This window comes from Odocoileus virginianus, chromosome 5 (assembly GCF_023699985.2).
Source record: "Odocoileus virginianus isolate 20LAN1187 ecotype Illinois chromosome 5, Ovbor_1.2, whole genome shotgun sequence".
Taxonomy (NCBI): domain Eukaryota; kingdom Metazoa; phylum Chordata; class Mammalia; order Artiodactyla; family Cervidae; genus Odocoileus; species Odocoileus virginianus.
Window position 1 is genome coordinate 39,446,606 of NC_069678.1, and position 62,192 is coordinate 39,508,797.

The window sequence follows — 62,192 nt, forward strand, 5'->3', positions numbered from 1 at the left end:
GTCATTATTCCTAGAAATTTTCATGGTACAAACTCTTCACTTTGTAAAATTTTAAAAACCTCATATGGAAAATCACCTCATTTTTAAAAAATCCCTCACTTTTAAAAGCCTGGATGGACACCTTCACCGTTCTTTAAAAAGGAAAAGTCTTGTCACAGTTCAAATTCCATGGATAAATCTATTGAAGAACCACCATGCGGTTCTGATGATGCAAACTTGGTCAAGATATTTATCTTTATTCCAGATATTTAAGTCCTTTTCCTTGATGTTTTCGTAAGTCACTCTCACTTCAGTCACCTGATGTCTTCAAATCTTGGTACTTTTTTTTACAGTTTCTCAGAGTAGAACATCTTTGGAGAAAGATCCAAGTATCCCCTCTTCTTCCAAAAACTCCCCCAAATCTAAAAACCCTATAACTGTCAGGATAGAATAGGTAATTCTGAGGTAACAAAATTAGCCCTGGACTCCCAGTGAATTATCAAGACAAACGTTTATCTTTTTATTTCATATTCATCACAAGTTAGCGGGAAACTGTACTCATGTGGTTACTCAGGGACCAGGTTGAAGGAGGTGACACCAACCTAGCCAGGCATCCACAGCAGAAGGAAGAAGAGACAAGGGGTGTCTCATCTGGCACCTTGCTATGCCTTGACTCAAAACTCACACCATCCTGCTTCGGCTTACAACTCATTAGCTAGACCTTGTCACAGATCCCCCTAAGTTCCAGGAAATGTGGTCTTCTCTATGTGCAAAAATTAAGAGGGGAACCTGATATTGGTGAAACTAGAAATATCTAAACCAAGCAAGGTGGTTGGTGGTGGTTTAGTCACTCAGTCATGTCCAACTCTTTGGGACCCTATGGACTGTAGTCCTCCATGGGGTCCTCAGGTACTGTGCCAGGCATTATTTTGGGTATGAATTTGTCTCTTGAACAAAGAGAAGCAAATCATAGGATCTGATGGAAATAAATACTAAAGAGCCCAAATTCCCCCTCAGGAACTTGGGATTTGCTAGGGAATTTGATGTGAAACACATGGCTCCTCTGACTATGGGATCTCCCAGGCAAAAACACTGGAGTGGTTTGCCATTTTTTTCTCCAGAGAACCTCCCTGAACCAGGGATCGAATCCAGGTCTCCTGCACTGCAGGCAGGTTCTTTACCAACTGAGACACCAGGGAAGCCCCAACACAAGCATATACACACTAAGTATTACCACTGTCTACACTGAGATTTCACGCCTCAAGAAGAATGAAGCCAATAAAAAAGTTTGGACACAAAGCAAATCTCTAAGCCTGGCTACCAGTGAATAACCCAAACAGAATTAAAAATACTTCCTGTGTGCTCTTGTCAAGGTGAATCCAAATTCATGTTCTGCTTTTAGATCCCTGATTTTTTTTTCAATACTTTGTTGTAAGATTTTTTTTTTTTTTTTAAGTTTTACACTGTAGGCAATAAAAGAATTTCCAAAGAGAAAGATTGATGCTCACTAATTTAAGTTTAAGGTCAGTTACCATGTGTTTCATATCAAATTCCCTAGCAAATCCCAAGTTCTTGAGGGGGAATTTGGGCTCTTTAGTATTTATTTCCATCAGATCCTATGATTTGATTCTCTTTGTTCAAGAGACAAATTCATACCCAAAATAGTGCCTGGCACAGTACCTGACTTACAGCGGATGCTCCGTACATGTAACAATGCTTAGGAATAACACATGAATGAGTGTGAAAATAGAAACAACTATACAAAGAATATATTTATACAAATTTCTAGACTTACACTCATTGCCAAAACAATAAATTTCAAAATCAGTGTGTCTTACCAATTGCATATGATAAATAATGTGAAGGGCAGTGCTCATTATAGTAAAAGGATAATTAGGAAAAAGAGACTTTTCTGTTTTGTTCCAATTTTGAAACTTCCCCCTCCCCATTCTCTTTACCATTTGGACAGATCCTTATGATATTTTCATTTATCAAGGAGGCAATATCATGCCAGCTTCACACCAGAGAAAGCAACTGTGCTGTCTTCAGTACCCATCTGAAGGGGAGAAGTCACCAATCTTTATTGGAAATAAGGTGTTGTTGAAAATAATTGTGTAATTCTTCTCTTAGTAGAAGAAAATATTGGTCAGGATTGTGCAAAAAGATTCCTCTATGTTGGAAGAGCTTTGACTTACAACTCAGCCATTCGCAGCTACATACATAAGGCAGTAATCATGTCAAAAAAAGAAGCCAGTATGAGGTTGAAAATTCATTTCAGTTGGACTTTTCCTTGAGCATAAAAATAAATCATACATAGTATACAGTGAGTTTTGCTTCATGTAAGGCAGTATTCTAATGTTACCAAACCAAACTTCGGTCCACTCACCTGCCACACAGCAAAGCCAATCTACTGACATCAGGTTGTGGTGAAATAAAGTACAGTGTTTATTTTCAGGGCTCAAGACAAGGAGAGTAGGAAGCTCATGCTCAAAAGACCCGAACTCCCCAGTGGCTGTCAGGGAACGGTTTATAGTGGCAAATTTGGGGTGAGGGGTGCAGAGTGTATGGCTCTATTCTGATCCCTTGGTGGTGAGGTAACAGGGTGTTCAGGAAACTTAATCACCAACATTCTGGTTCCAACCATTCTGGGATTTACATGCTTGTGCTCAGCATGTTGTCACCATCTTCCACCTGGGTGGGAGTTTCATTTCTGTAGAACAGCTCAAAAGATATGCATCAGATATTTATGTATATTCCTTGAGGAGGAAGTAGGACTCTCTTTTTTTGCTGAACTATTATTCAAACTATCTTGTTTAACTGTCTTTCCTTTGTTTCCACATTCTCTCACTTCCCTAATTGGTAACTCCTTAAGTCTGCTGTTTGGAATTCAGGGAAAGTCTAGGAGACGATAGCCTTTCCTACAAACAAGAAATGGGAGACATGAAGGGACTTTTCTTTTTGGGAGGATGCTGCAGCTTCCTGATTTGTTTCCATCCCTGCTTCTCTTTGTCACTCCTCCTCCTGAGGGAAACAGAGGAGGAATAAGAAAGAGAATAAAGCTTTGGATAGAGAGGATAATCATAAAGTCAGCAAGGAAACTTGGTTTAAGGGGGACTCAGTTTCACTAAGCATGTGATATGTATTTTACTTCTCCAAAGTGGGGTCATGTCCCCCACGAGTTGTGCAAGATGAGAAGAAAATATTAAAATACTTATTTCTGTTTATTTTGTAATTTCATTATTTAATTTCCATTTTTGTGTATTTCATACTTTATATAACATATGATGTAATGGTACTTGTGTAAAAAAGTATATATGAATGTGTACATATGTTAAAGGTACATGAATGATCGTTTGCATATTTTTTTTAACTGATGAGATAGGATGATGATGATGATGATTCTGTTTACAGAAGAGGAAACTGAGGCATAACAACATTAAAATGATTCATCCAAAATGTCAAAGCTGGTAAATGACAGAACTGGAAACAAAGTGTCTGATTCCCACCTCTATGTTTATTGGCATGATCATTAAAGGAATTCTTTGTGTTCAAACACTGGTGCCTGAAAACCAATCTCATTTGTGCCTGCAGAAATGCCAATCTCTGGAGTAGAAGAAATTCCATACTTTGATCATCTTCCACAGTTCATTAGAAGGAAAAGAAATTGAAGGAACCAAAGCCAGACAAATGCTAGGTAGTAAAGGCAAAAGAATTCACAGAAAGTAAAAATCAAAGGAAAATGTCACAACATTTGGTCCGACATCCTATTCTTCACCCATCCCCTTCTTGTCCTTCTACGGAAATCAGATTCCTGGCACACACGATCCATTGTTTGAACATGCGGTAGTGGACCCAACCAGATTCCTAACACCAGGGAGTTGAGAGGCAATCAACACGAATTGAGACACTCAACACAAATTGAGTCTCATCTTCTGCTGATTGAGCACTGAGGGGTGTGAATCCCCATGTGGTCCCTAAAAGCTACACCCACGGGAGACACATTTTACATTGTTCAAAATACTCGGAGCTATGTCAGTTTTTGTGGTTGTTATCTTCAATTCTCTTAACTAGTAATGAGTGATGCTCGTAAATGTTAAGCCAAAAAGCACTAGACTCTCTGTAGGACATTCATTATAGAAGACTTTGAAGCTTAGGAAGAAGTTTGAAGCTTAAAAAATAAAACAAAAAATTAAAACTCTATACTGTACACATTAAAAAAATAAGTGCAATGGAGTTCTTTATAGGTAACCAAGTTTCTCAGGCAGTGATAAAGATTTAATTTTTTTAAATCACTATCAAACCCTTTTGCACATTATTTGCATAAGTTCTCAAACAATGGGACTGTTTTCATGTAAATTTCTTTTCAGGGAGATTCTTGCTTTCTGAAAGCAATGTAACTGTAGCCGAGTTATATAAAGTAACATTTTATTTCCTCCTGCAGAAGATGCTTTGTACTAATGATCTGAAAACTGGTGTTTCGTGTTTGGTATTAGTCAATGATCTGTGGTTCAAAATGTGAAGAAAAAGAGGGGCCTTTATTTTTTAGTTAATTACTTCTGACTAAGATGGTGAGAATGCTTCCCAGAACTTCCTGGATCAGTGAAATCCAGAAACCCACTACAAAACCTAAATGAAGCCGTTGACCCCATCACAGGAGGGACCGCAGAAAAAAAAAAAAGAAAAGCGATTCACGAATATTGTACATGCTTGATTTCAGTGAGAAATCTTTCTGTGTTTCAGAAATCTCTTTTCTCTAACTGCCCTTGTCACCTTACTAGCTGAGAAAAGGGAGATCAAAAAGCAACATGAATATGTAAAAAGGTGAGTTCTGTTGGAACTACAGAAATAGAATTGACTGCCCAATCACGAACAGAGCTCCCCCTCCTCTGAGACTTCACAATGAAATAAAAACAGAAACAAAACAGAAAACCAACTTACTCATTTTAAGGTTTTTGGCTCAGATATACTTCTATCTGAAAATTATAGCGAACCAATCAATCAATCTTTTCTTTCCCTCTCTGTCTGTCCCCTTATTTCTCAGGGAACTCCTGAGTTCTCTAATTCCTGAACACTCCTAAGGCAGTTCAGCTGACTACAATAGAATGTTCTGTGATTGTTTTCTGAATCCCACATTAACTCCTGTCTACATTTGCAGAGAACATGGCTTGTTGATGGCATTTGACTTTCAAAGAGCAAAGGCTCAAGCCAGTTTAGATAACGCAAGTCCTCAATGTACACCACACAAAAATGTTGGTCCTGATTGCGAAGTTCAGGATAGAGCTGTGTCAGCTAATTTAATCATTGACCATGAAATACCAGTTATCTTAATCTTAAATCAGCTGCATATTTTTGTGCAATTGAATACTGACGCTACCAGGAAGAATTGAAGGATTTCGCTTTTTAGTAAACACTGTTAGAAACCAGATGTCTCCATTGAACACAAAATAGTAACATTTTCTAGGCCCTGGGTCTTCTCCCCGGTTCTTGATGTGCTACCTACCCTTCCTGCAGTCTCTGGCTTAGGCTAGTGGCTCTCCTTCCCACCACCACCCCCAGCAGAACCACACACCCCTTCCGTTCCACTTCTACTCTTGTTTTGTCTTGCTTTTGGTCACCAGTTGAAGCATTCTGTGTCCGAGGATTCCATTCGGACACTTAGGAGGGAGAAGGGCACTCTGGCAGGACTGGGCCACAGGAAGCAGTGAGCCAGCTTGGCGTCTCTCCGACATGCTCTGTTTCTCAGTCTCCCTTTCCTTTCTGGATATCCGACATGCTTGCTACTGGAGTGACAAACACAACAAGGTCGAGATGTCTTCATTTGCTGCCAAAGCGAGGCCTCTGCTACACCACGATGGAGGTCCTGGATTTTCAAGGCCAGCTCGGCATCCCCAGCTGCTGTGAGCCAGGCAGGAGATGGAGGCTAGGAGGAGGTTGAGGCCCAGCCTATGGCTCTGTGTGGGACCTCAGCAGAGAGGCTGGGGGCCTGAGGAAACCCCAGCAGCAAGGGAAAAACAGATTGACTCTCAGTGACTCATTTAGCTCCTGGATTGGACAGATCTCTCCCCTGCTGGCAATTTGGCTCAGCATCAATAGTTTGGATACCAGGCTGAATAGCTTAAAATAATTAGGGGGAAAAAATCTGCAAAACTGCTAGCCATCCAACTCTTTACTCTGTGCTGAAAGACATGGGACAAATGACATCTAGGTTATTAAAAATGAAGTCACTGGATTTGCTGCCCATTTGGTCCAAAAAGCAGAAAACTGGATAAAACTCAAATTTATAATTCAGCGTAGATGGCCTGTTTGTCCTTGAGGCAATCCATGAATTTTGGCCAGGCAGGCACTATGACATGTGGAAATAATGGGGGTGGGGCAGGGGGGGGGGGGGCAGGGATGAACAATCTTTGATTTCGCCCCCACTTAGCTTCCACCCCCTGGGGGAAAAAAAAATGAAAATGTCAATAAAGAGTGTGAATGCAAAGAGAAATGGAATGGGAGCCCAGAGTTTAGTAGCTGGCAGTTTCAACTTTATATACTTTAGGCCGACAGGCGGCTGGATTTCCTGTGCTTTATATCCAGTGTACAAAAACAGAAGCAACAGGCTCATTTGGTATCAGTAAAGGTCAGTTAAAATTATAGAGACATCCTTTGGAGCAAATCCCCAGTCTTGTATTTGCATATTTATGAACTAGAGATTATGACAGGCCATTCCATTTATTAGAGCAGTGCTGCTATAGTTAATAGTCTGTCAGCATTTCCATTATAAACCCCGTTTTTCAGTGTTTTAATATCTCAGCTGTTAGAAATCACATCAGGCTGAAAAGTGGTCTTCAGCCTCTCCAGGCCACAGCAGGGTGAGCTGCTGGTGGTAGTGGTGATGGGGCTTTGAACCCAGCAAAGGCACTTAAATCAAGTTGATTTTTACACTGGTCATAGGCAGTAAATAGAAAATCAAGGATTCTGAAAAGGGTTGTTGAATTCCGTTCTTCCCCACCACATCGAGTTCCCAAATCATCTTTCCTTTGTCATGGTATCCTTGTCAGTATTAGGGCTTTCACTCTCTACTTAGAGGAAAGACCAGGATTTTAGGACGAAGATTGTATATTTTAACTTGTCAAAAGTAGTCTCTCCCCACTGGAATTGAGGGGGATGAGAGCCCCAGAGTTAAGCAAAGATGTGGGAGGCCTTCATTCACTCATTTAGAATTAGCTCACAAAATCATGGAGATGGCACATTCAAGTTCTGCAGGATCTGTTGGCAGGCTGGACACCCAGGGAGGAACTGATATTGCAGTTAAGTCTGAAGGCCATCTACTGGCAGAATTCTCTCTTTCTCAAGGGAGGTCAATCTTCCTCTTAAGGCTTTCAACTGATTGAATGATGCCTACTCACACTAAGGCCCATCAAATTAAGCAATAATCTACTTTACTCAACGTTTACAGCCATAAATGTTAATATCCTTTTAAAAATACTTCCACAGCAACATCCAGACATATCTGACCAAGTATCTGGGTAGAGTGGCCTAAACAAGTTGCCCCCTAAAATTAACTATAAAAGGCATGAATAACATCATATCTTCAGCATCTCCTGTATATCAAGTTCTGGGTTTGACCGTGGCAACACAAAATTACTGACACAGTCCTTGTCCTCAAGGATTTTATGGTCTACCATCTCACTGCTACCAAGATTTCACAACAAATTACAGGGCCCAACAGAATCAGCAGTGAGTTCCATCCTTTGCTTTCTCCTTTCAATGACTCAGGATACTCTCTGGTAGAAGCATTTCAGTGGGTGTGATTTCAGCTGCATTCTCAAGAGAAGGCACTGGTATCTAGGGACTTCTTATCATCCAGGAAGACAGCTTGCTCTTTCCAAACCAAATTCTTGTCATTTTGACCTGACATGAAGCTGCGGAGTAACTCAGTGATAGTCAAAGCTCCCTTGGGATTTGAGAAGCTATTGGAATAAGAGGAAACAGGGAGCAGGTTGCCTTCTCATTAATAAGTCATTACAAAAAATGACTAGTCACTCCTGTTACATAGCTCCTGACACATCTCAGGAGAAACCCCACATCCTCAACTGGAAAATCTCCATGGGGCAGGTTGAAAATTCCCACACTGCTTGGCAGAGCTTCCAGGATTCTGCCTCCACAGCACTGCATACCAGACCCAAAACCCTGCATCAGTAGACCCTTCAATCTCCAGGATGGTCTGACCCTAGCAAGACCATTTGTATAACCAAAGTCTCTAGCTCTATCTTTGAGAGCTGCTTTACATAACAGGGGCAATTCTTCTTGCCCCTTTGTTTCTTTTGAGAGTCAGAGGCCCTTTTTCTTTACTTCCTTAAGATAGTCACAGACTTCCCTGGTGGCGCAGTGGATAAGAATCTGCCGGCAATTGCACCAGGCACAGGTTCGACCCCTGGTCCAGGAGGATTCCACATGCCATGCGCAGGTCAACTAAGCCTGTGTGACACGCTAACCAGTCCGTGCTCTAGAGACTACGAGCTGCAACCACTGAAGCCCTGCGCCCTAGAGCTCAGGACCCGAAACAAGAAAAGCCACCGCGATGAGACGCCCGTGCACCACAGTGAACTCTAGTCCCTGCTCTCTGCAACTAGAGAAAGCCCACAAGCAGTAATGAAGACCCAGTGCAGCAAAAAATAAATTAATTAAATAAGTAAATATTGAGGAAAAAAAAAAAAAAGATGTGTCACACTCCTAGACACACAGAACAGGTTTTGAAGTCAGGAGGCAGAGGGCAGAGAATGTCAGCACTATATCACTCAATTTCACTGTTAAGAAAAAATTTTTAAATAAAACTAAATGCATAAAATACAGATGCTGCTACTGTTGCTTGCTGTCTGGGGTGGGGAGAGCGGGGGGAACCTGAAGGCAATTGGAATAAGAAGACCAAAAAGTGCTGATTCAGTCTCCCGAGAGTATAGCTCAATATTCCATCAAGAGATGCAGCATTCAGTCTAAGAAACAGCTGTCTCCATGTCTATGAATTTGGCTCTTATTTACTTCCATCTTTTAGGTTCCCCACAAAATGAATAGGACTTATGTAACTGCTTTCAGCAGCATCTCTGAATGAGAAGAACAATTACGTAATAAAACATACACCAGGATGTGTGTAACTGTGTAATAACGGCATGCCTCACTGTGCTAGGCTGGTCGCCAAGAACCACCCTAGGCATGTTATTTTATTACAAGAACATATGCCCTCCAGGCATGTTGAAATTATTTTTAAGTTAAAAAAAAAAAGTTTACTAATCAAAAGAGAATGTCAACTTAAAAAACAATAAGACAATTTTTAAAAGTCTGATCACGGTCCCTAAAGGTAACAGAAAAATTACACCTAGCCTAACAAAACTTACAGTATAAAATTAAAACTTGGTGTTATGATTCACTCCTGTCACCACAGGACTTAAGATGACAGAATGTCAATAAGGAAAAAAACAGAAGCTGGACTTCAGAATGACATGTTACTCTCACAGCTGGCCAGAGTTCTGACCAAAGTGGAGCCATTTCTCAACCAAGAAAGTTTCAGCTTTTTAGAGCCTGCTCTGACCCAACAAAGAGACATACCAAAGGCCTTTTAGACTGGCCACACTCTGAAATTCTTTCCTGTGGTTCTGATAGTCATAGAACCAAAAAATAATCTCAGAAATTTGACAGTTGAGGTTTTTATTTTCTGGCAGCTCAACCTCTTCAATGGTGTCTTCCCTCAAGTGAAACTATGTGCTAGGATAAAGTCCTCACACCTTGTATTTATAGTCTACCTATCTATCAGTCTATACCCTCACACAAACATATGCAATATATGCATTACAAAGTTCCAATCTTATTTTTCTATATATGCAAGCTAATTCCATTTCCATCTCTCCTGTTCTAAGTCACTCCGCAGAAACTAAAGCTCATGTGCCAAAGATAAGTATGAGACAAGGGGAGGGTTGGGAGGGCTATTTCTGCAATTTGTAAAATTAATTTGTAATTTCTCAGATGAGATTGTTTCCACTTTACGATCAACACAAGTTATCATATCAAAGCAAGTATGGAGGCGTATGTATGATAGATTCCAAATCTACAAGTTTTTTTTTGGTTTTGATTTTTTTTTAATTGAGCTGATAGATCCTTAAGATATAGAAGGTTTGACTGCAATCCTTATAGACTGAATTGTATCTCCTCAAATTCACATGCTGAAGACCTAGTACCTCAGAATGTAATTGTATCTGGGGATAAGGTCTTCAAAGAAAGAAAGTTAAATGAAACTATTGGGGTGGATTCTAATTCAATATACCTGGTGTCCCCATAGAAGAGAGGGTTTGGACATACAGAGATACGCCAGAGGAGCAGTCTCAAGAGGGCACAGATAGAATGTAGTCCTCAAGAAGAGAGTCCTCAGAGGAAACAAAACCTGCCAATACTTGACCGTGGGCTTCCAGTCTACAGAACTGTGAGAAGACAGTATCTGTTGTTTAAGCCGCCCACTCTGTAATATTTTGTTATGGCAGCCTTGGTAAACTACTATAGTGATTAATACTAATTTATTAATTCAACAAACATTTCGGGGGCAGTTCTTTTTTATCTTATTTTTAATTGAAGTGTAGATGATTTATAATGTTAATTCCTATGAAATAGCAACTTGATTTGGTTATACATATTTACACATTCCCTCTTTAATATTCTTTTCTATTATGGTTTATCATAATATATATATATTTTAATATGAGGGTAATTGCTTTGCAATGTTGTGTTAGTTTCTCCTGCACAACAACGTGAATTAGCTATAAGTATACATACAACTTTGGGAGATAGTGAAGGACAAGGAAACCCAGCGTGCTGTAATACATGGAGTCTCAAAGAGTTGGATATGATTTAGCAACTGAACAACTCCCTCTTCAGCCTCCTGCCCAATCCCTGCCCTCTAGGTCATCACAGAGAATCAGGCTGAGCTTCCTGCGCTATACGGCAGCTTCCCACTAGCTCTCTGTTTTACACATGGCAGTGTATATACATCACTGCTACTCTTTCAATTTGCCCTTCCTTCTCCTTCACCATCTGTGTCCACAAGTCCATTCTCTATGTCTGCATCTCTACTCCTGCTTCAGGGCAGTTCTGAGTGTAAGGAATAAAGATAGAATAGTGAACAGAACAACAAAGTCCACGTTTTTTGAGGGCTTACCATCTACCAAAGAAGTAATTTGATGGGGCATGCAAAGAAAAGCATCAAATATAGGCATGGTTTTGAATCTATTGTGTGTGTGACATCTGCAAAATGCCAGTTGCAAGCTGATTTTGAATATTTCCAGTGATCTTAAAGGATATCAACTGAATATTTCAGTCGCCTTAATGATCAAAAGTATTTAATGATTCAACAAATGGCCTGCAAATAATGACTCCAATTTTGTGTGTAAACCCAATCTAAATTCCCAGTGAGTTAAATTCAAGCCAATACCTACAAGATTATTGGTTCCTCCCCACAGGGTGTTAAGGCTGCTCTCACCCACTCTGGAGAGCAGTTATGCACATCTCTTCTTAACTCCATTTGCAGTAAGATCATGTGAGTAGCTTGCATTCAGTCATGGTCAGAATATTTACACCACGGAAACCATGAAAGGCTATACATCACGCCGCCTTCTCCTGAGCCTATCTTTAAGCCTTGGCCAGCACACCACTCATCAGGGTGAGCCCCATTCACAGGATGATCCAAAGACATTTAGAAAGGGAATCCAAGACTGAGAAAATATTACAGGGTAAAAAGGGATATAGACATCTGGAGTAAAAAAAAGAAAGTGGAAGGTTCTGACATATTAGGTGAGACCAGTGATTCTCAAACTCCCAGATCTCCAGGAGACAGAGGGTGAGGCGAAGGATTTGCATTTCTAACAAGTTCCAGGTAATATTGACTCTGCAGTAGATTGCCAGCATGGCCATTCCTCCTACCGCTGGCCACCTGAATAAGTAGAGGGTGGAATTGCTTGACAGGTAGAGCTAATTCCATTGGATGGGCAGCTCTTGGTAAAGAAAATCAATGGCCATGTATAAACAACATTCAAGTTGAAGCCTGGTGAAATGCTCCCTGGAGACCCACAGGCTGCTCACAGCTAGAGGCAGCACTGGCCAACATCATCCCCAGTATGTGAAAATAATACGTTCCAAATTCCTTCATCTACTCCTGAATGTATTTTTAATACACCTGTGGCTCAGCGGTAAAGAATCCACCTGCAATGCAGGAGACACAGGTTAAAGCCCTGGGTCAGGAAGATCCCCTGGAGGAAGAAACGGCAACACACTCTAGTATTCTTATCTGGAAAATCCCATAAAGAGAGGAGCCTGGTGGGCTGCAGCCCGTGGGGTTGCAGAATCAGACACCCTGAGCTCACACGGCACCACAATATTCTTGCCTGGGAGAAATCCCATGAACAGAGGAGCCTGGTGGGCTATAGTCTGTGGGTTCACAAGAAAGTTGGACATGACATAGCAACTGAACAACAATGACAAGGTGGTTTGACCAAAACAATTAGAGTCATCACCTATGGAAAGATACAATCTTAGCACTACAATGAGTTATTTGTCTGAGAGACAGGACCCCATTATGACACTGGGTATTGCCATTCATATTTGGATTAACACAGGCAAACCACGTCCCCAGAAACAGAAAATGACATACCACAAAGAGAGGGAGAAAGCTAAATGACACGACTGGTAAGGTGGGTATGTGTTTGCTCTCACAAAATAAGGATGATAGAAGAAATTCACCCTATTCACTTTTCTTACCTTCTGTAATGCTAAAGATCTGAAATTTGGTTTTAAATAGATTGTTTGGTTTTTTTCAAATTGCATTCTCAAGACACAAAGATTAAAACTGAATGCAGGTTGAAGTTTGGCTCTTTTATAAACATGCAGCTGATGATAACACTGTCAGAAGTGAAAAATCATAGATGATTAATAAGAAATTGTTCAAAGAAATGATTCTTGCCAAACAAAACATCAATGAGTTTGAAAATAATTTTCATTGACAAAGCATGTGCCTGTTGGGCATTCCAGAGGAATGTGATGGGAATAAACTTGATTGAACTTTTAAAAAGAGTTTCTACTTGTTGGGTCAGATTTTCCAGCTAAATCCCTCACTGTTAAAAAGCTGTTTTGCTTTTCCTAACTGCTCTGGGCACACCCTCTTACAAACTATGTGATGTGATTCTGAGGATCACATTGTAAATAAGTTCCTGGATTGCTCAAGAAATAGTTCAAGCTATACTTTAAAAAAGCCTTTGCTCACCCAGGTCCTCTGGGAAAAGTTTATTCACAAGAAAAAAGAAAGTAACCTCAAAAGCAAACTTTGGAACCTCTACAAACGTGGAAGCCATGTGCACACCAGGCTGTCAGCATTTCCTGAAGAAGCTGTGTGTGGGCTTCACTGCTCTTGAATGATAATCTGGAAATGATGAAGTATTCTTTTATGTATTTTATTAAAGGTCTCATAAAAGTTGAGATTTGTGAATGTTATTATTGTACTAATTGTAAATTAAAACAATAACATGATACTATTTTTTCAACCATAAATTGCCCCCCCAAATTTTAGCCTTTCATTTTATATTGGAGGATAGCCAATTAACAATGTTATGATAGTTTCCAGTGTAAGCAAAGCAACTCAGCCATACATATACATGTATCTGTTGTCCCCACAAATTTTTAAAGAATATAGCTTTGGTAAGGAAATGAGGAAATGGGTGAATTCTCAAATTCAGTTGGTGGAAGTATAAGGTGATATAACCTTTTTGGAGCTTGGCAGTGTCTATCAAAATTCCAAATATACCTATCCCATGAGGCAGGAAAGCATAGAAGTTAAGCACAGGCTCTGAATTCAGAGAGCTTGTATTCCACCCCTGGCTGTACCACTGTACTGGCTGTGAGGCTTCAGCAAGTTACTTAACCTCTCTGAGCCTAATTTCATCTTTTGCAAAATGAAGATAATTATAGTATCTATACTATTACAGGTGGAAAAGGAAATGGCAACCCACTCCAGTACTCTTGCCTAGACAATTCCATGGATAGAGGAGCCTGGTAGGCTACAGTCCATGGGGTCACAAAGAGTCAGACACAACTAAGCGACTTCACTTTCTTTCTTTCTATAGTTTCTTTTGGAGAAGGAAATGGCAATCCACTCGTGTTCTTGCCTGGAGAATTCCATGGATGGAGGGGCCTGGTGGGCTGCAGTCTATGGGGTTGCGAAGAGTCAGACATGACTCGGCAACTAACACACACATACTATTATAGGAATGCAAAAGGTTGATATTTTAAAGTGGTTACAATGGTGCCTAGCATGTAGGAAGCTCTATGTAATCTAAAAACTCAATTCAAAAAAAATATATTCTATAAAAATTCTAGCCAAATGGCTAAGTTCAGTGAACACTGCCTCTCACAGCATATAAATAGAAGCTAACTCTACATACCTATTACTAAGATAATATGTAAATAAATCATGGCACATCTGTGTGACTGAATATAGTACAGCTCTTTAAAGGATGAGACAGAGCAACGTGTACAATATTTTGCTGTGCACGAAAACAAATTGTAAAACAGTATGTTTAGTATAATCCCATTATTGTAAAAACAGTATGTGGAGTATGTGTGTGTCTATGTGTGTATAAACATACGTGCCATACTAAAAGTGTTTACCTCTAAGGAGTGGGATTGAAGCAGTACAGAGGAATCCTTCAATTCTTATTTCTTTATTGTTTGAACTTTTACAAATAAACTTGAATTACTTTTTATAAAGATTTTGAGTTATTAGTCTGAGCATAGTTTTGATTTAAATAATTGTTCTCTTTTTTTGAGAATCAGAGTTATAACCATGGTATGGATGCTATGGTTATCATTGATACAGATGACCAGCCAGGAAATGAGATTGTATGAATAGTCCATTTAATTAAATGTTTTAGCCACTTAGATCTATGTGAGCATAAAACGTAAAAACACAAAATAAGCTTTCATTGTACAGTAAATAGAGAGTAATAAGATTTGGTCAGTCTCTGAGAGACTTAAGCCTACTCAGTCTTAAAGAAAAATAGGCCTAAAATATTTCAAATGTAAAGTTATATTAAAAATCTCAGTTTCAAACTGCGCATCCAAACAAACAATTATTTTAACATGTTATCTTAAGAAAAGCACAGTTTCATACTTGAAGGAGAACCAAAAGGAAGGTTAACACTCTCAGCAACCAATATTTTCAATTCATACTAATACTTTCATTTGGCAAATTATCTTCAAAGACACTGCCTGATTGAAGTACCTCTGCAATAAGAGTATCTCCATGTTGGTAGATGAAATTGGGGAGTGTTAAAGTTTAAAGAGGCCTTGGAAATTATTTAGGTCAGTGTCCTCAGTTCAGAGAAGATGCTGAGTTCTGGAAGGATCATGAGACTTTGTCAGAACAAAACCAGAATACAGCGTAGGGCAGGTAGGGGTTGAGGGCGGTTGATCACCAATACAATGTAGCTTCAAACAGACTACTCTCCTAGCACTTTTCAGGTCTTAATATAATGGTTAAAAACATGCATATAGTAAAAATAAATGAAAGGATAGAATAGAATGAACACAAAAATACCCAATGAAAAATTTCTTTCTTATCCCTGACGCGAAGCCCCAGTTCTTCTCCTCAGATATAAGCACTATTTTTAACCCCATGAAGAGCCTTCCAGAGACACTCTATAAATTTCTAAGTACGTGTGTGCATGTGTGGCATGTTATATAAACTCTCAAGGTTCTTCTTTCTTTCTTTGTTTTCACTTAAACATACCACAGAAAGTATTCCACATCAAAATATATAAATCTTCCCCCTTTCTTTTTAATGGTTGCATAGTATTCTATTGTGCGATATATTATAATTTATTTGACCAATCCTCCTTTGATATTTAGATTGTTTCCAGTCTTTTTATTATAATAAACATGCTGTTACCAATGAATATCCACATACACATTCCTTTGAGCACTTATTCAAGTAAATACAAAGTATGTATCAAATACTTAGATGTGGAATTATTTAGCCAAAGTCTATATACATATTTAATTTTGATAAGTATTATTAAACTTACTTTCAAAGAACTATAATCATGTACAATTCTACTAAGAAAATATGGAAGCCTAACATTAACTGTATTTTATAGAGTAGTTATTATTTAAAGTTTTTTGTGTATTTTATTTAATGGTAAGGGCTTCCCTGGGGGCTCAGATGGTAAAGAATCTGCCTGTGAAGCAGGAGACCTGGATCTGATCCCTGGGTCAGGAAGATCCGCTGGAGAAGGGAATGGCCACCCACTTCAATATTCTTGCCTGGAGAATCCTATGGACAGAGGAGCCTGGCAGGCTACAGTCCATAGAGTCACAAAGAGTCAGATATGACCAAACAACTAACACTTCAATAAATGGTAAGTTCTTTGAAGATAGTAAACTATAGCTTGTACAACTTGATTTCAGTGTCCATGACCATTCACATAGTCACTATTGAATAAACATTGAGTGACCAGAGCTGTACTAAAAAACTGAAGTACAAAAGCAGAATTCTATCCTGCAATAGTAGACTAGTTTTTCTCAGATTAACCTGTCTTCTGAAAAAAGTAAAATAAAGTTGGGGAAAAGAGTTTTTAGAAACCCACAGTTTTCAAAAGCAACCGATTAGCCAAAAATGAGAAATCGCCCAATCATAATCTAGAAGAAAATAACTCTTATATTCAAATCTTTATTCCCCCCCACAAAGGACACATGCCTATGTGAAAGAAATCGCTGGAATATTGAATTTCCTTTGAAGGTCTTGGGGGGTGGGAACAAGACTTAATGCTCTGGGTCCAGCACAGTTTAGGACTCAGATAAACTACATACCACTCTTACATCTCAAAGTATTCATAAAATTAGTTTATCAAATATGTTGAAGAGTACACAATGAAAAAAAAAAATAAGTACACAGAAAATAAGACACCTTGAGTGAGAACAAGTCAAAACAGTAAAATAATAGAAACAGACTAACAAAGATGCCATATGTTGGAAATATCTGACACAAACTATAAAACAATTATACCTACCAAGTCAAAGAAAGAAAGAAAAGCCAAGCCTGAAAATTTCAGGAAGGAGCTGGGAAAAAGTGACATAGTTTTGCAAAGGAAAAATATAATAACAAATTAAGAATACATTGAATGAGTTTAATAGAAGATTCAACATTCTGAAGAGAGAATTAATTAGCAAGAAAAGCGGTCAGAACAGACTTTCTACACATAGCAAAAAGAGACAAATAGAAAATATAGAAGAGAGGGTAACAGAGGATACATTGAAAAGATCTAATATATTTAACTGCAGATTTAGAAATAAAATCAAAAGAGAGAAATGGAGTGAAAACAATATTTAAAATGTCATGGCCGAAATGGCAGAATTTTCCAGAACAGATTAACAAAATTTAAGAACCCCAAACAGGATAGAGAAAAAATAAATATGTATCAAGATGTATCATTGTGAAGCTACAGAAAACTAAAGAAAAAAATGAAAAATATTTACAGCAGCTAGAGAAAAAAAGACAGATTTACCTTCTAAGGATCTATAGTTTAAGTAACTCAAGGGCAAAAATGAAAGCTAAAGGAAAATGGGAATATGTTTTCAATGTTCTTATAGAAAATAAAAGCTATCATAGGATTTTATACTTAGCAAAATATCCTTCAAGCATGTGAGTTAAATATGAAAATTTTCAGATGACCAAAAACTGAGAGAATTCACAACCAGTAAACTAAGCTGAAGGATCAGAGATACAGGAAGGATTAAAGAACTGAAAAAGTGGTAAATATGTGGGTGAACATAAACATTGACTTTAAAGCTATAGTATGAATGTCTTACAGAGTTTTAAACTGTTAAAATCCATGACAACTACAAGTTGTCAACTATGATTGGGACAAAGGGAGAATTGAGTTAAATTATCCTGAAGTCCTTGTATTTGTTCCAGAAGAGAGTAAACGTGTTGATTAACTTTAGACTTTGATAAGTGAAGTGGGAATGTTATAAACTCTAGTGAGTTAGTTAGTTCAGTCGCTCAGTCGTGTCCGACTCGTTGCGACCCCATGAACCGCAGCACACCAGGCCTCCCTGTTCATCACCAACTCCTGGAGTTCACCCAAACCCATGTCCGTTGAGTCGGTAATGCCCTCCAACCATCTTATGCTCTGTCATCCCATTCTCCTCCTGCCCTCAGTCTTTCCAGCACCAGAGTCTTTTCCAATGAGTCAGCTCTTCACATCAGGTGGCCAAAGTACTGGAGTTTCAGCTTCAACATCAGTCCTTCCAATGAACACCCAGGACTGCTCTCCTTTAGGATGGACTGGTTGGATCTCCTTGTAGTCCAAGCGACTCTTAAGAGTCTTCTCCAATACCACAGTTCAAAAGCATGTAAACTCTAGGGTAACCACTAAAAGAATAGAAAAAAGTAAATGATTTCCAAACCAACAGAGAGGGAAAAAAAAAAACAGATTGCAAAGAAAAAAACAATCCATAAGAAGTCAAGAAAGATGAGGAAAAAAAAAAGACATGATGGATCAATTGTTGTTATTTAATCACTAAACCATGTCCGACTCTTTTGAGAACCCAAGGACTGTAACCCACGAGGGTCCTGTGTCCTTGGGATTTCCCAGGGAAGATTACTGGAGTGGGTTGCCATTTCCTTCTCCAGGGGATCTTCCTGACCAGGGATTGAACTTACTGGCAGGCAGATTTGCTACCACTGAATCATCTGGGAAGCCTAGTGGATCAATTAAAAGCACAAAATAAGATGGTTGATTTTAACCTAAATAATTTAGTGGTAGAATTAGGCATAAGCGTCCTAAATGTTCTAGCTAAAGCACAAAGATTGTCATGCTGGATAATAACAAAATTAAACTGAATTAAATGCCATTTATAGGAGATATATCTAAAATATAATACATAAAAATTTTAAGTGAAAGAATTAAAAGAATAAACCATACAAATGTTCACCAAAAGAAGGAAGATATAACTTTGCTAATGTTAGACATACAGACTTTAAATAGTGACTTATTCACTAGAGTTTTGTATTGAGTGAAAAAATAAGAAAAGGATACTAATACAAATAAGATTCCCCAATACAGTTATCTTAATACAATGAATGATGCTTTGGAAAAGGCAAATATGAATACTTTGATGGCACACAAATAAAAAAGATAGTATATAGCTGTGTGTCATAGTTAAAAGTGGTTCCTCAGAGGAACTGACATTTTACCAGAATTTTGGTGCATTAATTCATCAGATATCTCTAAGTGAGGGGAAGACATTCCATGCAAGGGAAACCATACACAAAGGAGGTGTTCATAAATATTGGTTGAAAGTATTGTTTAAAGATGGTGAGTACTGAAACAGTACCATGCATCACCCACATAGTAGCTACAGTGGGTGCTATGGTGGCCTGCAAAGGGTCTCTTCCCTTCTCCTGAAGGCACTCATTTTTCAAGAAGTGAGAAGTGTCACTTGCTGATGATGCCTCACAGTCAAGTCCTCCTGCAGACACCCACCTTTCCTAGGATCATGACCCCTTCCTTGGGGTCGTGTTCCATGGGGGCAGCTTATATGCACTGGCTGATTGATGCAACAGTTCAAAGGCCCTTTGCCTCAATCTGGGACAGTTCCGAAAGGACACTCCCCACCCCACTCCCCAGCTCCAGAGCTTGCTGTGGAATCTGCTGAGACCTTGGTCACACCTAGATCACACTTCATCCTCTCCTGGCTAACCCTACATCCCTCAACCTCTCACAGGTGTTGCTGAGAGCACACCCCAGTAAATCTCCAGTGCAGCAGCCTGTGTATTAGAATCTCTTTCTCAGGAAACCTGACATAAAATAGTGGCCAATGTGGGGAAAAGCCCAAGGATCCTGCCGCCTGGCCCAGTGTTTCACACCCATATTTAGCTGGTGATGGGTACAATTTACTGTCAAAAATCTCTGGGACTGGAGGCCACACTAAGATTGCTCCTAGTATTTTTTAGCTGCTTTTTTTCTCATTCTTTCTCAAACCAATGCCAGTTCTGCTGAAGATCAGTTCTACTTCTCACTTATACAATTCTGCAAGTAGTAAAGAATAGTAAAATGAAAAAGAAAAAAAATCTGTTCATTGAGTGTCTACAAATCTGCAAGATCCTCTTTTTCCATGAGATCTGGGCTTGAGGGTGGTTTGTGATCAGTCAGTTCCCTCGGAGCTACCAAGTGGCAGAGACAATATCTAAACCGGGGTCAGATAAAGCTCTTTCTCCACAGTTGCCACCCTAAGAGAGGAACATATTTAAAGTGATCTGTCTGCCAATGCAGGAGACTGGGGTTCAATCCCTGGGTCAGGAAGATCCCCTGGAGAAGGAAATGGGAACCCACTCCAGTAGTATTGCCTGGGAAATCCCATGGACAGAGTCCCATGGGCTACAGACCATGGGGTCACAGAAGAGTCAGACATGACTTAGCGACTAAACGACAGCAAACGGAACAATAGAGAATGTAAAAGGAGCGGAATGAAGACTGCTCCCTATTGTCAATCAGGCCTTGCTCAGGCTGGCCTGCTTGCTGGGTTAGTAAGTGTTCTTTCAGTCCATCCTGCCCTCAGTCCTAAGTCTTTGCTCTTATTTCTTGGTCAACACAAGTTCCTTGGACCTCATATCACCGACAACCTTTTCTCTAATGATCCTGGCCAAGACTTAGTTTTGTGGATTGATTTGATGAGACATTTTAAAGTTTAGAGAAAAGTTAGTTCTTGATACCAAGATATTACTACAACCAATTTCTTTTGTTTCACAACCTCCCACTTCTCACTAGGTGGGAAGGAGTGTTGGGACTTTGCAGCCAGCCCCAGACTCACTTGTTTTGTGCAGCAAAGTTTGGAAAATGAAAACCAGAAGCATCTCAAAGAACATTCTAGTTGGACTCTAGGGCAGTGCCTGGGCACTCTGCCAGAGTGGCTGGGAATTCTGGTGAGGTACTTTGATGCAAATGGCTATTCTGGTTCATTCTGTATTTACCCCGTGGGGTTATCTGCAGGGTATTTGTTTGCCATACCACTGCAGACTACGGTGACCATCAGCCTCCTTCTATACACACTAAACATTGACAACGCGCCAGCCTCCAGATGGGGATGAGAATATACGATTCAGGTAAAGAGAAGGTCTTTGCAGTTAGAGAGCCCGAAGTCTGAATCCTGGCTCTAAGTCTAGTAGTTGTGGGCAAGCTACTTCAACTTGTAAACCTCAGTAAATTCATCTACACAACAGGGATAACACCCCATTCACTGATGGAAAGCTTAATGAAATAATGAATACAAAGATATTAGCATGGTTCTTGGATCACAGTAAGTAATTCAATAAGTAGTAGTTGTTACTATAAACAAACAATGCTTCCTGTTTGCTCACACTGGCAGAGATCATGCTTTAGAGATGCCCTTCATATTGTTCTTTTTCCTTTGAAGTTTGTCCATCTGAGCACAATGCTTGGTTGGCAGTACCTGAATGTGGAATAACCAGCATAATTAATCCTGATGTTTTTAATAGCAATCTTCTACTCAAGCAAAAGATAGACTATAGAGGTCCTTTCCAGTTGATCATTTGCTATTTGTCCTTAACTGACCAGTCTGCACTAACGAAGTTCACATATCCAGACGATGCAGATGTTTTTCAAAGTCTGTTCTCTTGAGAAAAATAAAATGAGTATGGTAAGAAATGCTAACATCATTCTGGTCCTGAGAGATTTTCCTGAATTATCCAGGTATGTGCCTGAATTCTCCATGGAGGTCTGACAAGGAAAGTCCTAGCTTTGGTGTGTCATCAAGTATATGAGCTTCCCCATGACCTGCTGCCCTGAAAACAGGTATTAGTAGTGACCCTCATGAACAGCCCCTCAAAAAATGCTGCAGTGTGAAGCAGCGTGTGGGTACAGAGCATTCACAACCACAGGATTCAATGAGTTAAATTTACCCCCCTGACTCTCAGGGCACTCTCCATCTCCGAAATATGCCACAATAATAATGTTAATGATTGCAAGCAGCACCTTTGTTGTATCTCATTTATTTTTACCCCAAATTATAGTGTCTTGAAAGAATTTACTAACTGCTTGGGTTTTCTGACTAATTGGGGTAACTCTATGCTATAGCCATTAGGAGATTTAAATATAGCTCTTCTTGAGCAATACTCTTTATTGGATCCCCTGTTATCCTTTAAATATCTTGGTGTGCAAGTGGATAAAATTAGAAAGAATTTGTTTGCTTTAAATTACCAACCTCTGCTTGATAAAACTATTAGCGATTTAGCTAATTGGACGGCTCTTCCATTATCATTAATTGGCAGAGTTAATACTATTAAAATGGTTGTTTTATCTAAATGTTTGTATTTATTTCAATGCTTTCCCATCAAGCCACCTAAAAATGCTCTAAAGCTTTGAATTCTGCAATTAGTTTTGTTTTATAGGCTACAAACAGAGTTAAGATTAATCCTAAAACTACAACTACTCTAGGAGGCCAAAGGATTAATTCTTCCTTTTCAAGGAGTATGAACGTTGGAGTTTCTTGGACAGGCTTTGTCCATTGTCTCTGGATATCATCAATAAGAAGTGCCAAAGCCCAAAAGAAACTTAAGAGAGATTCTGGTTAATGTTCTTGAGCTAATAAATCTTTACAAGAAAACTTTATTTCACACTCACTTATGGATTCAATCACATTCATTCATTCAGCAAATATTTATTGTGACTTGCACCAATCACTGTTTAGATGCTACAGAAGACTTCCAAGGTGAATAAAATACAGCCTTTGCCTTCAAGAAGTTCAAATAAAGAAAATATAAATAAATACAAAGTAACATGTTAAGTGTTACACTGGAAGAATAATCAGTATGCTGAGTCAGAGGAAAGGGTGTTGTTAAATCTGCATGAAAGATCAAAAAAGTCTTTCCAGAGAACGTGACATCCAAGCTCATGCTTGAAGGATGGAGCTCCCACAGGGTCTTTCCAAGATTTAAAGAAACACCTTTAGTTTTTTCTTCCAAATAATGAAGTAGCTTGATTTGTGAGACAGTTAAAATTGTCCACTCAGATAAAAGGTGACCATTTTCTCTTTGGTGGAGCAAGGGAATTCCATAGACATAATGTATCAGCACTTTAGCAAGACACTTAACTAGGGCTTTCATGATCTGTTTTTGCTTTTTTAAACTTTTGATTTTATATTGGAGTATAGTTGATTAGCAATGTTGTGATAGTTTCTGATGTACAGCAAAGTGATTCAGTTAAATACATACATGTATCTATTCATGATCTCTTTGAGTGGCAAGACTGGGACATGTGAGCAGAGTGATGACTCAGGTACATAACATTCTGTGTATGCACGTTCAGTTGTTCAGTCGTGTCCAAATCTTTCTGATCCTGTTGTCTATAACCTGCCAGGCTCCTCTGTCACGGAATTCTCCAGGCAAGAATACTGGAGTGGGTTGCCATTTTCTACTGCAGGGGACCTTCCCAACCCAGGGACCAAACTCATGGCTTTTGCATCTCCTGCATTGGCAGGTAGATTTTTTACCACTGCACTACCTGGGAAGCCCCACATAAAATTCTAGTGGGTTGAAAAATGGACTCCAATGTGTTAACTATGGTTTGAATGCTAACCTAGAGAACGGCCTCCCCAAAATATGCCAATTAGTATTCTCTTTGACCATGTCCTGTTCAGAGTTTTTAATAATTTGGATCAGGACATAGAGGCTTGTTCAGTCAATTTGTGGATGATACAAATCATCCAAGGCAGCCAATATATTGATGGATTAATCAAGGATTTATAAAGATCTCAAGAACCCGTAATAAAGGGTCAAAGTTAATCACATATAACTAAATAAGAAAAATGAATGTCTTCCCTTACTTCATCCCAGTTACTAACGTACAGGCAGAAAAGCCCTTACCTATGGCATTGTGAGGCAATAGAAAATGTTCCAAATTTGGTGTCAGAAGACCTAAGTTCAAGTCCTAGCTTGACGGAATGTTACATGGGCAATTTTAAGCAGTACTCTAAAACTTCACTTAGCATCAGTTTTTCCATCCATAAATGAAAAATAAGACAATTTCACAGAGCTTCTATGAGATTAGGGAATACACAAAGACTTCGTAAACTATATATCACTATCCAAAAGTTATCTTTTGTCATGCTTTTAATAACAACAGTGAAATAATAATAATAATAACAACAGCAGCAGTAGTAATTTATTTGAGATCCTGTAGTCTTAAATCCCAACCTAGAGACCAACAGTGTGGCTTTCAGAATAGCCAATATAGTCTCTACCAGCCTTCCCTATTTTCAACAACTTCTACAGACAATTCTGATACATTGCCAGGGCTTAGAACTAGTGGAGTAGTTTGTTTCAAACTTTCCTGATGATAAAAATACCACATTGTTTAAACACAGTTTCTAAGGGAGGCCCCACCCCTGGAGATTCAAATTCAATAGGTCTGTAATAAGGACCAGGAATTACTATCATCAGGAGAGTTTGAAAAACATTGGACTAGGTAATCTGTAATATTCTTCCCAACTTCTAAGATTCTGAAGATCTGATCCAACTCTAGCTGCTCACTGGTTCTGATAACAGTTTTGAAATACTTGGATTATAGTAATCAAGCCCCAAGAGAAAATATATATGCTTGTAGCTGGCCATGATATTCTTCATATGGTGTCTCTAAAGAATTAAACATATTTTTTAATAAACTAAACAGCAATGAACATGTTGACTTTCCAACTGGCTGCAGTTTGCTATTCTGGCTGATTCCAGTAAATCTATGTATGCATAAATGCAAATGACAAAGTGAATCACTTTCGTTTAAGTATTACTCACTATAAACAGACTTTAAACCTTTGATCAGTTAGGAGTTAAGTGTAATATATTTAAATCAATATTTTGTAAATATTTTCATGTAAACATACTCCGTTCTCTGATGATGTGAACACAAGTCACTAGAATTTCAGTCTATACACATTCTTTTTTTTTTTTTTTGTCAGCTAATATTTCACCTTAAAGTAGAGGTGAGAAAGTATGAGTGTGTGAGTGCTGATCTGCCTGCACATTCAGCAACTTTCATTAGTCTTTGATGTTTCATCTGGGTCCACTCAAGTATAATGTTCTAGTTCAATGACCGCAGATCTAGATCTTCTGCAAGTCCTCTTCTCTTTCTTCAATTCCTTGCAGCTTAGAACCAAAAGCAAAGCTTTCTATGCATTTCTGAGAAAGAGGCTGGGGGGAAAATGAAAAGGAAATTATTACAGAGCAAGTGAAATGTGATTTTTGCATAGAGATTTTTCTTTCAGAGCACGGTTCCCTTAGTCCAGAGGGAGATGGCGCAGACTCGGCTGCAGGCCCAGAGCTGTTTGCGTCTCTGCCGGGTAGATGATGTTCTGAGGAACTGAGAGTCTTGTACGCCCTGCTTGTGAGATACAGGTTGAAGATAAAGGTGAAGAAAGAAGACAGATAAATAGGCAGGAAGAGAGGACGGTGGACTGGGTATAACTACATCCTCCACAACTCAAACAATAGCAACTAAACTCCGCCTTTCATGGAACATTTTGTTCTCCAAAGGGAAGAATGTGTTCAGTTTTGCATTCCTTCACTGATGATAATAGTTTCTATTCCAAGGCAGGAGGGGAGGGGGTATCATATGTGTTTGGAAGAATCAAGTCATATTATTTTGGAACACACTGACAAAAGCAAGTCAACAATTTCAGAATACACTTTATTTCTCAAAATGTGCTCCAGGAGAACATTGTTGTTGTTGTTTCATCACTAAGTTGTGTCTGACTCTTCTGTGACCCCATGGACTGTAGCCTCTGTCCATGGAATTTCCCAGGCAAGAATACTGGTGTACTTGCCATTTCCTCCTCCAGGGGATCATCCCAACCCAGGGATCGAACCCACATCTCCTTCTTTGGCAGGCATTGTCAGTGCATCCTTCACTGTTCACCAGGGAAACTGGTCAAAAGAGATAAATTAGTAGATCATTATTTTTATCATAAGTGATGTATTATTTTAATGACCAAAACAGACACTTCAGTTGAAGAACAAATTCAGTAAGAAATCTTCCACCCAGAAGTGCATGTTGACATATTTCAGCTCTTTCCCTAAAATGACATCCCTTCCCCTCCCCTCTACACTCCCATCGAGAGACAGTCTGCCAGTTGTCTTCCACAGCTCCTGCAAATCCCCTAGGGAGCAGAACTAGAGAAGCCATGCTGTTCCCCAGAGAATTTCAGCTTCCTCTGCCTCACAGAATGAGGAAACTCCTATGCAGCATAGACAGGAAAAGACTGAGCAGCTCCTTCTCCAGATGATAGAAGACAGAAGGAGCAGGTGAGAGAAGTTATCAGGAGGAGGGAGGGGCCGGAGGGCTGTGCCCCCATTGTGATCGCTCTGGGCACTCTCAGCATCCAAGGATCACATCTGGTTCTTCTCTCTTGTTCTCCAGCCACCTGTCTCTTTGCAGTGACCCAGACACTGCCTGTCACCTCACTGGAGAAGTTCAACCAGACTGGCACTTGATCTTGTATTCTTTCACCTTGTTCACTCCCAAGTCATTTTGGAAGTGGAAGTGGAAGTGAAGTCGCTCAGTCATGTCCGACTCTTTGCAACCCCATGGACTGTAGCCTACCATGCTCTTCCGTCCATGGGATTTTCCAGGCAAGAGTACTGGAGTGGGTTGCCATTTCCTTCTCCAGAGGATCTTACCGACCCAGGGATCGAACCCAGGTCTCCCGCATTTTACCTCCACACAATTCAGAATGTGTTTGTTGAACACCTGCTCAGTGCCAGACTCCCTGAGAAAAGTAGCACAAAGGTAAGTATTTACTCTCCCTCTCACTCAGCCCGCCTACTGAGCCATGTGCATAGGGCCACACAGGTAGCTTCATAATGAAGACTATGACATTTTGCCAAGGATGAATGGATATGGAAACGAAATTGGATTTCAGTGCACCAGTTATCCCCGGGGCAGGGTGGAAGAGGGCCTCTTTCTAAGAGTTGTTCCTTTAAGGTAATGATACTATCCCACATTTGTATAAAGGTCTAGAGTTTACAAAGTCTTCTCATAAACATGATCTCATTGAGAAATGTCGAGAGTCAGCTTTTCTTTCACAATTTACAGATGACAAAAATGAGGCTAAGAAAAAGTAAGATCATGCTGCACCAAGAGATTTTTTAAATAATATCATTCAACAGCTGGTATACACCCAGAAAAAACTAGGCTAGCTCCCGATTATAATGTTACTCCCTTAGGTATTTCCAAAGTATAGCTTCAATTGTCCTGCAGAATAAGGCTTGGAGGCAAAAAGATGCCAAGCACTGTGAGCACATTTTACCAACTGTCACAGCCTTCTTACACAGTGTCCAAGAGATAAGACAATACATTTCTCAGGGCCTGGAACATTCTTCTCTGGATCACTATGATACAAGACCTGTAGATGGAATTGAGGGCGGGGTTCTACAGACTTCAGCACCAGAACACAAATCAAAGACTCCAAGAAATTTCCCGAACTGTGCAGTTCACTGGGCAAATAATCAACCTGGATTTCAATGACATTATCTTCAGGTGAAAGAATCTGCCTGCAATGCAGGAGACCCAGGTTCCATCCCTGGATGAGGAAGATCTCCTGGAGGAGGAAATGGCAACCCAATCCAGTATTCTTGCCTGGGAAATCCCAAAGACAGAGGAGCCTGCTGGGCTACAGTCCATGCAGTCGCAAACATTCAAACATGACTGAGCGACTAACATTTTCACTTCTTTCATCTTCTGATGGGGGTAGAGATTAAGAAGTCTTTCAGGAAGGTGCAGGAGCTGAGGAGTTATTGCTTCACAAGCACCCATCTATAGGAAACTGGTGCTGCTGTCACTGGATACGCCAAACTTTGATGAGGCTAGAGAACTAGCCCATGCACATTGAAATGGGCTGGAGCTCCTCAGATGAAAGACATCTCTATAAGACATGTGGATGTGCATTTGATAATCTTTGACATATGTTTAATATTTAGATTTCCAAGATTACTCATGTTAATATCCGCTGCACATCTTACTTTTTTGCCTTTTGTGCTCACTGGGAAATGTGGGTTTGGACACGTTTCAAGCCAGATTTGTTCCTGTTGCTTTATTGCTGCTAACCACGGGGTCACTAAAATGGGAAAATCATCTGCTTCTTCTTCCACTGAACTTTGAATTCAAAACTTACAATTCTGAAAATAAAAAGAAAGAAAGAAAAGGAGGAATGAAACAAGTAAATGAATAATGAATGCAGTAAAAATAAATGTGTGGTTCTGAGCCCCATTTAATTTTTCTTCAATGACAGTGTTGTTAATGCTATAAAATATTTTCTCTGATAAATGTGAGTTAGCTAATTTGCATGAATGGCTCGTCTGTCATTGTTTTAGTCTGTTGAGTTATGGGTTTTTAAAAATGGGTTCTTTTCTGTTTGACTTCTAATACATTGTTATTATATGTGATCATTGAGCTTTTCTAATGCCACGCTGAAAACATGGGTTTTATCTTTTTAAAAAAAATTTAATTTGAGAAAAGAAATTTATGTATTAATGAAGTTCTTCAGATAAATATATTTATAAGGAAAAGTCATTGACACATTAGTCAGTATTCCTTTTCAACACACACAAAAAAAATCTATTTTCTGACAAAATAGCAACTACAGAAAATGGGAAATTTTAAATGAAGCCTCCAAGGATCCCCCTCCACACTTAAAGTTCTGTAATTTCCCAAGGACTGAAAAAAAAAAAAAAAGAGCTCTGCAAAATGTTTGTCGTGCACCTGTCCCACAAAAGACTGAGGAGCTAAAGAAGGGCCTTAGATTCTGAATCTTACATAGACTAATGCAAATTAAATAATGCTAACGATACTAGGGAGAGGTTTCAGTGGGCTTCTTTGGAAGAAAGCAAGTAAAGGCAGAAGGAGTGTGCCAAAACAACGCGGGGATTCCAAGCAATGTGCCACTCGTCCACCTTCACTTTTTAAGCTGCTTTTTAAAATAAGCTCAGTGCCCCTAAACTTTGAAACAGACGCCTATGTCTCAAAATTGTCCAACTGCACGTCAAGAGCAGCATTTGAACACTGATGAAATCGTAACCCATGAGGCAGTTAGTTCAGAGTTAGAAGCTTTAGCAAATAGCATTATATGACACTGGAAGTGCCATCTCAGCAGTCATCGCAGCGTAGATCACTAATGAGTAAGTGCTCTGTGGCTGCCTTGCCCCGTAAATGACAGAATCCGAAGACAGGGAACCTGACTTAAATCCACCAGGCATAGAAAACTGCAGGCGTGTCGGGACAGCCTACCAGGCACGGCCCAGGGTTTGCTTCAGCACAAAGTGGAAAGACTTGGGCTCCAAGGTGTGTAGATGCAATTTCAAATCCCCCTTGGCCAACTACCTGCTTTTTTATCTCCTCTGAGCACTTCTTTCCTAACACAGAGTAAGTTCCATATGTTAGCTACTGCTATTAATACCAAAATATTTATACAGTGGAGAAAATAGGACCCACTTTGTGACACGACTTCGAATGTTAGGGATAAAACATTTGTCACTCCAAACACAATACTTGACATTTAGGTAGCTGCTACTCCTACTTTATGTCATTACCATTAGAATCATCTTCATTGCACTAGAAACTGTTTAGAGTAAGGGTTGTGTCTATTGAATTTAGTGGTGAGTTCCAAGCACCAGGGGCTTCCCCGGTGGCTCAACGTAAAGAATGTGCCTGCCAATGCAGGAGATGCACATTTGATCCCCTGGGTCAGGAAGGAGGAGAATACTCCAGTATTCTTGCCTGAGAAATCCCATGGACAGAGGAGCCTAGAGGGCTATAGTCCATGGGTTTGCAAAGAGTTGGACATGACTAAGCAACCAAACAACAACAACAAAAACAACTCCAGCACTTAGAACAGCGCCTGGACATAAAACAATCTATTTGACCTTCTCCCTCTAATAGCACTGACATAATTCAGACCATATCTGATGTTTGTTTGTTTGTTTATTTTTTAAGTGTAAGCCTTTAATTCCAAAACACATTCAGATTGAAGCCAGAGAGCCCTGTGAAAGTTGTGAATAATCTGGTTGTATAGTCAGCTCAGAATAGTTGGAGATCAAGGACAAGCTCCAGAATCAAAAGACTGAGATCTAGTGTCCCTCTGGTTTCCGTGTCTGTATGACTTAACACAAGGCCCAAATGTTCCTGAGGTCCAATCCACTTATCTATGAAATGAGGAATAATGGTGATGTGGTTTAACTACTCTAGTAGCACTGTTTTAAGGGCCAACTGGGGCTATATATACAAATGTAACATTGGAAAATGTTTCGTGTTTTACAAAATATTACTGATAATAAATATTACTTATTATTCACCAATAAGATTGAATGTCTTCTTGGTCTCTGAACAAAAGGAGCTGTGTAGACCAGCAGGCCAAAAACTCAGCCTGTGAGTTTATATAAATGAGTTTTATGTTTTTAGATTGCTAAAAAGAAAAAAAAATTAAAACAAGAATTCTAGTTCATGACACATGCGTGTGCGTGCTAAGTCATTTCAGTCAGTTGTGTCCAACTCTCTGCGACTCTATGGACTGTAGCGCACCAGACCCCTTTGTCCATGGGATTCTCTAGGCAAGGGGATCTTCCTGACCCAGCGATCAAACTCTCGTCTCTTGTGTCTCCTGCAATGGCAGATGGATTTTTTACCACTAGCGCCACCTGGGAAGCCCATTTCATGACATATCTACAATATTTACTCTCTGAATTTTTAGAGAAAAAGTTGGTCAACCCCTAACTCTTAAGAGTTTATATTAATTATAGTTTTAGTTTCTTTTAAGGTTAAACCTTAAAGCAGATAGAAATTATGCCCTGCACAATTGATGCTCAATTAGCTGCAGCTTAAACATAGCAGGTATGTCTGCATATTCAGACATATCTGAATCTGCCTGCAATTCAGGAGACCCAGATTCGATTCCCAGGTTGGGAAGATCCCCTAGAGAAGGAAATGGCAACCCACTCCAGTATTCTTGCCTGGATAATCCCACGGACAGAGGAGCCTGGCAGGGTACAATCCATGGGGTCGTAAGAGTCAGACATGACTTAGAGACTAAACCACCACCACCAGGTAACAAAAAGAGTACTTCCTTAAATTAAAGGCAGACCCTGGGTGCACCTCACCAGCCTTAAAAACACCCTCAAGTCCAGGGATGAAAGCTGCCCATTCTAGCCTGCTCATGTCTTTGGGTTCCAGGTGAGCCTGTCACGTGTCACCAAAGTCAGTGTCTTTCTTGTTTACCTCTTTATTTTCAGCATCTATCAAATAGCAAGGATTTCCTAAGTATTTGTTGAATGAATGAGTGAATTCAAATATTCATTCATCTGCTATTCACAGGCTGGCTCCAGCCCTTACTCTTCCATAACACCTTCAGAAACTACTCCAACCCAGAGGTCTCTGTCATGTCCTAGAGTCTCACACCCTCTTTGATCCAAGGGAGGCCATGTAGGGTTTTCAGATACTCTTGAAATGTTGTCCATACTCTTTGCTAATTGTCCAGTTAATGCATTCGTTATGTATTTATACTTTGTTCTTCCAATAAGGTTATAAAGCTGTCAGGTCCAACGTGGCACCACTTCTGGCTTTCTCTTTAAAACCAGCCAGCGAATCCATCTGCACTTGCAGCAAAATACATTAGGATGACCTAAGCCCAGTACCTATGACTTGACATGGAGACCATCTCATTGCTGGTTTGCCCTGAATGTCAACTGCTGACCTGAAAATTTCAACCCTAGGTCTCACCATGTCTGGGGTACTAGCTCATCACTTTGATCCTTTGCTTCTGGGCCCCCGGAGTGGTCATTTGAGGCAGGGCCTTGTCTTGCCTGGCCCTGCAACAAGGGATGGAACTCCATCTCTTGACCCCAGCTCGATGCTTGGGGCTGCATGCTCTGCATGTGCTTCTGATGCTGACAGCCTTCTGCCTGCTGAACATCCTAGGACCTTCCAGTGCTCTCAGGCTCCCACTGTTAGATCATTCATCATGGACCATATTCACAATCACTTGGCAGGACTGTAACCTCCAGGATATCACATTTTATTAACCCTCTTCTGGACTACCCCAACCTGTGGTAAATCACCAGGCCAGATTAGGCCAAGCTGTGAGATACAGTTCTGTGACTTGCGTTTCTTTTTTATCTACCACATGCCTATACGGTGCTTGAACCACTGTAGGCTTACCAGAGCAGCTCAGCAAAGATCCATTCATTGTTTTTCCAGCATAAAAAAAAATAATAAAAGATGGTCACTTATAAAGTGTCATATCTAAGTTTCTTGTACATCAAACTCCATGGTTCTCACCCCATCAGACCCAACATCTCCTTTTATAAAAAATATTTTATGACCCGCCCTTTACTATCATGAAATGAAATGTATAGACAGTGTACAGTCAGCCCTCAGAATCTGATGGTTATGCAGCCAAGGAGTCAATCAACCACAGATGGAAAATATTAGTTTTAAAAAGTTCCATGAAGTTCCAAAAAGCAAAACTTGAATTTGCTGTGCATCAGCAACTATTTACTTAACATTTACATTGTAGTTGGGCTTCTCAGGTGGGGCAGTGATAAAGAGTCTGCCTGCCAATGTAGGAGCCGCAGGAGATGTGGGTTCAATCCCTGTGTTGGAAAGATCCCCTGGAGAAGGAAATGGCAACCCACTCCAGTATCGTTCCTGGAAAATCCCATGGACAGAAGAGCCTGGTGGGTTACAGTCCATGGGGCTGCAAAGAGTAGGACATGACTGAGCAACTAAGCATGCACAGCTGCATATACATTATATTTACAACTATTTACATAGCATTTACATTGTATTAGGTATTATAAGTAATCTAGAGATGATTTAAACCATATGGTAGTATATGCTTAGGTTATATACAAATACTATGCCATTTTATATGAGGGACTTGAGCATTACAGATTTTGGTATCCATAGGAGTCCTGAAACCAGTCAGTGACAATACCAAGGAAGGGCAGCTTATCATGTATATATATTACCAGACACATTTTTAAACACCAATATAATGCCCTGCATGTACAATAAAGGAGAAACAAAAGGAAAATAATTCATAATAAAATAATGTGCGTTTACACATGTACACAAGAAAGCCTTGAAAAAGTAATCAAATGCTTGCACTGTGATTTTCTCATGCCCAATTCTTGGCAAAGTTCTGAACAAAACAAAATATAATCTTGCCTTAATATACAAGGTAGTTGTAAATTCATAGAAAATGTAGTGTGTATTAAAACTGGGTTATGTAAACTGGAGTTAGGTTGTAGGCTTCGACAGGGTTACCTACATGAATGCCTAACAGGACATTCAGAAACCACATGAGATGCTATAGGATTCTGCATTGTGTGGGACTGTCCCATGAACAAGATGTCTCACATCCCTGACTCCCACCCAGTTCAGTGACATCTGAAAAATGCTTCCAGGAATTTCCAAAGCACTCTGTAGGGGGCAGTATTACCACCATTGAGAGCTACTGGTTTAACCAACATATTCAAAACTGTCCTGCACTCAGATACCCTCTCAGACACAAGAACTCCTCTGATCCTGAGACCCCCAGCTAAAGGGTTTGACTGAGTGACTGTACTTCAGGCGCTGGCACACCCCAAATCCAAGAGCCAAAGTTGAATGAATCCTGAGATCTCAGCACTACCCAATCTCAAGGCTATGATTTAGGCGGTCACAGGGGAGGAGATGTCATTGCACAATGGAAATATGAGAGTCCCTTCTAGCTAATTAATCATATTGAAAGGCAAAATCATCAGGATTCCCTACTCCACTGACTCTGCATCACATACTCATTTTGCTCCATAAAACCACTGCATGTAAGGGTTGACAGTAACTCTCTCTCTCTCTCTCTCTGCACACACTCAACACTTCATCCTATCTCCCAGACCATGCTTCTCCTGCCCAACCTTCTGCCATTTCTCCTAACACATGTCACAAGCACCCCAGCTCCACGCCTTCTTTCCCAGACCTTATATTGCTAATCCTACCTTCCAACTGACCTTCTTTCCATAGAGTCTCCTGGTTCCAATTCTGGCTACATTTCTACACAGTCTAGGTAGACCCAGACTGCTCTCCCATTGCCCTCATCTGGTTCACCCTAGGAAGAAACTCTGACTGGTCTTCAGGGGCCCACTCTGGGTGATTTCTCTGCATGTTATCCCATACTTTCGCTCTTCAATTGCCATCTTCAGTAAAGCAGGACCTTAGTTTATGTGGCATGGGACTCCATCCTCCAGGATGTTTCTCTTGCTGTCTACCCGGAATGAATCTCCTCCTTCCTTTCATCTCTTAAACTGTACCGCTCTTCTAAACCAGCTGAAATATCCCCGCCTCCAAGAAGTCTTCCTAAATATTCTCTCCCTCTAGGTTTCTGCACCTCTTCCACAGTCAGTCTTTTTTGCTTCAACCTTGAAGACAAAGGTCATTTTTAGAATTCTTTTGTGTCCCCAATGACACGGAGGAATTTCCCACGGTAGCCCAACTGTCCAATCCATTCTTGTGGTTTTATGAACTCAAAAGAAAGGGAAGTGATAGACTGATGGCATTTTTGAAATCTTTGAAGAGGAGCCCCTAGCCTCTTCTTCAGAATCACTTCCCTTCTCCTCAACTAAAGTCAAACCCCCAGCTGGCCCAGAGATATACCTTCCCCTCTTCAAGTTGCAACATTAGTGCATTGAAAGTAGATCCATACCACTACAGTGACTCTGAAAACATGAACTAAGACAATAATAAATTAGAGCAATAGTCAACTCATAGCACTGTGATGCTTTCATGTATGAATTGGAATGTGAACACTGAGATTTTCATTTCATGGTTGAAAAATATACGAGTTGACCCAAATACTAATTTTTGCATTTCCATCATTTACATATCATGGGTCAGTAATCATTTCTTGCCTAAGTGGCTTTCCAAATGAAAAGCTGTACTATTGTAATGGTTTATCATATTTACAAACATCGCATTGTGCTACCCATTCAGGGCTTTGGATTCATTGGCAAACAAGCAGATCCCAGTCTCCAAGAAGGCAGAGCGATGCCTGAGAGGAGAGAGCCAGTTCCCCTAGGAGAGATCCATGTGTTTCTTCCTCCCTCAAGTGCAGGATCCAGGAATCTCTCTTCCACTGGGACATCTTCTAGCCACCTCTTTTCTCCCACATGCCATGTGGTCAGCAGGGGCCAGGGCTGGACTCTGCTTGTGTTTCTGTGATTTTTCTCCTCTCTGGGGCCAAAGAATATAGCTGCTTTGAAAATGTCTCCTTGGGAGGCTGAAAGTGCTGAGAGAGCCAAATGTGATCTTTGGGAAGGGTAATGCAACCTGATGTTTTTTATTACAGTTCAGAACAACATCGAGTGAAATGTCTATGGTGATTCTTTTCCCTCATTTTAATGCCAGGATAATACAAATCAGCACATGACTGAGCTGGTCTTTGATGTGAGCCCTGTCCCTGTCACTGCACCCCTTCACAGTGGCCTGGGTTACCTGCGCCATTAGGGATCTCACTCTTATCACTGGATACGAGTTTCTCAGAAATCTGTGTTTTTAAAGGATAATAGAGTTAGCACCATAGATTAAAAGGAGAGCTGGTGTAACTGTTACGCCACCCCTGCAGGCTCAGTTTCCAGGTCTGACTTGCTCTTTCTTACAACTGGGGTTGAAGGTCAGCATCCAGTCTGTGTGGGGATAGTCACCCCTTCCTCATTCACACAGGCAAGCTCTCAGCCCCAGCTGTTCTCCAACCCACATCCCCTTTGCTGAGCTTCTCTTGCTCCTGCTTTGGCACAAACACTTAGAAGGAAACTAAAGGGAAAGCATTGAGGTCATTTATTAGATTCTCCTGTGAATTTGGTTTCAGGACTAGAAAGTGGTGCCGTGGCTGTGTGATTTATGAAATCCCTCCTGCTGCTGCTTTTCCTTATTTTGAGGGTGATGTACAAGAAGTGAGTTAGCAAAGAGTTGACTGGCCACATTTCACACCCTCACCTGTGAGTCCGAGGATGGAGGGCATAAAGACAATAATGTGGATGGAGAGGTGGTGGGGAGGGATTTAGCTGTTAATGGAAATTTCTCCTTCAGACTCTCTGGGAAAAAACATGCTGCCTTTCAGAGAATGGATCTCCCCACCCCTTTTTTTTTTCTCCCTGGCTCCTATGTTTTAAAAAAGTTAAGGGGTCTGTGTGTGAGGGCGGGGGCGGGGGGTGGCAGTGTGTTTGGAGGGAAGCAAGCAGAAAGGGAAGGGAGTGGGAAATGACTGTTATCAATCCAAAGTCCTTCTCTGGCTGCTGCAGCTCTGTTTATGAAATGCCATAACAATAGTGAGCTCACGCCTGTGTGCTCCTATCAAGCAGGATTCCTGGGTGCCAGATGGGCACTTTGTGACTGTATGAGCGTGGATTATTTCATTTCCTACATCTGGGACTCCAAATGGCCTCCCAGAATGCCACAGGAGAGGGATACCGCTTCTCAGCTAGGGGACCCCACCTTCACAGGGCTCCCAGCGGAGTAGAGGGGAGGAAGCCAGCCATTCCCAAGTGGTATCTGAAAGTTGACACACACCAGGGACAGGGGGAATGTTTTAGAAGCCAGAACAAGATGGAAATAAATAATAACCCATCATGTATGTCAGCAGCAGTTGAAAAAAAAGAGGAAAGAACAAATGAAAAACAAATCATAGAGCATTTTCCTCTCTGGCCTCAAAAGATGTTCTGGGAATAATCTTTTGTATTTCAACTTTGAAATTTTGTTGTGACCGTCTAGCCACACACCTCTGGATATTGCTAGTGGTCCAGATAAGGAAACCAAAATGGTCTGAGGAATGCCGGTATAGACCACAGCCTCTTGGCCTCTTTCTCACTTTGTTTCAGTTAATGGGATGAGATGTACTGGTATGAAAGAGTAGCAAGAATGCTTACTTCTCCTAAGTACTGAACCAAAGTTGAGTGTTCGCAGAGGCAGCACACTGAACTGCTATTTAGATGAATCCAATGGACAGAGTTGCCGTCCAAAAACCAGATTCTTCTTGTTTTCAGGTTTATTGTGGAAAATCCTCACCTGCTCAAAAGGAGTTATCCAAATCACTCAATTTGTCCTGCAAGAGAAAAAAAAAAAAAAACTTTTTTACAAGAATATGTGACTTATGTTAAAAAAACCAATCTGACAGTTGACTTAACCATTTTGCATAAGATATTTACAAACCATGGCAGATTAAAGGGGGTTTTTATGCATTTTCACATCCTGCTTGGTTTAAAGCAGCAATTTTCTGCAAGGACAACAGAGAAAAAAACACGCTTTACACTGCTTATATTAATTACAACTTTTCATTACCCGTCATGTTTTCTGCAGGCTTGTGTATTATTACCGCAAAATGTAATGAAACAGAAAAAGGAGAAAAGAATGGACTTCTGGGAAATTTTCCAATTCTTGAAATGCAATGTTAATTGAGAGCTATTTTTAGGGCTATGCGGATAGTGCAGGACCCAGGGCCATTGGTACAAATGGGCCCAGTCCAGGTGCGGCTTCCCGGGTGACAGTCTGGGTCTCTGCTGCTGGAGAGCTTCAAAATTTCTGTCTTGCTTGGTGCCAAGTCTACCAAAGGACATGGAAGGATTTCTACAGATGAGCTAGTCACAAAGGAAGTAGAAGAAAAGCAAGGGGAGATGAAGATGGATCCACATAGAGCCCAAGCTCAGTGATGCTTGGTAGCGATTCCCAACCTCACCTTCATCCACTCCATGAAATGAAAGAAATGAAAGAAAACTAGTCAATATTTAGGAAAATGGTGACACACAGTCCAATACTTTCCAAGGCCCTTACAATGAGTAATTCAAAACGTGTCCATGAAGTGGTGGCCAACAAGACCCTTTATCAGGAATCTTTTTCCCCTGCTGGAGAATTACAAGTTCTTAGTGTTGGGTATATCCTGCCAAGGACTTGAGGAAAATTGTCTGCCAAGGCAGGAATTCGGTGGATTGGAGAAATATTGTTTCTCTTATTACTAAACTATATAAACCACAGATTTAACTTCTCACTTGATTAAGCTGAATAGATGACTCTCAAATTCATCGAGGTCCTTCTGTATTACTTCTGTACCCCAGAATCCCATTTCCTGATGTAGTATTAGAACCAACATTGCAAATGATAGAAGACACATAGTAAGAAGAAGACACAGCCCCCTGTTTATAGGGGTCAAGTGTTCTAAGGAAAGGTCTCAGAAGGGCTTCAAAGAATTTAGAAACTCTGGGCACATTTGAAAATTCTCTATCTCAACATACCATAAAGCTTTTGAGGCTCTCTGAGTGTTTCAGCCATTAGTCTCCTGCAAATGCATTCTATTAAAAAAAAAAAATTAAACAACTGCTAAAACCCATAAATTCCTATGATTCTTATTGCTGCTTCCATTTTCACAAAGTAAAGACAACTGTCCATAAAAGTGATCTGGCCAAAACTCGCTTAAGGCTATCAGACTTAGAAATCCTGCTTGAGCAGCATTTCACCCAGTTAAAAGCAACTGAGAAGAACAAAGGGAAAACACTTTCCAGTCAATAGTTTCCTCTGAGCTATGAAGTAGGTACCCTGCCCACCTGTCTCTGCTGCTTCAGGCTGCCCAGGGTCACAGCCAGTGCTTTGAGCTTACTCTGAAGTCAGCAGATTGCAATACCCTGTTGCAATGCTGTCATCAGAGGCAAACTGGCTGTCTGCCTTGAGACTATTGCCTCAGCCTCGATTTACACGTTGTAAATAAAGTGTGTAATAAAAAGAGAAATTCCAACGTTTCTAGGAGTTTCTTCCCAGAGCAAAGTCACCTACAAGACTTGTTGGTAAAACCATTGGTACATGGAGTGAGAAGGCAAAATGGAAATGGTGCATGAGAACCAAGATTCCATAGCTGGGTAGACAGAAACATGAGTTTTCAGTTCCCATTGCTCGGATTCAAAACACAAAGATTAACTCAGATAGTTCTGGCCAGCCTGGCCCACATTCAGTACCATCCAAGGCTGGGCTAACCAGCTGGTAGGATTCCATCTCCTGCTCATCACAATGATGACAAGAGGTGATCTAAGCAGTCCTTGGTTTACTCCAAGTAATTCCCCTTCTTAATCACCTGCCGCTTCAGATATGCCTCTTTGGACTTCTGTGCTTATTTTAATTCTAACAGGGTTAGATCTCTATTTCTCTTTTAATCAGTTTTTAACAATAGCTATTCACCTCTGCTATGAATGATATTTTGTTCCCGTACACTCCCCCCTCCCACTTTATCTACCTCCATCTTCCCAATTTCTAAAATTTATGGCTTAGATTTTCTTACTGGTTACATTTGTAGTGTTAAATAACATAGCCAATGTCTGTGTCTCATTTCAGTAAATTTATGTATGTTTGATAAGGATATTGTTGGCTCTATCTTTCCCTCTCCCACCCGACATCCCCCACCCCAAATCCCAATATCTGTCAACTCTACTGATATATTTACATTGTCAAAATTGATAACATTTATGTTCTTTTCTGTAATTATAATTAAGCCTCCTGTGAGTTTGTCTAGGGATTGACTCTAACAATTAATAACCTACAACCTATAAACAGGGTTTATACGATCATGATTATATAAATATTTTCACTTGTGAACCAATCTCTTTCTTTCCTGAGACATCCACCCAGCTGTCTCTGAATTTCTACTCCCATCCAGGCAGCTTGTTCTTGAGTGACTGCCCAGCTGTCACCAAGGGACTTCCCTCTCTGCCCTCTCTGAAAGTGAAAGTGAAGTCGCTCAGTCGTGTCCGACTCTTTGTGACCCCACGGACTGACTACAGTCTACCAGGCTCCTCCGTCCATGGTTTTTTCCAGGCAAGAATACTGGAAATACATTTCCTCCTGCAGGAGATCTTCCCGACCCAGGTACTGAACCCAGGTCTCCCACATTGTAGGCAGACGCTTTAACGTCTGAGCCACCAGGATAGTCAGAGCTATTGTTTCCTGGATCTCCTGTCTTCCTCCTTCATGATGTTCCGGAGTTCACTCTCAATGATTTTTTTTGCAGAAATATAAACTATAATTTATTTCATGTTTGCTATGTTTTTCCTTTTGCTACTCCACTAGGGTTTGGCTGGGGATAGCATCCAATCAGCATCCAATGTTGCTGATGAGACGTCAACTGCATTCCTGATTCTCATTACCCAAAAGATAATCTTTTTTTCCCCCCTGTATTGAATCTCTTTAGGAATTCCTCATTTTTCCTGGTGCTTTAAAGTCTCATAGGTATGTGTCTAGGTATGGACAAAAACTAGTTTTAAGACATTTTGATAGAGATATCTGCTCCTTTTTTGACTTCCCTGTTAGGATTAGAAAGAAGAAGCTCTGTATTGGTTTCTGAAGCTCACATTGCTATCAGGGAAGAAATAAATCATAATATGATTTTCTCACATCTGACAAATTGAATTTAGAGTATGGAGTTCAAATTTTTATAAACAAGTTAATAAACACATCATCACTAATAAATTTTTAAAGTCCTCAAAACCTATAAAGTAGAAGTTTCCCATACCTCATTCATAAAGTAGAAGGAAGAAGGTGGGTGAGAAGAAAAATTTAACTAAATTTTTGACGCTTTCTTACATTTCCCAAAAACCCAAAACTATTTGACTGTGTTTTAAGAAAATAATGAATATAATGGAGAGAGTTTATGGAAGAAGGAATGTAAAGAAGTACTTCCTTGGATAGATTTTGCATAAATACCTCATCCTATAGCAAATGAACCTGGGTTTTAGAACATACAGATCTGGACAGTAACTCCAGCCCTGCCATTTTCTAGTTAAGTGAGTCAAGCAAATTAAACTCAATAAATGTTACTTTCCTTCCTTCTTTATCCCTAATTCCATTGGCTTAACAGTGAGGCTTGGATAGTTATAAATGTTCTATCTAGTGTACCATGATGAGGTACAAAGGATGAGTTTAGAAATGTAACAGAATGTTAAATTGGAAGTTCTGACTGATGCATTGAGATACAATTGATGTTGCATTCCAAAGAAAGTGCTATACCATATGCAGAATTTCCAAAAGGAGAAATATAGAAGAACCAATTGCATAATCCTTGAAATCTGTCATTCATATTAAAGACATAAAAGGGCTCTGAGAGTGGAAATTAAGGAAAATTTTGTGACAAGGATTTTATAAAAGAGGTTTTGGGATTCTGGGACTCCTTCTCAGGAAGGTCAGTGGAGCTCTGAAGACCTCAATGTGTATCTCCTGCAGTTTGGGAATAAGTGACCAGGCCTAGGTTACATCTGAAGAAGTTAAAATGACCCTTAGAAGCAAGGTAATAGACTACATTTAAAAAATAACTACTCACCAAGGTTTTTGAACACTAAGAACTAAATCTACAAGGCCCAGGACCATTTAAAAGGATCTGACTTAAAAAAAAAAAAAGGATCTGACTAAAGAATGGCTTAGTAGACTAAGAAGACACATTAGAATTGTTCTCCTAATTTAGACACAACTATCTTGAGCTATGGGCTTCCCTGGTAGCTCAGCTGCTACAGAATCTGCCTGCAGTGCAGAAGACCCCAGTTGGATTCCTAGATTGGGAAGATAGCCTGGAGAAGGGATAGGCTACCCACTCCAGTCTTCTTGGGCTTCCCTCGTAGTTCAGTCAAAAACAATCCACCTGCAATATGAGAGACCTGGGTTCGATCCCTGGGTTGGGAATATCCCCTGGAGGAGGACATGGAAACCCACTCCAGTACTCTTGCCTGGAGAATCCCCATGGTCAGAGGAGTCTGGTGGTCTACAGTCCACGGGGTCGCAATGAGTCAGACATGATTGAGTGACTAAGTGTGAGCATCTTGAACTGCATCATGTTTATGTGCACAATTCCCTTTTTCAGTAGATAGTTCTATACTGCTCAGGCTTCCCTCATAGCTCAGTTGGTAAAGAATCTGCCTGTAATGCAGGAGACCCTGGTTCAACTCCTGGGCCGGAAAGATCCGCAGGAGAAGGGATAGGCTACCTACTCCAGTATTCTTGGGCTTCCCTTGTGAGTCAGCTGGTAAAGAATCCACCTGCAATGAGGGAGACCTGGGTTCAATCCCTGGGTTGGGAAGATCCCCTGGAGAAGGGAAATGCTACCCACTCCAGTATTCTAGCCCAGAGAATTCCATGGACTGTATAGTCCATGGGGTTGCAAAGAGTCAGACATGACTGAGCAACTTTCACTTTCACTTTCTATACTGTTCAGAGTGAACACTGTGATTCTATTGTACATCCATAATATGTCTGCAACAGTTCTAAGTTACCATATAATTAAAAATAACAGCTAATATTTATTGAGAGCTTTCTATGTGCCAAGCACTGTTCTAAATATTTCATATCTATTAACTCACAAGAGCCCCTACTAACTAGGCATTTCTACTGCCATCCCCATGAGGAAACTGAGTCACACAGAAGGTAACTTGCGCACAGATTCACAGCTAGGAAATGGCAGAGCTAGCATTCAACTCAAGTGGTCTAGCTCTTAGACCCAAGCTTATAACAATCATTACATTCTCTCTCTAAGGCTTGGCAAGAACAGTTCCAAAGAATTAAGTTCCCTTTCTTCTATTTTCAATAAATAAATCTCCAACTAGCATTTTTAAACCTCCAGAAGAGTTTGTGCTGGTTTGAAGACCTCCTAAAAAGGAAATAAAAAGCAGATTTCAACTTACAGAATTATTTTTCAAAAGTAAGGTGGTGTAGGGATAAAATAGAGGAGGAAATAAGTAAATATGGTACTTGGTATCTGAAACTGGCCATTCATCAAGACATGTCAGCAACACCCAACTTAAATTTGATGAGTTCAATATTTTCAGGACTAGCAGAACTTCTTGTGACCTGTATAATTGAGCAGAACTTCTTGGTTAAGATGGGCCTGGGGCTGGACCTCAGCTCTCAAGGCTAAATTTCTTCATTCCATAGTTCTTCCAGGTCACTGTCAAAACCACTGGTAATTTTACACTGCAGTGATCTGTGCCTTTTCCTGGCCTGAGGATAAATAGAAAACTTAACAGTTCTGAGAGCTGTTGACACCATGTACTGAGAAACACAATCAGAAAATGTTAAAGGAAACCCTTGAAGGATGTGAATGAAGAATGTGGACATTCACACATGGAAACTCCCCATGTGATGCCAGCTCTGCTCCCCAGCTCTGCGGCCAAAAAATGAACAAGTTAGAGAGGGAATAGGGGTGCATGCCTGAAGCTTTAATAGAAAACAATAAGGGATGATCATTCCTAGCAAGGCTTCAAATGACCATTGACTGGTAGGCAGAGGATTCTAGCGTGCTCAAGAGAAGGGTTACAGTGATAAAAAAGACGCCTACAGGAGGATGGGGAAAATCCAGTTCCACCCCAACAACTACCAAATGTAGTTGCTTGTTTTCCTGTTTGATAAACACACATGGATACATTTTTTTATTTCCCCCTTTAAGTATGTATGTAACCCCTTTAAGACTCAATCTAAGGTCACACATTTAAAGAAAAACTAGGGAGATACAGGTGCGTTTCCTGAACCCTACAACTGGACATTTGGTCTGACAACAGGACAGTATGTCTGAACTGAGAACAGGAAAATACCTTACGATCTCTGTCAGCATGAGCTATAAGGAAGAGTTAAGAAAAAGGAAGGGCTTGCTGGAGATATAAAGTAAGCTGTGTATCCGGGGTTTGAAGTATGCACCACGCAGCCACGTGGGAGCTCAGAGCTAACTGCTGCTGCAGCCCTAGATCCCACTCGAGTAGCCTAAGCAATAGCCCTGGAGTCTTCTCCTCGTTAAGTTAAATAAAAGTGGTTTAGTTTTCCCCCTCACAGTTATTTCCCTTCTTATTTGCCAGAGATAGATGTAGACAGCATCATTCTTAATGTAATTACTGCTCCCTCAATATAAATGGCTTTCATTCACTCACTTATCCATTCAATATATAAACACTAAGTGCTGATCTAGGTACAGGAGATTCACAGATAATTAAGCCATTGTCCTAGTCTGTGAAAAAATGAGAGACGTATAATGTGTTATATATGAAGGCAATAACAGAAGTATGTGCTTGATATAGTGAGTCCAGAGAGGACAGGGTGATTAAGTAGAAGGGACAAAGTATTCTGGTAAACAATGACCTAGAAAGAAGAACAGGAAGAGTTTAAGGCTCTTCCCTCATTAAAATACGTCTGTAGGACTTGGTGCATCTCCATCTGAGTGCTCATCCAGTCTTCCGCCAAGTCCTGGGATTCAGATGCTATGTAAGTCTCAGAAACAGGAGAAGCGGTTGCTTAAGCTATCTTGCAGACTTGAACAAATCAACAACGGGCCTGTGAGCAAGTCCTTGTGTTTGGCTCAAGTGCAAGAGAACACAGTACCCATTAGAGAACAATCTGTACCCAAGTAGAGAACAATCTGCCTGCCCAGGGACCCTCTGGAGGTGAGGCTTGTGAGCGAGCGCTACAGGGACTGGGCCTGGGTACACTGAACTCTGCTCATCAGAAAGCACAGTTTGGGGAGGGTCCTCCTGCAGCTGCTGAAAAGTGATGATTAAGAGGCAGCACAAATCACATGGATCCTGTCCTAGCCTTATGCTTTCTGAAGATAATGATGAACGAAATGACGAATGAGCTATGATAATTCTATAAAAACCCTCCTGTCTTCTCTTGCCTTCTTTTCTTCTCCTATTCTCTTCCCTATCTCCAAATCCATTCCTCTAACTCTTTGATGACTCAAACCACTTTTCCTATGAAGACAACCAGAAAATATCCCCCACAATGGCTCCTGAGCCACCTGAAACCTGTCTCCCTTGCTAATGACAAGGCCCATCTCAGCTGACACAAGCCATTTTTATGTGGAGTATTTGATGGTTCTGTGTTTTGTTCTGATGATTGTTAGTTCTTTTGGTTCATTGGCATTGGAAATAAATCACATCTAACTTCTTTTGTACTAAAATTAACTGTCTCCTTGGACTGATTATCTTGCCCTTCGTCTCCGCAGAGTTGCACCCACAGGATCTCCAACGTGCCTGGCAGCCCGAGCAGTTTGCTGAAGTTCCATGTGAGGGGAACGAAGCTGGCTTTCCCAGGCTCTGGTCAAGAGGCCTTGACTACTTCTAAAAACAGCAAAAATGCTTCAGCAACATTCAGAAACCAAAGCAGGAAACAGAACCCCTCTCACATGGATGGATAGCAAAGGTTCTGGTGGGATAGGAAACTCGAGCATTTTGAACAAGTTCATCCACCTGTTTACCACGTGGGTTTAGTTTTCTCAACAACATATTGTAATTCCAGTTCGGAATGTGTCAGAAATATTTTTTTCATGCTCAAATTGTTTTCCTTGAAAAAGAAAGAGCACAATTCAAAAGAACATAGAGGAGGGAAAAAATCTTGGAAAAAATCTTTTCCAACCTGGAAAACAGATACAAGACTTTCCCACAAATTAATACATAAACAAAGGTTCTTTTTCAGAGGATGGAGAAGTGGTCCTCAAAGAGAGAAAAAAATAGTTTGGCAACCTCAACAGAGGAGAAAGTGGGACCCAAGGGATGTCAGGTAACAAGCATCTGGTCCACCCCTAATTTCAAGGGTTGAATCTAACTAAACCAAATCAACATGCACTGCACCTCTTCAAGTTGTCACCCACACTTGCAGAGGCAAGGTTGGCCTTGCGTTGACCTGAAACTTTTCCCTCCATGTTTCATACATCATTTGGATGCTCCTTCAACCCCTCAGACTTTCCCCCCAGCTCATTCTCTGGCTCTTTCTGTACTTCCCTGATTCTGCATGTGAACTCCCAAATTAAAATCAAAAACTCAGTATAATCAAAAACCCAGAACCATGAAAAATTGTTAAAGTTGTTTCTCTTTCTGATTTCCTGATTTCTATTAAAGGCAGCACTGTTCTGCTGCACATATATGCCTAAGATCGAACAACACTCCCTCATCACCCAGCACGGCACTTTAATTCAGCACTGCCTTCATCAGGACCCTTTCCTGCCTAAAACACCATCAGTGGCTCTTCTTTAGCTCTTACATGACAGTATCCCCATTGCTCCTTTAGGATTTCACAGTATAACCAGATGTTAAAGGACCTCTATCCATAAAAGCCTTAAACTCCTGAAGGAAGCCTCTGCTCCAGCCGTGTCTGTCTAGCAAAAGCATCTAGCATGTTTACCTCCAAGTCTCTGTTCATGCTGTGCTCTCCACCTTGAATGCCTCATCCTTCTCTCCATAGGTTTAGACCCTTCCACTCATCATAGTTTACTTCAAGACTCATGGCATCAATGAAGCCTTCGGGGCCACCCAAGTTCATGGTAGTCTCTCCCTCCTCTCTTGAGCCTGTATGGCAATTAGAGTTTGCACTGCTTGTTTGACAATTATCATTTACTCTCTTGTATAACCATTAATCCAGCAGACATTTTTGAGCACCGACTATCTTGCCTATGGCAGATTCTTTGATATTTGCTAATCATAAAAGGTTAATAAGAAACAAGACGTATGGAGGAGGAGGAATAATGGGCAGAACAAGCAGGTCTAAGAGAAAGAACCTTTTAAATAAAAGAGATGTTCTACATCATAGGAAGGAGGACCATTTAATAACATGGTATGTCTCACCTCCAAGCCTATCTGTATATTCTCCATTCTATGATGCTAGTCCAGGACTTTATAAATGTTTTTGCTTTGCTGGTTGACCTCCTAGGAAGCTGTGTTAACAGGGAGTGCTAGAGAAATGTAGACTGGAGGTGGTAGATGAGATTCGTTCCTTCCTGTCTGCTCTCTGATGCCTTTTATGGGCTTCCTGTCCTTTCCCAATAATGTCACCCCAGCAATACTCCTTCACCTCATCAGTGGCAGCTCCTTCTAGTAACAGCAGCTGAATTCAGTTCGAAGCTTTTCCAGTTCATAGAATCAGCCTCTCTGTACCATCACCCCATCCTGAGACACCACTGCATGCCAGCCAACACGCACTCTCCTCTACAGAGTCTGGGTCCCAGTCTTTTCCTAATGCAGACACCAACACCAAGCACGCATCACTTCTCAGAGGTCTGGCTTCACCTCCTTGGGGCTCCTCCTTTAAGCTTCTAGGTTTTAATAATTACAATTTCTTCCCTTTGTTCTCTCAGCCCTAAGGGTGATACATGCCTCCCACTTTCACAATATCTTAGCATCTTCTTTCTACCTTTTTATTTATCTGGATAACACTTTTTTCTATTAAATTCTATGCAATAACTGGTACAGTTTCTATCTCCCTATAGGACCCTGATTGATACAGAAGGAACTAGTTTATGGGCATAAATTAAAATAATGCAAAGTGGCGCCGCTAAAATGCCAACAGATATTTTAAATACTCAAACAATCCAAAAGAAGGAAGGAAAGAGAATAAGAGGAATAAAATTCAGAAGAGACAAACTAAAGTCAAACATATTATATTAAATGTTAAAGCACTTAACTGCCCCCCCAAAAAGCAAAAATGATCAGAAGTGATTTTTAAAATGGAAGATCCTACAATATTCAGACATTAAAAACATATTTTAAATGTGATGACACATAGGTTGAAAGTAAATGGATAAAAAAAGATATATAGTGCATACAGTAAACATAGAAAAGCTGGGAGCGGCTAGATTAACAATAGACAAAATAGACATCAAGGCAAATAGTACATCAAAGACAAACATGGACATTTTATAATAATTATGCTATGTCCATCAGAAGGAGAGAACAACCATAAATTTGTGTGTGCATAATAATTTTAAAATACAATAAAAAAAAGTTTAAAGGAAGTAATATACAATCCACAATCATAGTGGGAGATCTAAGTACACTTCTCCCAACAATTCATTGAAAAACTAAAAAAAAAACCATCCTATCCACAGAGAATCTGAATAACACCATCAACATGACCTAATTGATATTTCTAGATATTTATGCAATCCATCATCCAACTTCTTTTCAAGCACAGTTGTATAGTCACCAAGATAGAACATATACTAGACCATAAAATAAGTCAAAAAATTTTAAAAGAATTGAAAACCAGGATAATAGCAGAGGATTAAACAATTAATATGCAAATTGAACTCAGCCCCCAAAATTAAACAATAATGACAACACTACCAACAACCACTGCCCTCAAGAAAAAAAGTCATACCAGAGCATATTACTATGAAAGCTCAGAATTCCTAGGATGTAGTGTAAATCACAAAACTCCCAGACGGGGAAAATTAGACCCCTTACAAAGAAACCAACCCAAGTGGCATCAGATTCACCAAAAGCAATATCTTCAAAACTTTAAGTGACAATGATTTGCAATCTAGCTTTCTATTCCCAGCCTGTCATGTGGGTAGTAAAGCGACATTTTAGACATGCAAGAACTGAAACATAATGTTTTAGAAAGTTAATGGAAAGCATGTGTCAATAAAACAAGAAATAAACCAAAGAAAAAGAAAGTCATGAAATCCAGAAAACATACCAGAAGAGAGGCAAAAGCATCATATAATGACATCTGTGAAATCTTTCAGAAAGAAAAAAGTCCATGTAGGAGCAAGGAGAGGAAATCAGGGGGGAGAAGTTCTCTAGAAAAGTTAGAGCTGCTATGCATGAGTCCCTTGACAAAACTGTTTACTTATAGCAGAGATATTAGAAGATTTGCAAAATTAATCATAAGCATATAAAAAGAGACTTCAGAAAAATTAAGGCAATGTCATTTTCAGCAGAAAAAAAGGGCAGGACAAGGAAAGAAATATAGTTGCAATTCACCATGGCTCATCACATGTACATTACATGTACATAATAAACTAAAATTGTTTTATTTAAATAAACATGTAGAAAGGGAGAGCAGAAGATATCAAAGAGTTAAGTTTTTATCTACTATGGCAAAAATACAATAAAATATTCCTAAAATTTATCAGTCAAGAAATAGGCATATTATTTACATTAAATGAAGTAATAACACTTAGAAGAGTGACTATTACGTGGCAAGCAGTGTCAGCTATTATTAGAAACACAAAGTTAAATATCAGGAGAAAGAGCCAGAAATGAGAGCGGTTGTCTCTTGGGCATAGGCTTCAGAGAGAAAGAAAACTATTTCGGTTCATTACAAGCTTTTTAGTACTATATGACTTTTAAAATAATATACATGTATTGGTTTTATAAAAATAAAAGTTAAATTAATAATAAAACAGCTATATTGTAGAATAAAATATAAACATAAAAATGTTATGGCATTGTAAATAAGGAAGTAAAAAGTAATTTATAAGTAAGGTGAATGTAAATTTTAAGAAACAAAGTATGTATTGTAAAAAAGAAATATTAAGCTTTTTCATATACTTTTGAGTTAAAAACTAAACAAATTTTAAAAAATCATACATACTTAAAAACAAAAAGAAACATATTCCACAAACAAACAAAATATAAAACAACAACAAATAAAAAAACCCAGAACAAAACAGAGAGGTCTCCCTAAAAAGAGAGATTTGAAAGCGAGAGAAACAACTGAGAAACCAAGTTGTTAGGTGAAAATTAAATATCCAGTGCACAAAATGGATACAAACCACCTACCTAAGACTCAAGTCAGAATAGAGCTTTATCGTCATTAATGGCTGCCAAAATATCTCTGTCCATCAGCCCAAGATTATATCTAAAAAGAAGCCACTTGTCCATAAACAGGGATAAGCCCTGAGTTCCTGTATTAGCACTAGGACAATGCATTCAGGGGAAGGCTCCAGAATTTCACCATTTCTGCAGGGTGATAGACCCGTCTGAGTCACAGCTATAAGCCTTGGTCAGAAATAGGCTGTAGGAGTGGAACAGAAGCCGCCATGAAACCATCCCTATAAGGACAACAGGTCCCAAGAAAATGAGAGGATGAGTTCATAAACAAAATTCAAAACTGTACTTTTAAAAATCCTTACCAAGGAGAGAAAGCCAATAACCAGAAGAGTGGAGAAGTTTAAATCCAAGAACAGAGACATATTTGAATGATACAGAAAGGACATTAAAATGACTAGTTTTTTTTAATTCTTGGAGATAAAAAAGGGATAACATTCATAAAAGAGGACCAATAAATATAAAATAAATAAAAATGTTTATGAAATAACTTGATAGGTTAAAAATGTAGACACAAGCAAACTGAAAAACTTGAAGTAACTGCCCAAAAAGTCATCAAAAAAGATTAAATCTGGGGGAACAAAGGGGAATTTAAGAGACATAGAGCATAGAGAAATGATTTAAAAACTCCACCATATATCTCATAATAGTCATTTCATAAGAATAGACTAGAAAGAATAGGGGCAAAGGGGAGAGTACAGAGAGATAGTAACAGAATTTTCCAGAACTGAAGGAACTCGTGAGTTCTGAGACTGGGAAAGCCCATCAAGTTTTAAAAATTCACACCTAGATATATCATAGTGAAAGTATACAATATCAAAATTAAAGAGAACGTAAAAGAATCAGAGATAAAAGAGAAAAAACCAATAAGGTAATGAAAAAACTGACAATGGACTTCTCATTAACAACAATGACTATCAAGTCTATGGAATAATTTTCAAAGCATAAGGGAAAAGTTTTATAATCAGGAACTCTATACAAACTGCTGCTCGACAGCTGGGATTCAGAAAATTATTGACCACAAGCTCTTTCCTTTAAAAAACTACTCAAAGATATATTCAGTAAGGGACATAAATTAACCTTGGAGGATAAAGGAACTGTGTGGGGAAAAAAATTGGTAAAATGTGTTAGTAAATCTAAAAAAGTATTGATTATAAATAATAACACAAATAATTCCTGTGCTTATAAAAATAATTCCTGTGTATATAACTCCAATACTAGATCATTCTAATGTAAGATCAATGAAAGTTTACTCAGATGAGAGTTTGAAAGTTAAAGCTTCCAGGAGAGTGATGGAGACACTGATTAAGCTTTGATGAGAATACGTAAGTTTGAACATATATGTTAAAAGTCTAGAAAAATTCATGAAAAGAATAGAAACAATAAGCATAAGTTCCAAACCAACAGAAGAAAAAGGAATATAAAAAAAACTCAATCAGCCCACACAAAAAAGAAGGAAAACAAAAAGAGATAAAAGATAGTAAATAGGAAACATAAAGTAAGTAGCAGAAATAGCTTAACAAATGTAGATAAACTCCTAATTGTCTTTTTAAAAATAAATCACGTAGGCGTCTCTCTGAGACAAGGCAGAACTAGTACACAACATAGTTTAAAACTGTTGAAGAAAAACTGAGGGATTTCTGGTGATAGAGCCTCTATTTTCTTACTAAAATAATAAAGACAGTAAGGGGAACATGAGCAGTGTTGAGACTTGAGGGCTGTGGTGATCTTGTCAAAGCTTTGGGTCAGAAGTAACAGAAATCCACTGGCTATAGCTCATATAAAGTGCAGCCTATTTAAATGATACAGAAACAAATTGTCAAAAAAAAAAAAAACCTGATTGGCCAATGATCAATAGATTGGCTCACCTGGATACAGTATTTGGTGTACACTCTTTTCCAAACATCTGTGTTAACATTAGGGTGAAGGATGGGGAAAATGCTGGAAAATATAATAATCTAGAAGACAGGGCACCTGTCTCCTACAAAAAGTCATAGCCCAAAACAATGTGTCAGAAAGGAAGGTAACAGTAAGTCTAGCAGAGTTGAAGAAAGGCCAGTGTTGAGTGCTCAACATAAAACCAGACACCGTAAGAGATAAGTAGAATTATTAGCCAAGGTTGTTCCATTTTCTGCCACCAGTGAAGGGAATGGATGAATATGAAGGTTGGCAGTGGAAGGGGATTCACAAGGTTGTTAAGAGAAATTCCCTTGGTGTTCTGTATAGGGGTGTGGGGAGGGAGTGAAGCCTAGAAAGACTTCAGGACTGACAGGGTAGGAAGGGTCAAGTCACGGATATTTCACTAAGGCTCTGTGGGCGGAAGGAAGAGAGATGGTGACTAGGAACAGGGGTGTCACTGCCAGAGGCTTCGACGGAGGCGCAGTTCTCGGTGTAATAGAAGAGAAGGGCTGACCAGGTGGAGTAGAGGGAACATTGCTACAAAAGAGGAAGTCAAGGGGCTGCATAAGCCTCATCAGTGATGACAGGCAACCGGGTGCAAAAGGATGCTGAGGGCAGGGTGCCAGGGAGCCCAGGGAGCCTGGAGCTGGGAGGTGGGAGGCAGTGGGGGTGCAAGATCATGTAGTCAAGAGACCATGAAAGTGGTGAGGAGAACTAGGAGAACACAGACACAAACCTGACTCCTGGACCCAAATTTATCAATGGGTCTTGTCACTTTCAGGGTGAAATTCTAACCCCTCAGCACAGAAGACCTTTATTATCCTTCATTTCCATTTCATCTCCTACTGCTTTCTCTCAGGCTCTTCACACATCTAGTGAACTTCTTTCTTCTATCTCCACATGCTGATTCTTCAACCAAACATGTCCTTCTCCTATATCCTCACCCAACTGAATCCTGCTTAGTTTTCAGAGTCAAGGCCAAGAGTCATTTCCTCTGGAAAACATTCCACAAGTGAGTTTCCAGTCTAAATTGAATGTTCCCCACCCCTACCCTTGTCATGCTTCCACTGTACTCCTAGACCCTTTGTCACACCCCTGTAAAGTTTTCAAAGAGTAGAGGTTGCATCCTACATATTTTGATGTCTGCAATACACAGTGGGGTCCCTAGTATATAACAGACTTGCAATATATACTTTTAAGTATATGCACAAATTTCAAGGAGTTTGAAAGAAATCATGCCATCACAATTAAGGTGAGGAAATCAAAGAAATAAATATCAACAGATATCTCCAAGTAATATTGAATAGAATGGAAAACCACTATGGCACAGTATAAGCAAGTGATAAAGGGAGTAAGCAGAAGACATATGGGCTACTGGGAAGGATATTACATTGACTGATGAGATCAGGATGAAACAAGATAGACGAGGGCTCCCTAGACACATTTGTACCAAACATGTGATTCTGGGTCACAAGGATAAAACACAAGGCACTGGAAGGCAACCAATATTTGGCTCTCCACCATACACAATCTCACATCATCATAATAGACCCCTGAGATGGCAATTGACTTCCCATCAACTGACTTCCCTTGTACTGGAAAGCCAGCAATCACAATCGAGTTGGAATGGACAGCCATGGTAATTCTGTGACATTTCCTTCCCAGGTGTGGTAAGATCAGCTGATTTTGTCAGGCTTGAGCTTCCTTGAGCAAGAAGTTCACACAAAATCCTATGAAAACAAAGAAGCTTCCCTTCTGGTTCTGCATATGTCCTAGAGCACCTGCACATGCTATAGACTTATTAAGATTCAATACACAGGCCTTCCTTAGCAGTCTAGTGGTCAAGACTTTACCTTCCAATGTAGGGGGTATGGGTTTAATCCCCGACTGGGGAGCTAAGATACCACATGCCTTGTGGCCAAAACACCAAAACATAAAGCAGGAACAATATTGTAACAAATTCAGTAAAGACCTTAAAAATGGTCCACATAAAAAAAAATAATAATAATAATCTGAAAAAAAAGAAAACTCAATAAAATTATTTCAAAAAAAGATTCAATACATATTTATTCATTGACTGAATAAAGAAATGAATGAGTCAGTGAATGAATGAAGGCTAACCTTTATTAAGTATAAGGGTCAGGCACTCTAAGTACTTGGCGTGTGTTCTTTTATCTAACCTTCTTGATATCTGTGATTATTGTCCATTTTACAGATGATTAAACTGAGGCTAGGAAAGTAAGACATTTACCCAAGGTCACACAGCTTGTAAGTGACACAGCAAAAATTCCCCAGGCTTTTCTGCCTCAGAATCTCCATGCTTAGCTATGTTGCTACATGCCTTCTCAGTAAATGGATTCCTCAGAATTAATGCATTTCTCTGGAAATCTCAGCCTCCCTATATGAAGACAGATGGTCTCTGATGTTCCAGCCCTATGAAAAAAGCACAAAACATTGGGAGTTGAGGGTGACTAGTCCAAAAGGTACAAAAATCTAAAAATATATTGGCTTCACTCAGATATTTGTCCAATAGGGGTGGAACAACTTTAATTAGTGTAACAGGACAATAGGAATTAAATTGGCTTGGTCAGAAGATTTTTACAGGATGACACTGACAGTATTACTATCCAACTTCAAAGATTTGGAAAGATGTCCCTGCTAACACTGGAGAATAGAAACCTGTTTTTCATCAACTAGGCTGGCCTGACAAATTAAGTCTGTGGAGTCATTAGATTAAGATAAGAGCTTATCTCCTCAGCTGACATTTATTCAGAGGTTTTTATACTGCTCAGCTAGTAATTAGTGCTGTTGAATTTTTAGCACTGCTTTGTCCACTCATTCAAAACTTCTAGAGATGTATTTGCATCTCCTGTGCATATTTTTGGGTATTAAAAATAGAAGAGAAATATAAGTGAATTACTTTAAGAGGTTTGAAGAATTCTTCCAAAAGTTATTCTGAGGTGAAACCTGCAGCTTAATGATTTATTTCCAGAAGAAGGGACCAGTTCTCCCAAACTGATCAGTGTGGAATAAAGAGTTGGCTTTTACTACGAGATCTATCATTTATTTTGAGGCGTCTATATTATAAGTTTATAATGTTCTAGTGGAATCATGAAAACTAGAATTGCATGCCATAATGGTTTCCTGCTGTTTCACACCCCAACTCCCTATGATAGAGTCCCTACTGTTGCTCAAAGTTGGGGGGTTCTTTTAGTTTCTTTCCTATGACTAATTTGACTGTGAAAGGCTTATTTTTCCAGTTTTCTTGTAGTTATAATAACAACTTGATTACTATAGAATAAACTAATACATTAAGCCTGCATGAGTGTCTTGACAGTCTGTCAAACAAACGATGCTCACATTTTTAAATGCATGGTTTGCCAAATTCCAAGTTCTATGGTGAAATACTAATTAGTAATCAGATGGGTAAGACTCCCTGTTTTAATAAAGTCCATCACTTGGTTAAAGCTGCATCCCGTTACTGTTACTACCACATCATTTATTCTGCCCTAAGTGTAGACCTCTCTCTCATCATTCAACATACTGTGTTTTTCACTTTAAAAAAAAAAATTGGCAGAAAGAATTCTGTAGGGTCAAGTAAAGGTATGTGACTCTCCTAGTTCACCTTACCACCACCCACAAAGAAATCTCAAAGAAGACTCCGAATGCTTCAGAGATCTAGCCTGGAAAATGGGTTCTCTGTCACAAAAGTGTGATGACAAAGTTTTGAAGTTAATAAGCTTCTGAAAAAGTTCACTGTGAATCAACTGATGTGTGCAGTAGAGAGACAAGTACCTCTCGTCAGGCACATGCACTGTGAACTGTCCCAGAAAGCAGGGGGGATTTTCCGCATTTGTTACCGCAGAGCTCCCCAAGCCCTGGGCCACAGACCAGCATGGGTCCACGGCCTGTCAGGAACCGGGCCACACAGCAGGAAGTTAGCAGCGGGCAAAACAGAAATCCCTGCCCACCCCCACGCACGGAAAAATTGTCTTCCTAGAAACCAGTTTCTGGTGCCAGAAAGGTTGGGGACCGCTGTGTTACAGCACACAATCATCACTTCTCAGCACCCCAAGTAAATTCAAATATACGCTTGACATCCCTAGAATGTACTGGAATGAAAAGCTTACCACTTCAAAAAGCCACTGAACCTCAGTTTCCTTAACTAAAAAAATAGACGTTTGCACAGGATGGTCTTTAAACACACATCCTGGGGTCCTGGGGGTTGCCGTGGTGGCTCAGCGGTGAAGAATTCACTTGCCAGTACAGGAAATGCAGTTGTGATCCCTGGGTCAGGAAAATCCCCCAGAGTAGGAAATGGCAGCCCACCCTAGTATTCTTGTCTGGAGAATTCCATGGACAGAAAAGCCTGGCAGTTTACAGCCTGTGGGGTCGCAAAGAGTCGGACACAACTGAGCGACTGAGCACACGCTCACATACCTAGGGTTCTGAATCTCAGATTTGAGATCTGACCCCCAAGGTGGAAGCCTGAGAAGACGTAGAAAATTATTACAGAAGAAGACCCCACTGAGTTTAGGGTCATCTGAGGAATCTGTAAAATTAAATTAAATAGAAACTCTGAAATTATGTGATTAGATTTTGTCATCAGATAGAGGTCAGAGTATATTTGTTGAACAAATGACTGAATGAGTGAGTGAGTGAATGAATGAACTGAGAGGTAGACTGGGATATTGAGCCTTGGAGTCAGGCACACCTGGGTTCAACTCCTAACCCAGCCATATACTTGTTTTTGCCCTTGGAAAACACCCCTCTCTGAACCTGCTTCTTCATTAGTAAATCAAGGATAATAACTAGCTCATAAATTTGTTGCCAAGATGAACAAAAACCTATATAGGTGCTCAGAAAACATGTTTTCATTTCTTTACTTCTAGGAAATGTATGGTTCCATATACATTAAGCTGTAAAAATATCACCACCCAGCTTTCAAATTCATGTATTTACCAACTACCACCAACACATTTGTATATGTTATCATCCTCCGTTAGTGGGAAATGAAAAAGAAAGGAGAGAAAAAAGAACATAAAACTTCCCTTCCAACTCCCCGTGGGTAATCAGGCCTGGGGAAGGTAGGCGTCTTTCAGTATGTTTACAACAAACTCCATCTCAGTACTTGGCCTTCGTTAACTCATCTCCCACCCTACCCCCAGCTTTCTGAAGAGCAACATGTAATTATAGCACTAACGAGGTCATTTAGCAGAAACCATGGGTAGGGAGTAATGAATGTGCTATCAGGCTCGGAGAACAGCTTGGGCACAAATCCAAATAGTCCATGTTCAACTCTGATGAGCCGGCCTAAACTTGGAAAACAGAGCTTGGGAAGAGGTTAATAATAGGACATGAAAATTGAAAGGCTCCTCTCCAGAGAGACCCAGAGCAATGTTTTGAGCATGATCTTTTGGGAGCTGGTCTGTGCAGACATGAGGAGAAGCTGGGTGACACCCGGTACCTATTAAGATGGTTTGGGTGCTTCAGCGCCATTACTGAGGATTTGTAGAGTGTAAACCTGGAAGGGACTTCATAGGTCATCTTCTTCCATCTCCCCATTTTACAGATGAGTTTAGAGCACTCCTGAGAACTGAACTGGCTTGATCAGTCAATAGAAACAGAGCCAGCTCCACACCAGGGCCTCCAGATAAACAGGTGTTTGACTCACTAGCCCATGCTGTCCCCTTGCCTCCAAGGGTGACATTCAGGAGACCATTTGGACAGTGTGTAATGATACTTTGAGTGAGGCTAATGTTGCTTGGACCAGTTCTAGGGTAATTAAGTCCCAGAGGAATAAGCCTATCCACCTACCAGTTTGTATTTGGAATTACTGCTCTTAATTGAGTGGCAATTGCTAACATGGCTGTGGCTTTCAACTATATAGAAAAGTGGAAAAGAGAAGCCAAAAGAAGCCAAATCCTTGGCCCCAAAGCCAGAACCTTGCCCACCCAACTCCCACCTCCTAGGTCCCAGAGTCCTTGCCTGCATTTCTGCAAGCACCAAACACTGCCAGTAAGTAGGTTAAAGAATAAGCCTCAGACTACTACTCTTTACAGTTTATAGATGTTACTGAAATGAATAAAATAAAAATTACTATAAAAGCATTTGGTCATTGTGCTTTTCCCCCAATTAATAATATTAAAATTACAACAAAATATTCCTAACTAGAGAAAGAAATTGTTCATTCACTCTCAATACTTGAAGTGGTGAGTACAAAAGTATTAAGATTCACAGGAATGGATGTTCATTTCCATGAGCATCTATTAAGCACTTACCAAATACACAACACAACCAAGCAGTTGGGAGTCAAGATCGAGCATACGGTCTGTCTTGAGAAACTTAACTGTTCCTTTGGGGATGCCCAAAATACCTACAAAGATAGGGAAGAACAGGTTTCAGGAAATGTACAACAAATCCTAGGAGCTTCTTGTGGTGGTGGTTTAATTTCTAGGTTGTGTCTGACTCTTCGTGACCCCATAACCTATAGCCCACCATTTCTCTGTCCATGGATTTTCCAGCAAGAATACTAGAGTGAGTTGCTGTTTCCTTCTCTAGAGAATCTTTCCGACCCAGGGATAGAACCCAGGTCTCCTGCATTGCAGGCAGATTCTTCACCACTGAACCACCAGGGGAGAGTTTCTTGCCCCCTGTTACATTTATTTCTTGCCTTTCATTTAAAGCAGTAACTGGAAAGGGTAACTTTGGAGCTGCTTTTAAGATCAGGAGGCATTTGTTTGCTCTTTTGAAATGTGTAGTATCTCTCTGGGGGCCCTCTTCTTGGAATAGCACCTCCATACAACTGAGTTCACCCGTGAAAGACCTCCCCAGGAACCATGCTTTCCCTAAGGGCCCTATTCCCATCCCCTGGGCATCCTATATTCATCAGACCCAGAGCCTGCACAAATGCCCCCTTTGTTCCCAAGGAGTTGATAGGAAGCAGGGAGAAAATCTGTCTGACAGGGAATGGTGAGTAGAGTGCCAAAAATAATGTGAGGATGATAACCACACCAAGGGGATGGGAGACTGGGAGCGTGGTTTTCAGTCCAGTAACTCCACCTTTCTCGTTTGACTTTGAGAACAATGTCGTGATAAGAGAAAGCTCTTCAAAGCCCTACATCACTAAGTAATCCAGGTCCCACTATAAAATGGTGTAGAACAAGCTTTCATGGCCACTGATGCTGCCCCGTTGTTTAGGGACTTACCAAGAAATTTTCCTCTCCTTTGCCCCTCCAGGTGTGGGAGATCCAAGTCAGAATGTGATGATGCTCTGGTGGAGTAAGACGGCCTGCTGGATTGGAATCCAGACTTTGGGTTAAGTAGACCCTGGTTCAAATTCTAGCTTAGGAAATTTAGAACTATGTGGCCTTAAAAAAGTTGCTTAACCTCTCTGAACTCCAGTCTCCTTGCTTAAAAATAGAGAGGCTAATGATACATACCTTAGAGGATGATTGTGAAGATGACACGAGACAAAAAATGTCAAGACCCCTGACCTGTAGTAGGTGCTCAATGAATTTTAGTTATTGTGCTTTCAGGGCAAACTTCCACCACTTTCTACTTCAGGGGGAGAAAATAAAAAGGAGCCACCTTGTCAGGATGCAACAGCTGGTGCTAGGAACAAATGGAACCACATCAGTGGAGAGGGCTGCCCATCCTCAGATTCAAATGCATTTTATAGAGATAGCAATCTGCAGCTTGTCAAATGTTCCCTAACATTTTGCAAAAATTCCCAAATGTCAAATTAGTGAGTAATCTGTACAGGACTGCAGATCTTGTTATCCTCTGACTGATTCATAGCATATTTTGGGTGTCCCAGACACCAGTCCAAGTAAATGTTAGTAAATAAGGAAAATTACATCTCCCCTCACAAGGCTCTCAAGTTCAGCCCCAGCTTCCCCTTGCAAAGAAAGAACATAAACCTTGAGGGCCAGAGAGTAACACTTATTTCTTAGAGCTGATTGAACTGTCACCAATAAGTATATACTCCGCATGTACCATGTGCCCAGGCCTAGGGCAGGCTGGAGGGGGGGGGCAGGAGTGCAGGATTGGCGGTACAAATTTTAATCACTGACTCCACAATAGCCACTTGTCTTCGTATACATTTTCTTAATCTTCTCAAACGTCCTTTTTATTTATTTAGCAAATACTGAAATTGCACTTGCTATGTGTGTAGTGCTTCCATAAGGGTTTATTTCTTGGTAGAGCCCTACCACACAAGTGGGTTATAAATGCTTTACACTCCTCATAACAACTCAGTGAGGTAGGCACCATCATTATCTGCATTTTACAGAGGAGGAAACAGAGGTTCAGAGAGATGAAGTGACCTTCCCAAGGCAACATAGTGAGTGGCAGAGTTAAGGTGGCGATCCGGATAGTCTGGTTCCAAAGTCTGTAACTCTTGACCATTAAATCATGCCTTACAAGATAGGCATGATTAGCGAGATTATCCCCATTTCACAGATGAGGAAACTGAGGTTCAGAAAGGTGAAGTAACATTGCCCAAGATATCACACAGCTACTGGGTGGTGATAGAGCTGGTGTTTAAAACAAGGCCTATCTGTTTATATAACCCTACCCAATGGGTTATATGTTATTATTGTTGTTGTTTGGTCCCTAAATTGAGTCTGACTCTTTTGTGACCCCATGGACTGTAGCCTGCCAGGCTCCTCTGTCCATGGGATTTCCCAGGCAAGAATACTAGAGTGAGTTGCCATTTCCTTCTCCAGGGGATCTTCCTGACCCAGGGATGGAACCTGGGTTTCCTACATTGGCAGGGCAGGTTCTTTTTATCACTGAGCCATCAGGGAAGCCCATGTTATAAGTTACAGAAAGTCTAAAAAAACCTTGCCGTAAGTAGCTGCTAGTTATGCAGGCCATGCATTAAAAGCAAAGAAAAAGAGGGTGAGAGCGAAGGAAGACCATGAGCAATAGGCACCAAAAGCCTGCCCTCCTACACTATTAACGTTACAAGGAATTAACAGTCATGGCTCCAGTCCCTGGCTCTTGACTCCTGAATGAGAGACGTATTCCCAAAACAGGGCTGAGGGCTCCCTGAGAAATGCCTCTCTGTTTTGCTTTTGTGTTTACAGTTTCACTGACTGGAAGAAAATTGAGACAAACCCAAGTTGCTGAAGCTGCAAGATGTATATTTATATGCTTTCTTTAGAATGTGTGCCTAAACCTTATTTTTTTCACTCTGTTAACTTTTCAAAAACTATTAAGAAGAAGAGTGACTAGATGCTGGGGGTGGCGGGGTGGTGGGGGGAGGACAGGAGAGGGAGGCCGAGAGGGAGATGGTGGGCAGATGACAAGCAAGGCTGAGTTACTTCCGTGCGAGCGTCCCTACCCTGCCCTGGGCTTCTCCGGAAGCTTCAGACGTCGGCGCCCATGGGTGCTCAACAGTGGCAGGACTGAAATTTTTGAGGATAATGGGAGTGTGACTTTTGCTGTTAGATGCAAACTCTTAATGGAGATTCTTGGAGAAGAACTGGATTTAGTAGCTAGAAAATACCAGGGTGAAGTAAGCTGAACTGGAAAATCTTGCTCACTGTATCTCCTTCAGCAAAGAGCCCCCACTTTCTTATCCCCTCTCCTGGCTCAGTGTTCAGTAACACTGGCTGAAGCCTGGGAGCACTGACCTAAGATAGAAGGACCAGCAGAGACTGCTTCACATTGCTCTCCGGGACCCCTTCGCCATCTCTGCTTGACAGTGAGTAGGTCAGAGAAATTCCCCTGCATCTCTCTGGACTCCACATTTTCCACCCCCACCACATACAGTTAACCCCCAAGCTCTATCGCTCATAACCTTGGCCACTCTCAACCCCAAGTACATTTTCCATTCCCACTGCTCCTGCTCTGCTCTGTCACCATTGTCTCTTCCTTGATGACTGCCACAACCCCAGCTTGTCTTTTGAATCCAGCCTTGCCCACTTTAATCATCATCCACACAGCAGCTAAGGCAGAAATCTGATTGTGTCATCAGAAACCCATCGCCCTTAGGACTACGTCCAGGCTCTCTTGGTCTTCAGGCTTTTTGGTTATCCAGCCCCGATCTTGTCTCCTGGCTGATTTTTCCCTCCCTTGCATCTTGCGCCCCATTCATACTCAGTGTTTGTAGGTCTTTAAAGGCCATGCTCTCTTGCCACCTTCCTAGCTCCCATGCCTTCTTCAGTGGTTGCTTAGCCGTTGCCCCCTCTTCTAGGCCCACGTGCTACCTCCCTCTGCAGCCCGACTTCATGCCCCATAGCCAGTGTGGTCAATGTGGGCTGAAACCCTCTCTTAAAAACCATCCCATGGATGAATGACACAGATGATCTTTAAAAACATAAATCAGATCACACCACTCCATTCCTAAAAACTCTCCAGTTCGCACTTAGAATAAAGTTGAAACTTTTTACTGTCTGAGAGACCTGACTAAATCTGGGTCCTACCCATCCCTCCAACCTCCGGCCATACAATGCCCTCCTTTGTTCACTTATATCCAGACACAGTGACCTTTCTTGTCCCCCAAGACACACCCACGTTGTTCCAGCCTCAGGGCCTTTGCTCAGGCTGTGGCCTCTGCCTGGAACACTGTTGTATTAACTCTGCATTTTAC

The 62,192-nt window shown here is 40.3% G+C and overlaps 2 long non-coding RNA genes across 2 annotated transcripts; both read right to left on the reverse strand.

The window, feature by feature from the left end:
• Positions 1 to 25,737: 25,737 nt before the first annotated feature.
• LOC139035200 (uncharacterized) lies at positions 25,738 to 37,186 on the reverse strand. The gene is made up of 3 exons (XR_011487807.1): positions 37,149 to 37,186; positions 28,082 to 28,237; positions 25,738 to 25,987 (listed from the first exon to the last, which is right to left on the reverse strand). It is a non-coding gene; the product is annotated as an uncharacterized lncRNA (long non-coding RNA).
• Positions 37,187 to 53,698: 16,512 nt separating this feature from the next.
• Positions 53,699 to 60,677, reverse strand: LOC139035054 (uncharacterized). Its single transcript, XR_011487567.1, has 2 exons — positions 57,874 to 60,677; positions 53,699 to 54,025 (listed from the first exon to the last, which is right to left on the reverse strand). It is a non-coding gene; the product is annotated as an uncharacterized lncRNA (long non-coding RNA).
• Positions 60,678 to 62,192: the final 1,515 nt, after the last annotated feature.